Source organism: Vulpes vulpes, chromosome 9 (assembly GCF_048418805.1).
Source record: "Vulpes vulpes isolate BD-2025 chromosome 9, VulVul3, whole genome shotgun sequence".
Classification (NCBI taxonomy): Eukaryota; Metazoa; Chordata; class Mammalia; order Carnivora; family Canidae; genus Vulpes; species Vulpes vulpes.
Genome location: NC_132788.1, coordinates 9,356,734 through 9,408,152, shown reverse-complemented (window position 1 = coordinate 9,408,152; position 51,419 = coordinate 9,356,734). Strand labels below are relative to the sequence as shown.

Here is a 51,419-nt window from a genome sequence, read left to right as displayed (position 1 = left end):
ATAGGATTTGCTCAAGGTCATTTGAAATTATTAGGCCCTGAGCACAAGATAAGAGACCATTCTAATTTAGTTGTCCAGAGAATATTCCAAGTCTTGATGAACTAAATTATTTCTTTTTTCTTTTTTGTTTTTAAAATTTTAATTCCAGTGTCGTTAACATAGTGTTGTATTAGTTTCAGGTGTACAGTATAGTGATTCAACAATTCTATCCATTACTTGGTGCTCATCGTGATCAGTGTCTTCTTAACCCTCTTCACCCATCTCCCACATGCCCCCGCCCACTTCCTCTCTGGTAACCATCTGATTGTTCTCCACAGTTAAGAGTCTCTTTTTTGGTTTGTCTCTCTTTTTGCTCCTTTGTTTGCATCTTTTTTAAGAAAAAATTTAAGAAATTCCACATATGAGTGAAATCATATGATATTTGTCTCTCTCTGATGGCTCATTTTCGCTCAGCATTATACACTCTACCTCCATCCAGGTTGTTGCAAATGGCAAGATTTCATTCTTTCTTACGGCTGAAGAATATTCCACTGCATATACACCACACCTTCTTTATCTGTTCATTTGTTGGTGGACACTTGGACTGCTCCCATAATCTGGCTTTTGTAACTAAAAATCTGGCTCATAGAGTAGTCCTATTTTTAAATTCTTGAGGAACCTCCACAATGTTTTCCACTGTAGCTGCACCAGTTTCATTCCCACCGACAATGCACCGGGGTTCCTCTCTCTCCACATCCTGGCCAACACTTGTTGTTTCTTGTGTTTTTGATTTTAGCCATTCTGACGGATGTCAGGTGATATCTCATTGTGGTTTTGGTTTGCATTTCCCTGGGGATGAGTGATGTTGAGCATCTTTTCATGCGTCTGTTCGCCATCTGGATGTCTTGTTTGGAGAAATGTCTTCTGCTCATTTTCTCATTGGAGTATTTGGTTTTTGGGGGGTGCTGAGTTGTGTAAGTGCTTTATATATTTTGAATACTAACCTTTTATTGGATACATCATTGGCAAATATCTTCTCCCATTCAATAGGTTGTTATTTAGTTTTGATGGTTGTTTCCTTTGCTGGGCAGAAGCTTTTTATTTTAATGTAGTCCCAATAGTTTATTTTTGCTTTTATTTCCCTTGCCTCAGAGGGCATGTCTAGAAAAATGTTGCTACATCTAATGTCTGAGAAATTGCTGCCTGTGCTTTCTTCCAGGATTTTTATGGTTTCAGGTCTCACATTTAGGTCTTTAATCCATTTTGAGTTTATGTTTGTGTGTGGTGTAGGAAAGTGACCCAGGTTCATTCTTTTGCACGTGGCTGTCCAATTTTCCCAACACCTTTTGTTAAGAAAACTAGCTTTTTCCATTACATATTCTTGCCTCTTTTGTCAAAGATTAATTGACCATATAATTGAATTGTGGGTTTATTTCTGGGCTTTTTATTCTGTTCTCTTGATTTGTGTGTCTGTTTTTGTGGCAGTATCATACTGTTTTGATTACTACAGCTTTGTCATATAACTTGAAGTCTGGAATTGTAATACCTCTAGTTTTGTTTTTCTTTTTCAAGATTGCTTTGGCTATTTGGGGATCTTTTGTGGTTCCATACAGATTTTAGGATTATCTGTTCTAGTTCTGTGGAAAAATTGCTGTTGGTATTTTGATAGGGATCGCATTAAATCTGTAGATTGCTTTGTGTAGTATAGACATTTTAACAATACTTGTTCTTCCAATGCATGAACGTGGAATGTCTATTTGTTTGTGTCATCTTCAATTTCTCTCGCCAGCATTTTATAATTTTCAGAGTACAGGTCTTTCACTTCTTTGGTGAGTTTATTCCTAGGTATTTTATTATTTTTGGTGCAATTGCAAACAGGACTATTTCCTTAATTTCTCCTTCTGCTGCTTCATTATTAGTGTATAGAAATGCAATAAATTTCTGTACATTGATTTTGTATCCTGCAACTCTACTGAACTCATTTATTAGGTTTAGTACTTTTTGGTGGAGTTTTAGGGTTTTCCATATACAGTATCATGTCATTTGCAAATAGTGAAAGTTTTACTTCTTCCCTACCAGTTCGGATGCTGTTTATTTCTTTTTGTTGTCTGATTGCTGTGAGAAGGACTTCCAGTACTATGTTGAATACAAGTGTTGAGAGTGAACATCCTTGTCTTGTTCCCAACCTTAGGGGAAAAGCTCTCAATTTCTCCTCATTGAGGATGATGTTGGCTGTGACTTTTTCATACAGGGCCTTTATTTTGTTGAAGTATATTCCCTCTACAACTACTTTGTAGAGGGTTTTTATCGTGAATGGATGTTGTATTTTGTCAAGTGCTTTTTTTTTTTTTTTGCATCTATTGAAATGATGTTTTTTATCCTTTGTCTTGTTGATGTGATGTATCACACTGACTTATTTGTGAATGTTGGACCGTTCTTGCATCCTGAGCATAAATAAATCCCACTTGATCATGGTGAGTGATTTTTTTTAATGTATTGTTGGATTTGGTTCGACAGTATTTTGTTGAGGATTTTTCCATCTGTGTTCTTGATGAACTAAATTATTGCCCATTTTTTCTATCAACAAGTATCTTGAGTTCATTTAAACAAAGGAGTTGATACTTTTTCAAAGCCTTCACACACTCTTCAAGAAAACTAAGTAAGGGATTTTTTTTTTATTATTATATTCAAGGGATATGGCTCACTGGGACATTCAGACTCAGTCCCCTCTCCTTCCTGCCACTTTGCCCACTTGGGGACCAGTCCCTCCTAAAGACTCTTACCTTTTACTATTTCACCTGACAGTGGAAGGGGATCCCCAGTGCCATTTTGAGACCCTCAACCTAACGTTCCCTGCTTGTCATTGTTGGAGGTCCATACAGTTCATCTGTGGCACTTTTAATGCTCTTCTGGTGATCTCTTCCCTCTGCATGACTCGGTTCTCCTTTCCTGGGTGACAAATGCTGCTGCTCCCCAGCCTTCCTAATTCAGCATCAGCATTCTCTCCTCATTTCCCTGTTTGTGGACATTTTGACTTTGGAGACCTCTAGTCCATGTAAGCCACACTGCAACACGGCCAACAAGGTCGGCGATTCTGTAGCCTTCACATCTGGGATTTCTGGGGTGAGGCCAGGCTCCCCTTTGAGGAGCCACTTATTCCAAGCATTTGTGATTCTGCTCTCTGCTCTAACCTGGGCCTGCTCAGACCCATCTCTTCCTCTTCATCCAGTAGCCCTTCACTCTTACAGTGAAGGCTGTATGAGGTCACCTGCCCTCTCTGGACTCTGTGAGCACTGACACCTTCGGTGACACCTGACAGCTCTTCTTCTTTTGCCTTCGGTGTCTGCTGGACTGGCAGACAGCTTCTTCCCTGCTGCAGACTGCAGAGCATTGCCGGAGAACATGCTAGGATGCTCAGCCTTGGTGCACTACAGAATCTGGCCAGGCCCCCTCTGGCTTCCTGCCACTGCTTTAACAGCCCATTTCTCATCTCATCTATTTCTTGGACTCTTCACAGTGGCTCTTCAGACTTTGCCTCCCACTTTGCAGAAGTTATCAGTGTAAACTTTCCAGCGTCTTTTGTCTCCTATTTTTTTAAAAATATTTTATTTATTTGACACACAGAGAGAAAGAGAAAGCACAGGTGGAGGGGAGCAGCAGAGGGAGAGGAAGAAGCAGGCTCCCCACTGAGCAGGGAGCTCGATGTTCAGCTCGATCCCAGGACCCTGGGATCATGACCTGAGCCAAAGGCAGACACTTAATCCACTGAGCCACCCAGGCGCCCTTCTCTCCAGCTTTAAATGTCCCTGTCCTGGCCCTGCCTTCTCTTCTTTCTACCTTCAGAGGCGGATGATACCTTATTTCCAGTGCTCACTCCTTCCCATTGGCAGGGACCATGGTCTGTCCCATCTCCATGTTTTCCTTCACCTTCAGACTCTCCTCACAGAGCCCCATCCCTTTTCTCCCATGTATCCATCTCTCCTTGAAAGAAGCTTCACTTCTACTGTCCTTCTTTGTACCATCCTGTTTCTCTCCTTGGCAGCCACCAAACTTCTTTAACTCTTCATTTACTACCACCCCCAAGTGCTCCCACTCTGTCCTCTGGTCTTCCTGCCTCCCTCGGCAGTCTTCTGAAGAGACTCCTTCAGCTGCTACCCTGTGTTCTCCTGGTTAACACATTTCCAAACTCTGTTTATTTATTGGTTACTCGGCACCAAGCCCTGGACTCAGCACTGGGGATGCTCGAGTAAACACAACACAGCTCTGCCCGGCAGCAAGTTCATACTCCGTAAACATGCTGCTTTCTTCCTCTTTTATTTGAGAGAGCGAGAGAGAGAGAAAGCTCATGAGTGGGGGGGAATGAGCAGAGGGAGACGCACACTCCCTTCTGAGCAGGAAGCTCGACCTGGGGCTCCATCCTAGGACCCTGGGACCATGACCTGAGCTGAAGGCAGACACTTAACCCACTGAGCCACCCAGGCATCCCTGCCCTCGTTCTTTCACAAGTGAAGAGTAGAATGTTTCAGAGGCTATATAACCTGTCATGGTGCTAGTGATCTGATGGCTAGTGGAATGTATGCTTGTCTATTTTTGTGTTTTCTAGAATGTTCTTTGGTAGTAGGCTTGGGTATAAATATGTTTGTTTTTCAGAGACTGCTTCAGTTCATTCTCAGTACTTCTACTGTGCTCTTGCCAGCTATCTTTGTTATACTTGCTGAATGTATGTAATTTCATTATCATGGAATAAATCATTTTGATATCCTGAAGTCTTCCTATGTGGAAACACAGCAATAGTTACTATACCTTTCGGCTTATTTTACATTATAATTTGCCAAATAGTTTATAGAATTTATTTATTTATTTATTTATTTATTTATTAAAGATTTTATTTATTGTTTATTCATGAGAGACACACAGAGAGAGACAGAGACACAGGCAGAGGGAGAAGCAGGCTCCATATAGGGAGCCCGACATGAGACTCGATTCCAGGTCTCCAGGCTGAAGGTGGTGCTAAACCACTGAGCCACCCGGGCTGCCCAATTTATAGGTTTTAAACTTTATATAAAACTCATGATTTTAGAAGTTAATAGCACTTTATTCTAAAATTTAAAAATTTACTTATTTTTTATTATATTCAAGGATGGATCATTTGCTTTAAAAAAAAAAAGAGATTAGGAAGCTTGTTTTCCTAGCCCACAGCTGCACCATCTAAGCCTAAAGATGCTGAAAAAGAGGAAACTGAAATCTACTTAAAAAAAAAGTATAAATATGAAACAAACTATTTCTCAAGATTTATCTTTTCCTTGGCTTTATGATGTTAAAATTCTACCTTTTTGGTGCCTCTTAAAGTTGTGGCACCATTTTGAGAATAATAATGCAGAGTTTCAAGAAAAGGGAAGTGAATATTTTAAATGTAGATGTGATGAGTTCATTAAAAGCCAAAAATTGATCATTACAGCCTTTCAAACAAGAAATGCAAAAGCCATTGAAGTACCACGCAGGGAAGTGACTGCACTGAACTGCCTGGAGACAGGCACAGGCGCCCGTACAGCTGACGCTGCTGAATGCCTGCTGGATGGAGAGTCAGCAAAAGGAATCACAGCAGTGCCACTTTCTAATGATACAGTAGCTTGTCAAATTAAAGATTTAGCTGCAAACATGAAGGCTGAGTTAGTATCTTCTCTGCGGTATTGTACTTTTCGTCATACACATGGACAAATCAATAGAAGTGGCTAGACTCACCAGTTTGCTTGTGTTCATCTGGTATCAGCACCAGCTAATCCGAGATCTTCTTTTTCCTGAAGACTTTATTTATTTATTTGAGGGAGAGAGAGAGGGCATGCACAGCGCGGAATGGGGGCAGAAGCAGAGGCAGAGGGAGAAGCAGATCCCCTGCTGCACAGGGAGCCAAATGTGGGTTCGATCCCAGGACCTTGAGATCATGACCTGAGCCAAAGTTGGATGCTTAACCGACTGAGCCACCCAAGCCATCCCCTCATCTCCCCGATCTTTTTTTATGGGAATGCTTGGAAACAAACTCAAATGGTGCTGAAACATTCACAATATTGAACAATTTTATTCACCCTCATGGCTGATCCCAGAGCAACTGTGTTGATGTTTGCACTGATGGTGCAAAAGCAATGGTGGCTCAAAACTACTGGCGCCTTAGCACAGGCCGAAGAATGTCCTGGAAGTCATTGTATTTTTCCCTGCCGTGCGTTTGCTGCCAAATAATGGCCGGATTCACTTATCTTTGTTGAAACTGTAAAAATTATCATCACCTTACCTTTATTAAGTCTTTCCTCTTGAGTCCACATCTTTTTTTTTAATATTCCGTGTGACAAAATGGGAAGTCGGTACAAAGCACAGCTGCTGTAAATCAAAGTCCAATGGTTGTCTTGGGGAAAAGCACTTCTGTAACTAAGCTGCAAGCTCACTGGTGCCTTTTCCATGAAATGCCGTGTTTATATTTGGCAGACACATTATTGAAAATGAGGCTGTCACTTCAAGGAAAATAACTGCAGTATTTGTTGCCAATGATAATATTTAAGCTTTCAAAAGGAAATTAGAATTTTGGATAATTTATATCAACCTCCATGAGCTTGTCCACTTGCCAATTGAGATAGAATTTACATACCATGAAATTCACCCTTTGAAAGCATATAATTGGGTGGTTTTTATATATTCACAAAATTATGCAACAAGTATCTAGTTCCAGAACATTTTCATCAGCCTGGAGGATACCCTGTTAGCAGTGCCCACTAGCAGTCACTCCCCATTCCCATTTCTCCCCCAGCTTCTGGTGACCACCAATAAGCTTTTCTGTCCTTATGGATTTGTCTAGTCTGGATATTTCATATAAATGGAACCACACAAGATCATGTGATTTTTAAACACACTGTATAAAATATAAAAACATCTGGAAGATCTATAAGACTCAGTGGACCCGTATTTTCCAAATGACTAAAGCTTCATGTTACATAATCATAACTGGGCAAAAGATTCACCAAAGTGCAAGACAGATCAATGGCTTCTAATGTGAAGATTGTACAAAAAGCTCATCGATATTGTGTCAGATTCCACATTGCCACTAACCTGTAAGAAATATAAGTGTGTTGAGTTTTGGCACGGTATCAAAAAAATCCCTACAGGGTAGCTGGGTCGCTTAGTGGTTGAGTGTCTGCCTTTGGCTCAGGTCATGATCCTGGGGTCCTGGGATCAAGTATGGCATCAGGCTCCCTGCAGGGGGCCTGCTTCTCCCTCTGCCTGTGTCTGCTTCTCTCTGTGTATCGCTCATGAATAAATAAATAAAATTCTTAAAAAAACCCTACAATTATCTGAAAAGACTTAAAATAGTCCTCGACCCTAAAATAAAATATTCCTCCCCTTTCCAACTACATATTGATATATACACATTTCTTCATGTATGTCAATCAAAACCACCTATCACAACAGATTGAATACAGAAGCAAAGAAAGATGAGAATCCAGCTGTCTTCTATAAAGCCATATATTAAAGAAATTTACAAAAATGTAAAACAACACCATTATTCTTACTAAAAAAAAAAAAAAACCGGGAAAATTTGGCTACTTTTCATAAAAATGTACGATTTATATTAATAGTAGGCTCCTTATTGTTGTTCTAAAATGAAGTAATGCATGCATATTTTTTTAAATGTCTGAGTTTTGATTTTGAATGTGGTAAAGATCAGTAAGAGGTACAATCTCCCAAAGGACCTTTGTTAAGTGGCCCCAGGAATCCGCATTTAAAATAATTTTGTCTTGATTATTTTTCAGAGTGCCAAGGGGACCTGAGACTGTAAGAGCTTGAGATGTGTAAATCCAGCTCTTGTCGCAGTCTGTATCTTTCACTTGACAAGTAGCCATACCTAGTGATAGTTCTTCAATCTTCTACTAAACCTCTATGCAGGGAGGTAGAAGGGGAGGTGGGCGGGGGGTGGGGGTGACTGGGTGACCACTGAGGTGGGCACTTGACGGGATGAGCACTGGGTGTTATTCTGTATGTTGGCAAATTGAACACCAATAAAAAATAAATTTATTAAAAAAAAACCTCTATGCATCTTATACTATCAGTTAGTTTCATTTAAACAGATGAGTCCAATTTCCCTCAGCTTTGAGATGACACTGGTACGTTCAGTCCGTTGCAATAGCAAAGTACCTCTGCACGCAGGCTACTTGAGGGCAGGTGCTTTACCTCTGCCTGTTTTGTTCTTACAGAAGCTCAGTTTACATTTGTTGATTGGAAAAGGACCATGGAAACAGAAAGCCCTAATAAAATTAAAATATTACACACTATGGGTGCTCCAAAGATAGTAATTGACCAGAATGTTGTATAAAAGGAAATAATCAATGTGAGAGAGTCAGGACAAGTATATGAAATTGATTTGGATTTTTTAAAAAAGATCAGTTATTTATTTGAGAGAGAGAGACCAGTGGGAAGAGGGAAAGACAGATTCCCCGCTGGGCTGGGACTCCTCCAACCCTCCCCAGGTGGGGCTTGATCCCAGGACTCCCAAACCGTGACCTGAGCCAAAGGCAGATACCCAACCCACTGAACCACCCAGGCACCCCTGTTTGGAATGTTTTAATCTTGAATATGTGGAGAGTGGATCTCTAACTTCAGTGTGCATAAGAATCACCTGATCTAGCAGGCAGGTTCATTGGCCTCATCCCACAAGATTCCAATTTATTAGATTTTAAGTGGCCCCAGGAATCCGCATTTAAAATAATTTTGTGGGATCCCTGGGTGGCGCAGTGGTTTAGCGCCTGCCTTTGGCCCAGGGCGCGATCCTGGAGACCCAGGATCGAATCCCACGTCGGGCTCCCGGTGCATGGAGCCTGCTTCTCCCTCTGCCTGTGTCTCTGCCTCTCTCTCCCTGTGTGTGACTATCATAAATAAATAAAAAAAATTAAAAATAATAAATAAAATAATTTTGTATATACATTTTGAATTAAGAAAGCATTATGTGCGGGGATCCCTGGGTGGCTCAGCGGTTTAGCGCCTGCCTTTGGCCCAGGGCGCGATCCTGGAGACCTGGGATCGAGTCCCATGTCGGGCTCCTGGTGCATGGAGCCTGCTTCTCCCTCTGCCTATGTCTCTGCCTCTCTCTCTCTCACTGTGTGCCTATCATAAATAAATTAAAATTAAAAAAAAAAAAAGAAAGCATTATGTGCATGAGGAAAAATAGACCCACCCCAGTTCCCAAACCTCCCTCCTTGGAGCTGACCACTGTTAATGTTTTCTTCTATTTCTTTCTAGAAATGTTCTCTCTACTTACAAGCCATATGAATAACGTTTGTTTGGTGTTAACAAAAACATAATTGGAAGCACATTAAATATATTTTATCTTGCCTTTTTTCTTTTAGCAATATATTTTGGACAAGGTTTCCTAATTTTATATATGTGTCTTTTTAAAGAAATAGTTGCGTAAATACCATACTTTATTTTACAGTTCCCCATTGATGGACATTTAAATTGTTTCCAGTCTTTTATATAACAAACAAATCAAAAAAACCTTTGTTCATTTTTCTTTGTTCATGTGTAGGAAAAAATTTAGAAATGCAATTGCTGGATTTCAAATGTGATAGCTGGACTGAGCACTTCTAACAACTACCGTACATTATTCTCTCCAGGTGGTTCTATGACCACATCTACAGAAAAACTGTTCCAGGGTAAAGAACCAAATAGATAAACATCAGTTTCGGGTTGGACTTCCCCCCTCTCAAGGCCAAGAAAATAGAGATTTTATACAAAGACACGCTGACCATCTTTAAAGAGGACAAAATTTATTTCATCATATGTAAATAAAAATTAGTTGGGTATGTGAGGGGCACACTATAAACACATGGTATAAATATACAATTAACCCTTTATAATATTGTCAAAGAACTGTAAGGAATAACATAGTTTAAACGAGAAGTATTCATTTATTTGCTGTGATTCTTGATAGCATTCTCTTTTATTCTCTTATCAACATGAATATTGCAAGCAGGTTTTATTGTTTTTGTAAAATAGGAACTTCTGATTTGGTAGAAATCACCATTCCATAAATGCAGAGAGTCAGTGAACACCTGTATAAACTGCACATGAGCCGATCTAACTTGGGTATAACGAAAGCCGCGTAACTGGATAAAAAGATCCTGTTCATGATGCACAGCCAGCAGCGCGAGCATCAAAACGCATTGGCTATAGCACCATTCAAAATACTCAATTCGGTGTTGTCTGAAAATGGAAGTAATGGAAGTCATGTAGTCAGTTTTAAAACACATGTGGTTTTTTTTCAGTCTAATTATCTGATTTTACAGTAAATATCTAGAGAGAGAGATAGAGCATTGCCTCAGGATTTAGGAATACCTTGATCAAAATAGACAGCTGGATTCTAAAACAGCAGCCAAAGCTGTAATGATAACAAATAGGTCGTCGTGTTGAACCAAATGGAGGGTGACATGCAATTTATTATCTATAACAATTTACAGGCGATTCTTGAGTCATTAGAGGTAATATTGAGTGCGTATACTAACCATGCTTTTGTTTCTCCTTTCCATTAGCTGCCTTTTATTATTATTGTGATTTTGGTGATCCCTTTGGTTATACAACCCCTCCCACTAGACGTTAAAACAGGAAATAATGGAGATGGAACACGAAGGAAACTTGTTAACTCTGAAGCGCTCGGTGGAGGGAAAGTCTGAAACTGTTGGCGAAAATCAAGCTTGGGGTAACACTCGGTGATGCCAATTGCTGGTACAATTCCTGCCTCTAATAACCAAGGATAATTGAGAATGGTCTGTGCTCACTTTAGATGCGTTTGACCCCAGACACTGGCAATGGCATCAAAGGATCTGTATGTGTGTGAGGAGCAAATTGTGAGTAGAAATTGAAATGGTTCTAAAATATGTGTAATTAAGTAAGGCAGCCCGAGATTTCAGAAATGATTCTGGGGGAGAACACGCTGCAGTCGGAAAATTGGCTTAGAAAAATAGAGATCTCGGATAAAGGAAGAGAGTTACTCGGTGTCATGGATTACAGTTATCTTGCGTATGAAATCAATGAACAGAACAATTTTTAAAAGCGTGTCGAGCTCAGGCAGATGAACTGTCTTTATAACAAGAGGCCCCAGAGAAGGACCAAGGGTCACCGCCACCCCAGCGTCAAGTGCACAGACGTGTAGACTAAGGTCGTTCCGTTTATCACCCTCGCAACTTGAGAGTCGCTCGTTTTGGATTAGTAACACACTTTCCAGATGATTTAACTGCCAACTTTATATATCAGCCAGTAGTTGCTTCTCTGTTTTATTTAGTGGGCGGGAGAAACTCAGAAAAAAAATTCTCATAAACCCCAGATCATGCTTGTAAACGAAGAGGCCAATGATATGAGTAAAAGTGCTCGAACCATAGCCCTTGATTCCATGTTTGCGTGAGGGATACGACTTTTTGCTAAGGAAGTCATTATTATTTATCTAGGTTTTGTCTTGGGATTCAGTTAATCACTAAATAATACTAAATTAGGATGGATGATAGGTGCTTTTCTTAGAGGAAGATTGAAAACCTGTGCTCCCTCGCTGCAAAATTCTTCCATAAAAATATAAACTGTGTTTCTTTAATTGTACTAAATGTATTACCTTTGAAATTAGAGCCTGCCTTTGCTTTTGACTACTAGATCAACAGTGACCTGTAACATGCTCTGAAGCCTCGTCGTATTTTTGTGCTTGAAACCCATTCACCTATAAGCTTTCCAGAAGCACTTCGATAATTTATTTCCACCGTTCAAGTAGTTGAGTTGAAAAGATTTTATTCCTCATCTTTGTTTTTCAAAAGCTGTATCTAAAAGCTTAGGCCCCGTGGGTGATGATGGAATAATTTCTGTAAGGGCATTTCTACCAATTATTTAACAGGCCGTCTTCGAAGGACATTGTCACCTCTAAAAAGCAGGTAAGTCTTACATACCTTGCGCGCATTGCTTCTTCCCAACCCGAGAGGCAGTGAAGCTTTCAGATGAACTCGTGACCATGGCATTTACAAGTGACAGTGCCAGCAACCATACAAAGCACTTCCCCACAACGTCACAGGCTCCTCACAGCAACCATGTGAGGTAGGCATGAGTACCACAAAGAAATCTTCCAGGAAACACAACATGACGCTAAACGTGGGCACCATCCAGGTATTTTTTTCTGGATTGTTCTATCATTTGAATACATGGCTGAATGAGTAAAAAGAGTATTCCTACCATGTAGAGTAAGCCACATATATAAAAGGAAAAATCGTATTTTTCTGTGATGTCATAGATCCAGCCTGCAAAACAAAAAGGAATCTATTCAGCGTAACGTAATTGCTAAAAGTCAAGAACACAATTATCGCTCCTGTAAATATTTCTATAAGAACTTATTTATATGTCATATGGTGCCCCAAACATTTCATTTAGCCATTTTTAAGCCCAGGCTATATAAGCCAGAGTTCTCAGGGCCTGAAAATGGCAGGCATTTAGCTTCCAAGCTGCTAGGATACCTTACAGAGTGCTTAAGGTACGGAAACAGTAGCTGGCCGACCCTTGGGAGAATCTGGCTCCCAGCCCTGGGTCTCTCAGGCTGGCACACTGCCAACCGTGAAAAGTGAACCTAATGATTTTCTTTTTTCACAAATATAACCACAAATCTTTTCTCAAACCTTCGAAACTCTTCTGAAGAAGTTTCTAGGGTATATCAAAAGAGGCTGAGCAGAAGGCATTTGAACTTTCATTCACTGTGGAATATTTGAGAGTCAACATCTGTTCTAGAAGGATGGTCCGTGTCCTATAAAATTCATATTTACAGCTATAAAACTTTAATATTTCTATATACAGAGAACTTTAAATTGTCAAGGATACGAACTTCAACGCTGACTAAATGATCAGTTTTTAATACTATAACCTAAAACTTTCATATAATAATCTTACTAGGCACTCCGCAAAATACTACTATACTTCAAGGATTCTAAGGTATCACAAGTTGCATGATGCATCATTATCTTATGTAGCGATAAGAAAGAAATATCCTTGTCAGTTAAAATACGACTCTGTTTTCCTGGGACTTTGTAAAATGCATTCCAATTTCAGAAGTGTTAAAGTGTGAAAAAAATTATCAGAAATTATGATATATGGGGCAGCCTGGGTGGCTCAGCGGTTAAACATCTGCCTTCAGCCCAGGGTGTGATCCTGGAGACCCAGGATCGAGTCCCACGTCGGGCTCCCTGCGTGGAGCCTGCTTCTCCCTCTGCCTGTGTCTCTGCCTCTTTCTCTCTCTCTCTCTCTCTCTCTCTCTCTATGTGTCTCTCATGAGTAAATAAAAAAAAAATTTTTTAAAGAAACTAATGAAATGTAATTAGACGTCAGTGACTAGATCTAAGAATCAGTCACATGTCGCGGTTCCCCACGTAGCCAAACCATGTGAACTGAGAGGATGAAGCCATCCACAAGAATTTCATTTATGGTAAAAACGTAAATTTTGAACATTCGCTTTTTTTCATATTAACAGGTACATAGTAGCAAAGACATAAAGAAAACAGGAATGACTTAAGGACCAAACGTGGTGTTTCGTGACCACTTGGCAAAAATGTCTTTTTAAGAAATATCTAACTGGCACATGATTGCATAAATGCAACTGAACCTTCTCCCACCAACAAACAGCTACACAAAAGCAACTGCTAAATGTGCCAATTAGTACCTCTGACTTCCTGGCAATGGTCTGTCTCGCTCCTTATTGTATCTCCTGCATAATTAACAGGCCTGGGTGAGTCAAGGTAGTCATAAAGGAAAACAAACACTTGCCTGCATGAAACATTTATATATTTTAACCACTTAAAAGCTGTGGACTCCAGATACACACTTGAAAAGTCAACCAACTTTTTTGGAGTTTTGTTATTTGATCCAAACACACGAAAGAGGAAAACCCCGCACTCTTGAGATGCAGCGTTGGGAAAACGCTCTACTGGCTTTTCTTAATCTCCAGTTTGCAATCAGAGGAACAAGGGAGATTAAATATATAATCCAAAAGCAAAGCTTTGGCCTCACAACCGAATCAGGAAGACACTGGGATATGACATATGAGCAAGAACGCACCCAACTCGGCTCAGTGTCGCCATGTGACACCCTCCAGCCTCTGAATTAGGAAGAAGCGAAGGGTCCCCTCGCAGGGAACAAGGTGTGGTCTGTGTCTCTAAACTGAGTGTGCGTCAGGGCTATCTAGAGGCCACAATTAAAAACAATCAATAAATATAAATGAGGTTCTCATACCCCACTCACACCCTATGAAAGCTGCTCTTGTCACCTCAATAGTTAAATCTGTGCTTTTCATACGGTTGGGTGACAGCGTTGAGATCACGGCTGTGAGTCCCAAACACTGACATCTGAAATGAGCTGAACTATCATTGCGGCTGAACATGGAGCTCGGAGATGGGACAAAGTCTTAACTGACTGGAAAATTAATTTGTATTTAGCTCAGACTATATATTTCCTTTTTTGTTTGAAGTAGTTGAATATGATAAGCTCCGGGGCTCTGTGATGTGGCCCCTACCTCCCTCTTTCCCCTGGAGCCCCAAGCTTAACAGGAGCATGAGCCACCAATTTTTGGAGTTCTAAACACATTTTCTCCTGGTTTCTTGTCTGTCCATATACAGTTCCCCCTCCTGCGGGGACGGTAATAAACACCATCGTCCCTAACACCCTAGCATCCCCTGCTTTCCGCTCGATCCCCGCTCTTGCCCCTGCAGACTACAGAAAATGCTAAGTACATTATACATTGTTACAGTTGTTAACTGAGTCCATCATATTTTAAAATATTTTCTTTCCTCAAAAAGTATAAATGTTTGTAAAAGGGGGTCTATCTTTAAAAGTAACTCGTAAAAAAAATAAAAAATATATAAAAGTGACTCGTGTGTCTGTTCTTTAAAAAGTGCACCCAATTCCTCCAAACAATTTCATAGTAACAAACTGGAGCAGTTGTCCTAAATTTTATGTGAAAATTATCCCCTAGGTTTCTCTGGTGTACCTTTAGGATTTACTTGTATATGACTCTGGATCCTGCCCTTGATCTTTGGCAGAAATGTTGTAACATTTCTGCGGGTTTGAACCGAATCCATTCCTGCATCAGAGGCAAAGCGGGTCAGGAGAGATAAGACTTCACCATGTGCTTTGATCGCCAGCACACAGGGACATAACTCTTCAGAGAAATGATGTTTCTGCCCACCTCATTCATCCTTCACCACCTCTCCCTACGGGTCTGATCTCGGTTCCTTGGTTCGGAGCCTGGCATCCTTGGCAACTCTGATCCAACCATCAATTTGAATCAACAGCTTCCAAGTAAAATCTGGTTCCCTATGAAGTTGCATTCACTTTTCCTTAGAGCTGTCAGATGAGGAATGATGGCTACTTTTCATATTTATTAAGTAGGTATTCCCAGCTTTTGATGAGAAACACTGCAAATTGTTGCTATGCTGTTATATTTTAGGCAAAGAGAGGAGGTATACGCAGATTTAGGCAACTCTGGTGGCCACGTTTTGCTGTATTTTACACTGAAAACGTCTAGAAAAATATGCAGTATGATTACATCTTTACAGAGATGAACTGAATGCCCAACAATATTATAAATGAATTAGATCAAGAAGGTCTTGTTGCTAAATGACACAGCTGAAATGTCTGTTCACTCTCTGATTGTACATTCTTCTAAATGGAACTGAGCGACTGTCTAACACACTAGTGAATGGTGCCAGATTTCTGTATACCAGTAGAAACCACTTTGAAAAATGGAAAACACATTCATTTCTGAACCCATTAAAAAAGAAAAAGGTATCGTGAACAATAATTTTCCCTGTAGCAAACCCCGCAGGTAATAATTCCTGGCCCACCTCGAATTTCTAGCAAGGATTTAATGTGGTAATTTGGTCATTTGTACTGCCAGTCGCTTCTGAGCTTCAAGGCATGAAAGACCAGGCTTACATCTTACTGGATGTTGGCTCTTTGGCCTGGAAAGTCAGTGAATTAAGGGCAATGCCATTAGCCAAAGATGCTGTTCGGCATTTCTTGGTGGATGATTTCAGTGCAAGGAGAAGAAACACATAATAAGAGAGTCCCCTTGGTTGCTGGCCTAGAGACGCACAGCAGAACACTGATTTCAGAGTCCATGGATGACATTCAGCTACCGAGCCTACGTCTAGGACCCTGAAGCAGGCAGAGGTAACGCCTGATGACTGAGGGCTGGAGATAACTCCCTGCTTCCCATTCTAACTCCTTTCTCCTCCCCTCCAAAAAGTGCTCTGGAATGCTATTTGGTGAGAAGGACATGACATGGGAATGAGATAAAGAAATCATGCAGGCTGACGTCGGTGCTCTAATGAAGATTGATCATGAATTGCCTAAGCCCCACCTCACAGCTGTGTTGGGATGCTGCTACTGAAAACTGGTGGATCGGTGTAAAAATAACCCCAGACTGACTATTAGAAGCAGAAAGTATGCCTGGATCATGAGAAGAATCATCGACAGATTCCATTGCCACAGACAATATAACTGGAGAACCTTCCAGCAAGAGAACGGATGAGCCACCGATAATATCCGCATCCCCTTAATGGATATTTCATTTTAACATCTCTGGAAGGTACCATTGGTTGCCTGATCCAACCCCCAATCTCCCTTCTTTTTTCTTTTCCCTCCTCGACTACAGAGGCTAGGAAGCAAAATACAATTCCCCTTGAAGCATGGACTAGCTGTCTGACACAGTTCTGGCCAATCAGATGAAAACGAAAGTCTGCTGAAACGGAGTCTTTCTTCCCATTTTCCTTCTTGTTACAGACGAGGATGTAGGGGCTGGAGCTGCAGTGGCCATTGTGTGGCCATGAGGCAACTGGCATGAGGAAAAGGCCAGGGGAGGTTCAGAGGTATCTCTGAATTATAGATTTTGGATTATGTGACACAATTATGTAATGTAATGTATGTCAGCTATATTCGATGCAAAATAAATTAAATCTCTGTTTAAGCTACCATTGGTTGGGTGTTCTTTTATGGCCAGATGCATCCCTAACTGAGAATTCTACAGATCACTGAGTGAGTTCTGACTTTACAGCTGTCAATACAGTTTGCTGCACTTATATAGTTATTGACCGTCACCTAGAAATGCTGTGCCTGCATCTCTGCATACAGGCAAAGAACAGGAGCAGCTTGACCTAAGAGGGGTCCTCATGGGCTGCTGGGTTTCCTAAAGTGAGTCTTGGTTCTTAAACTGTTATTCAGCCAGCTGCCAGTGTTGTCAGCTGTATGGGAAAAATCCCTGCTTTCTTGAGCTTCAAATTCTGTAGGGGACTTCATTACTTTTATTATTTTTATTTTATTTTATTTTATTTTATTTTATTTATTTTTATTTTTGTAGGGCACTTTATTTTTTTTTAAATTAATTAATTAATTTATTTATGATAGCGAGAGAGAGAGAGGCAGAGACATAGGCAGAGGGAGAAGCAGGCTCCATGCACCGGGAGCCTGACGTGGGATTCGATCCTGGGTCTCCAGGATCATGCCCTGGGCCAAAGGCAGGCGCTAAACCACTGCGCCACCCAGGGATCCCTGTAGGACACTTTAAAGTGAATGTGTTGATATAAGCCAGTGAGGTTTTAGGATAGGAGATGACTGTATGATCCCTAGAGAGACTGGGAAGGAAGGGACAGGGATGGCCATGTCCTGCACCTATTGGGTTCCCTGGAAGAGGGATTCCTGCAGAGGATACAGGAACAAAGGGCCAGGAGGGGCCAGATGAGCAGGGAGTGCGGGCATCTAACAAGTCCGTTTACAGCATTGCACAAAACCTCTAGTGGCTTTGACAAAAGCCACCAGTCCTGGCCTGGCAGCCCTGTACGCCACCTCTGGATAGCACCTTTGTGTTGAGGTCTGGCCCCAGCCCCTGCCTCCAATCTCTGGACAGAGGGTGGACTTTGTCACCTTCGTCCAGTACCTGAGCCTCTTGGGGATTAAGACTACCGGCCAATCCTCATGTGTTTTTCCACAAACAGGTTCAGAGAGGTCCCCGGCTGCCATAGGACTCGTCGGTACCTGTGATTTCTGGTATGCCCATTGCAAGAAGTAAGTTCTCCATTGAACTGAGGTGAACACGTGTGAGAGAGCTTGCCCTGGATGTCGTCAGCTGGTGGCCTCTGGGCCTCCAGTGGGCAAATGCCCCAACTCTCCCCAACTGCTCAAGCCCTAATCCCTGGAACCTACGAATGTCATGTTATGTGGCAAAAAAGACTCTGCAGATGTGACTGGGTTAAGGACCTTGTGATGGGGGTTATCATGGATTGTTCCCCAGACCCAGTTGTAACCCAGATGTCTTTATAAGTGCAAGAAGGAGGCAGGAGAGTCAGAATCAGAAAGAGGTCTAAGACCACTGCTGTGTCACTGGCTTAGAAGGTGCAGGAAGGGCCTAGGAGCCACAGATGCAGGCGGTCTCTAGAAGCTCTAAAAGATTAAAAAAAAAGGGGGGGGGGGATTTTCCTTCAAAGAGCTTCCAGAAAGAATGCAGTTCTGCTGATACTTTGAGCCTGCAGCCTCATGACCTCTAGAACTGAGAGAGAATAAATCTGTATTGTCTTAAGCCACTAAGTTTGTGGCAGTTATTATAGCAGCGACAAGAAACTGTTACCGGGCTAGATCCAGCTCATACATGTGTTGTGTGGGACCTACACACCATGTTTTAAAAATGTGGAAATGTTGTGGTAATGACACCCATCATGGTGAGCATTCCATACTGTACATAATTATCGAGCCCCTATGTCGTACGCCTGAAACTAATGTAATGTATGTCAACTCTGTTCACTTAAAAAGAAATTAAGTTAAAGGAAATTCAATTAAAAAAATCTGGACCTGTCACCTAAGAGCTGAGCCCAGAATCCTCATTTTTCTTGGAGGACAAAAACCCTAACAGTAGAGGATCTGGCAATAATTTTCCACGTTTCTTGGTGACAGAAATCCGTTGGAGGTGGGCAGAGGCTGCCTCCCTCGGATGGACCGGGGTTTCCGCACTATTCCATCGCCCACCTTACTAGCCTGGCCTTCGCAAAGATCAGAGTTCATCTGCGTTCTGTTGGAAAGAATGATTGTTCCCTTGCTACCATTTGCCAGTGACAAGTTGGGGGACCGGAATGGAAAGGGGAAGGAGGGGGAATCCCTGGGTGGCTCAGCGGTTTAGCACCTGCCTTTGGCCCAGGGCCTGATCCTGGAGTCCCGGGATTGAGTCCCACATCGGGCTCCCTGCATGGAGCCTGCTTCTCCCTCTGCCTCTCTCTGTCCTCTGCATCTTTCATGAATAAATAAATAAATATATAGAAAGAAAGAAAGAAAGAAAGAAAGAAAGAAAGAAAGAAAGAGGAAGGAGGGTGAAGGCAAACAGGAGCTTCTTTTTTTTTTTTAATTTTTTTTTATTATTTATTTATGATAGTCACAGAGAGAGAGAGAGAGGCAGAGACATAGGCGGAGGGAGAAGCAGGCTCCATGCACCGGGAGCCCGACGTGGGATTCGATCCTGGGTCTCCAGGATCGTGTCCTGGGCCAAAGGCAGGCGCCAAACCGCTGCACCACCCAGGGATCCCCAAACGGGAGCTTCTTTCTCATTTGCCCTGGGCTTCAAAATACAAAGGCGAAGGGGATCCCTGGGTGGCGCAGCGGTTTAGCGCCTGCCTTTGGCCCAGGGCGCGATCCTGGAGACCCAGGATCGAATCCCACGTCGGGCTCCCAGTGCATGGAGCCTGCCTCTCCCTCTGCCTGTGTTTCTGCCTCCCTCTCTCTCTCTCTGTGACTATCATAAATAAATAAAAATTAATTAAAAAATAAAAAAATAAAAAAAAAAACACAAAGGCGAAGCCAACCAGCTGTCCCCACGCGCGGGAGCGTCTCCAGCCCCGCGGCGCTTACCTGCGAAAGGTGGTCCCAGCAGCGCCGAGATGCCGTTGGCGCAGATGATGATGCCGTAGGCGTTGGCCAGGTGCTCGATCCCCACCAGGTCTTCGGTCACCACGGGCATCAGCGAGAAATAGCCGCTGGAGAAGCCGATCAGGGCGCAGATGACGGCCAGGCCGGCGTAGGTGTGCATCAGGGGCAGGATGAAGATGCTGAGGACCAGGGTGAAGTTGGCCATGAGGAAGACGTTCCACACGCTGACGCAGGGCAGGTCGGCCACGACGCCCAGGATCACTTTGGCGAGGATGTGCACTATGGCTATGACGGAGGTCAGAGGGAACACGTCGTTCTGCTCGGACAAACGGTACAAATGGACTATCTCCGGGAGGTGGATGAAGGGGATGACAAAGCTGCTGTAGGCGAACAAAGCCCAGAGAATGAAGGCGACAAACCTCCGGTTGGTGAAGAGCGAGGCGGTCCCGAAGTAGCCCGAGGCCCAGGCGCGGAAGCCCTCGCGGACCCTCCTGCCCAGCCGGCCCGCCGTCTTGAGGACCCCGAGGGCGCCCCGGGGCTCCCCCGCCTGCTCCTCGGGCCCCGCGGGCCCCGGCCCCGGCCCCCGCGGGCGAGCCGGCGCCGCCCCGCCCGGGCCCTCGGGGTCCCCGCGCGCCGCCAGGGGCCGCAGGAGCGCGCCGCACACGCACAGGTTCAAGGACACGGCGCCCTGGATGAACATCGCGTCGCGCCAGCCGTACTCCGCGCACAGGTGCTTGAGCAGCAGCGTCATGAGGAACGTGCCGAACCCCGTCCCGGTGGTGCTGAGGCCCTGCGCCAGCGCGCGTCTCTTCTGGAAGTACCTGCCCACCATGACCACGGCCGGCAGGTAGGCCATCCCGCTGCCCAGGCCTGCGGGGCGGTGGGGACAGGGGCGCGGCGCGCCGGGTCATCTGCAGCTCGCAGCTGCTTCCCCGGGGCCGCTGACTCATCACACGCGCGCACGCACAGGCAGAGGGAGAGGCAGGCCCCCTGGGGGCCCCGGTGCGGGACGCGGTCCCCGGACCCAGGGTCAGGACCTGAGCCCAAGGCACATGCTCAGCCACTGATGCCCTCCTCATCTGCGCTTCATTAGGTTCATCTTTATGCTATTTTTTTTTTTTTTTGCACAAAGAAGTAACGTTTGTATGAAACGTACCTCCCCCTCCTGCATCCTTTCCTTCTCCTCCCTCACAAGAGAGAAAAGGGGTGCTTCCGGCCCCTCCTGGGGCCCCCACGGTCCAGGGCGAAAGGCCCTGCAGGCCCAGGCGTGCTGTGGTGGGGGGTGGGGGTGGGGGAAGGGTGATCGGCCCACTCGGCCCTTGGCGGAGAGAGGGGATGCCCGCCGTGGACGTGGGGCCTGCCCCTCCCTGCCACCTCATACAGCCTGCACCTCCTTCCTTCCTTCCTTCCTTCCTTCCTTCCTTCCTTCCTTCCTTCCTTTTCCTTCTTCCTTCCTTCTTTCCTTCCTTCCTTTTCCTTCCTTCCTTCCTTTTCCTTCCTTCCTTCCTTTTCCTTCCTTCCTTCCTTCCTTTTCCTTCCTTCTTTCCTTCCTTCCTTCCCTCCCTTCCTTTTCCTTCCTTCCTTCCTTCCTTCCTTTTCCTTCCTTCCTTCTCCTTCCTTCCTTCCTTCCTTTTCCTTCCTTCCTTTTCCTTCCTTCCTTCCCTCCCTTCCTTTTCCTTCCTTCCTTCCTTCCTTCCTTCCTTCCTTCCTTCCTTCCTTTCTTTTCCTTCCTTCCTTCCTTTTCCTTCCTTCCTTCCTTCCTTCCTTCCTTCCTTTTCCTTCCTTCTTTCCTTCCTTCCTTCCTTCCTTCCTTTTCCTTCCTTCCTTCCTTCCTTCCTTCCTTCTCCTTCCTTCCTTCCTTCCTTCCTTCCTTCCTTCCTTCCTTCCTTTTCCTTCCTTCCTTCCTCCCTTTCCTTCCTTCCTTCCTTCCTTCCCTCCCTACTTTGACATGCACCTGCTCCTGACATTTCAGTAAAATCCAGTTTGGGTCTGTGTCTTGAGTGTTTTGTTGTTGTTTTTTCTTTAAAAAAAAAAAAAAAAGATTGGTGGGTAAGCACCATGAGGGTCATCCATGGAATCTTCCAGCCCATCATTTCCCTCCAAAGGGCTCTGCAGCACGGGCTACTCCAATAATAAAATAAGCCAGCATTCTCACATCAGAGTATCAGAATGAATGAATGGGTGAGAAGACGGATGAATGAAAGAATGAACAGATGTTGGGGCCCTGCTGTCACTGCCAACTGCATTAAGCGCTCAGGAAAGTATTTATGTACAAGCGGATGGAGAGCGAGTCCGGGCAATTTGCAGAAGCCTCAGGAATGGGTCCATTTGTGCACAAATTAATAGGAAGAATAAAAGGAAAGTGCCCATAAATATACCCAGCTACTGGATGTCAAAACCACGTAATACTTATTTGTAGCTCTGACTTCCACTTGTGTCTTTCTTAGAAAATTGGATCAGTTGGTGATTTCCACCAACAAAATTAAAATGCTGGTGGGGGAGACCATGTGTGCTCCAGGCAGGGGATATAACAGAACTCTCTGTACTTTTTGCTCAATTTTGCTGTGAACCTAAAACTGCTCTAAAAAATGAAATCTATTTCTTAAAAAAATGAAATGAAATGAAAAAATGAAATGGAATGAAATGAAATGAAATGAAATGAAATACTGGCCAGGAGGTTGTGGGTGCATTATCAACTTCTAGGTATAGACAGAGGGAAACCATAAGAGCTACTTCAATGATCATGGGGCTCCATATGGTTCTAACGCTTGAGACTTCCTGACATTGGGATGGCAGCATGAGAGTACAAAAGAGACTTTGACCAATGTTGTTTCCCAGAGCCAAAGTCTCCTTAGTTCAGCATCATTTAATAGTTCCAGAAATACTGGACTTTGAGAGAAACCAGAGCCATCATACATACAATTATAATACTAATTACCATTAATTAAGTACCAATGATGGATGATGGGCCAGTTGCTTTATAGGCTTTAGGTGACTGGATTTTCACAATAACCCAGAAGTTAGCTGTGGGTGTATCCTTAAAAAAAAAAAAAAAAAAAAAAAGGGCAACCCCGGGTGGCTCAGTGGTTTAGCGCCGCCTGCAGCCCAGGGTGTGATCCTGGAGACCCGGGATCAAGTCCCACGTCGCGTTCTCTGCATGGAACCTGCTTCTCCCTCTGCCTGTATCTCTGCCTCTCTCTCTGTGTCTCATGAATAAATAAATAAAATCTTAAAAAAAAAACAAAAAAACCCCAAAAACCCACACCACCTTTTATTTATTTAAGTGATCTCTACATCCAAGGTGGGGCTCAACTCAAATCCACGACACCAAAATCAAGAGTTGCATGCTCTTCTGACTGGGCCGGCCAGGTATCCCTATGCCCCTTTCTCGAGCCTCATGAAGACTTAAGCTACTTGCCCAAGACGAGCTGCAGGAACCTGGATAATCCAGGGTGAAAGTCAGACCCAACTGCAGAGTCTGGTCCTTTCCCACTGCCTCTCACCCTAAAACGCTCATCCCCCTGGCTGCCTGCAGGTGGGATTTTGATGAAGGATTTTTCTTCAGCCTGAGTTTCTAAAAGAAGCCTCCAGAAGCAACCTGCCTCCTTTATTTACCTAAAAGCAGAGAAATTTACAGCAACTGTCAGAAATCAATGAGCCTCAACCACTCTTCAGGTGGATACCCTTGTTTTAAGAACAATTAAGCAAACTTCTAAGTGATTCCCAGCACAAGTGGGAGCAGGTCCCCCTTGCAAGCTCAGAGAGGACAATGATCATAGTTTGCATTATGTGATAAATTAGCATGAAGAAAATGACTCGCCTTAATTTTGAACTAAACTCTGGATTAATCTGTATGATGTTTAAGTCCATAAAAAACAGAATCTCTAACTTCCTAATATTCAAAGAAGCAGAGAAAAATAGTCCACTAACACACTCCTTCCTCCCTCTAACTGTAAAGCAAATCCCACATATATTATGTCAAGTGCAAATATTTTAGTATAAATCTCTAAGAGAAGAATTCTTTAAACAGCATAATCATCATATCTTAACTGAAAAAAATGAACAATTTACTTGATATCATGAAACATCCAGAAGGTGTTCAAATTTCTAATTGTCTCATAAATGACTATTTTTAAAAATACTTTAAAAAAAAAAAAAACAGGATCCAAGTAAGGTCCACACAGTGCTATTCTTTGATATGATTTTTAAGCCTCTTTTAAATTCCTCTATTTTTTTCTTAAAATTTATCTCTCTTTCTTTTTTCTTGACATTTATTTGTGAGGAAACTGGGTCATTTGTCCTGTCAAATTTGTCATTGTCTAGATTTTGCTGAGAGCACAAAATGAGTTTAATTTTTAGAAAAATTTGATTTGTGACTGACAATAACCAACATCCTAAATTTAGTGTGGTTATGGATTTCTAAACAACAGAATAAAATGATTAATAGGAATAGAACCGAGATACCTAAGAGCAGCACTAATTCTAACTTAGTGTGAATAATAAATGCTCCCATATATGAAGAAATAACAAAATCCATGCCCAACGTCACAAGTATCTATTTTCCCTGTTACACCATCCATGTCCTTACCAGCATCCTCCCCTCCTCACGTGGCTCTGTTGTCTGTAATGAGCACAATTATTCCATGAGCTTATAGGACAGGCCCTGGGGATATGTGGCTCAAGCCCAGTGGTCAGCCAAGGCTCTGCTAATGTCCAGCCCTGGGAAGGGCCCTGGAATAACTATTCACGGGCTCCGAGGATGAGCTTATGGCCCTACCAACCAGGTGGAGAAAAGAGGCCCAGATGGGAAGAAAAAAATCCTGACATTCTGGGTCACTGGGGATGGGGGGAAAGGTGTCTTCAGGAGACAGGCTTAAGAGAATGGAGCTCTGGTGAGGCTGAACAAATCTGTCCAGACTCCCTTGGCTAAGTAAGACATTATTTTTTTTCTGCTTAATAGGAGGATACTCCTACACAGTTTTAATTGCCTAGGTGTTAAAGAAAAAAGAGAGAGAGACAGATACAAACAAATCTGTCTCAAATACTTTTTGGAAGGAAGCAGGATATCAGCAAAGTTTTTTCTCAAACGTAAATTATACAGTGAAATGTGTTTCTCAAGGGCTTTCTTTCCTTCTTTTTAAAAATATTTTATTTATTTACTTGACATAGAGAGAACAGCAGGCAGAAGGAGAGGGAGAAGCAGACTCCCCACTGAGCAGGGAGCCTGACACAGGACTCGATCTCAGGACACTGAGATCATGACCTGAGCCAAGGACAGATGCTTCACAGACTGAGCCACCCAGGTGCCCCTCAAGTGCTTTCTTTTTGCAGATCTTCCCATTTTTTTCTTTTCTGTTAAATAGGGCCTAGATTGCTAATCAGCATCCACATGCCTCTCTAGTGATAGCCCAGAGTTTTGCATATATAAGTTAACTGATTTGGCTGGATTTTCCAGTTTAATATAGTTTGATATATATTTGTGGGGGAGGTGGATACATTTATTTGCAGAGATTTTTTTTTTTTTTGGTTTTTCCTGTATAACAAGTGGGAGTAATAAAGAGTCTCAAGACACACTTCCCTTTCACCAGCCCCCCGATTTTCCTCCTACTTCCTTGGGTCCAGAACTATCTGTTGAATAAATAAGTGAATGACTATGGAAACAATATCAATTGCAGGTCAATCAGCAATTAACTGCAAGAAAAAAAGTTCATTTAAACAAAGAATCGAATCATAGGAATCTCTAAATGAGGGGAATTAATCTCAAGTCTCAGTTTTTAGGACCAAGTCTATATAATCTGGATGTGTGTGACCACCACATCCAGTTCACAGGGGGTGCCACATGTCTGCCCGGGGACCCCAGTGTCACTCCCTAGCTTCGGCAGGAGTGTTTATTTCCTCACCCACAATATAAAAATCCCAGTGCTGGCTCTATTCATTGGAGTGTTTGGGGGGAATTTTCTATAACACTCAGGAAAACATCTTAAGCTGTTCTTTAAGAACTGTTACCAAGTCCTTCAGATCCATGGTTTTTAAACTATGATTCAAAGGACATAGAAGTGCTTTATGTGTAAATGTGGATCAATGTAAATTACAGAGAATCAGCTTGCCAACTTATTTGGAGAGGAGGTCTTCGTGTTCATGTCTCCGGCTATCATAAAGTAGGCACTTAAGCTTATAATAAGAATGTTACATTCCATATAACAATTATATATTAGCTAACACTTACCAAGGATTCTGTTTTGTGATAAGTATTGTGCTGAGTGCTTTACACCGATAATCTCCTAATCATTTCAACCACCCTTTAAACCGAGCACTTAATGATCCCATTTGGCAGATAAGGAAACTGAGGCATAAGTGGGTTAAGTAGTTTGCCTGAAGTCACACAGATAATAAGTGGGGAAAAAAAAAAAAAGCAAGACTTCCGTATTCTGACTTTTAACTCTTATACCAACATTTCTGTCAGTGTGTCATTTATTAGGATTGTAGCTCTGGACTCCAAGTCAGGCTGGATCCGGTTCACTGCAATTCAATTGTACAAGTTAAGATACTTCTTATCTGTGTGAATTCGGCTACCCGTTGATAAAGGAAATAATAGCTGGAAATGTATTTTGCAGAACGGATATGCAAACCACGCTGCCTGGTAGCCAATTTTTACCTGTTCCCTGGGGAGTGACACTCTCTGCTCTAGTATTGCTTCCTAAGGGTCTCTACATATATGTGGATTTTGCTGCTTTGTCATTCATTTGAATAGAGCGAAAGGAGAAAATAATTATTCTATGATTCATGCTCCATTCTGTAGTTATTAAATGACAGAATGTTATTAATTTCCTTAATATTTGGTCTATTCACCCAAGACTGTTATTACCTTCCTTTTTCCTACTCTTCATAAGAGAGAAGACTAGCACTTAGAACCAATCATGGGAAATTTAATTAAATTCTAACAGGAAGGCCAAGTACACTTGTTAGGTTGTTTTTCCACACTTAAGGCATATTTAATATCTTATACTAAAAAGTATTTCCTGGTGGGGTGGGGTGGAGGAAAAGGACAAAATCTGGGATGCCTGGGTGGCTGAGTCAGTTAAGCGTCTGCCTTGGGCTCAGGTCATGATCCCAGGGCTTTTCTGGGATCAAGCCCCACCCACCTCAGGCTCCCTGCTCATCAGGGAGTCTGCTTCCCCTTCTCCCTCTGCCCCTCCCAGCTCCCTCCCTCCCCTGCCCGGTCTCTCTCTTCTGAAATAAATAAATAAATAAATAAATAAATAAATAAATAAATAAATAAATAAAATCTTTAAAAAGAAAAAATAAATAAAATCTTTTTAAAAAGTACAAAATATTTTAATATTTCAATGGTTCTTTTTTTCTCCACAAGTATTCATTGTCAAAATGCCCAAAAATATATTTAAAATTAAGGTTAAAAATAATCAACATGCTTACCAGCTGTCACTCCAAAGGTAATAAAGAGATAGTGCACGTTTGCGGCATAGGCGCTCAGTACCCAGCCCAGTGAGTTCACCAGCCCTCCGATGATGGCAGTCCGGCGACACCCACAGGTGTTGATAAACAAGCCAATGAAAGGTCCTGTCTCGGGACATGGAAAAGGGAATTGACTGATGGTGTTTTATTTTCATGCTTTCTTCGAAAATCCTCAATGAAGACAAAGACTAAAAATTACTAGGGCTGTTAAATAAAACAAACCCAACCCCCCATTGCTTTATATGCAGAAAGCTTTTAGCATGCAAAGATGAGTTTCTTTCACTGGTCATGTCACTGGAGAGCTCAAGGTGCTAGGTTTTCAAGAAAGGCAGACCTGAAATAAATAGACAGATGAGTTAGTTCATTCTCTTGTCTAAAACACAAGTCGATCCTAAACTAGCCATCTACGGACTTATTCAGCCTGCGGATGCATTTTGTTTATCCAGAACACAGTTGACAAGATGTTTAGGGATGCCTGGGTGGCTCAGTAGGTTGGGCATCTGCCCAAGTCATGATCTTAGGGTCCTGGGATCTGCCCCGTGTTGGGCTCCCCACTCAGCAGGGAATCTGCTTCTCTTCCTCCCTATACCCCTTTCCACCACTCATGCTCGCTCGCTCTCTCTGAAATAAATAAATACAATCTTTAAAAGATATTTTGAATCAGTTGCCAGCATTTAAAAATTAAGAGCATTCACAAGAAATCCAATGATTGCACAGAATCCAGCAGCTTCCCACACAGCCAAGATGGGCTGGAGCTGTGCGTGGGCTGGCCTGAGTAGCTGTGTCCCCACTCCTAGTTTGCTAGAGTCACCACCCTTCCCTTTGGTCTTGTACTTGGCCTTCTGCCCTCATTTACATTATTTGTTATTTGACTTCTTGCCTTCAGACCTTAAGGGGAGTACAGAAAGGGATTTTTCAGGCCTCCCATGCTTCCTGTAAAGAACTGATAATTTCTTTTCAAGAGGATACCTGGATGCAAAGTGTGTTGAAAAGAACTTCTCATCGCTTCATATGCACTTCAGCCTCTGGTGACTCTCAGTTGCAGACCGGCCCCACCAGGCTATACATTTTTATGACACCATGTTGAGATCCAGAAATACGATTCGGGGTACAGTGGGTGCTATGCAGGCAGCAATACCGTATCATATGACACATATCCTGACTGCCTATTTTCCTAGGACACTCTGGTTTTTGTCAAACCTCTTTGTTTTCTTCCTGATTTTGTGGTAACTTCTTTTTTTACATGGAGCCCAATGCAGGACTGGAACTCACCACCCTGAGCTCAAGACCTGAGCTGAGCTCAAGAGCTGGACACTTAACCCACTAAGCCACCCAGGTGCCTTGGGTAACTTCTGATGTCACAGAAGCTCAATGCCTGCCTGGTGATCAGTGATTCCCTGTCCAAAAAGCAATCTGTACTTTAGCAATACAGTGTGACCTTTGGTCAATATTCAGTAAGATGGCACATTTTAAACATCATCTTACTTTTGATCATTATTCCTTTTCCTAGTTACAAAGCCCTATATTCTGGTGGGACTATTTCAGGCTAAAATTTTGTTAAACTCTGAGGAGTTTCCCCTTTTAGTTCAAACTGAAACAAAATGTCCCTTTAAAGTCCTATCTACATTCATGTTAGATTTGGATGCACAGTTTGCTAATGGATTTTTTTCTTTGTCTAATGATTCCGAGCAAGCCTAATCCTAAAAATGATGAAGGTGATGATTTATTAATTTAACCTTGGTGTATTACACAAATAACTCACCAGATAAACCTCTTAGAATGGACAACACAGTAAATATATTTTACATAAATATACCGTTATGTACTATAAAGTAAGCACATGGTATAAAAAATATATATAAACTAAATGCACTGATAAAAACTTCTAAGGGAATTATGGGGGCAACTGAAATTCAGAAACCATAAGTTGAAGACGTATCTTTGATTTCTTCATAGATATATTTTTTAAAAGATTTATTTGAGAGAGAGCAAAAATGTGCATGAGTAGGGGGAGGGGTGAATCTCAAGCAGACCTTCTGCTGAGCGTGGAGCCCAAGGTGGGGCTCGATCTCAGGACCCAGAGATCATGACCTGAGCTAACTCAAGAGTCTGATGCTTAACCAACTGAGCCACCCAGGGGGCCCACAAAGAGGAGTAAATAAAAAAGAGAAAAAGTCATGACTCATCGGTCTACGGTTAATCAGCCTTTCAAGCTACGACAAGTCACCAGATTGCAGTTCAGGAGCCGGATCATGTTGTCCACGTAACAGAAGAGGCCAGAAGCAAGCTTTTCTGTGATACTGCCTGCTTCTGAAACACTGCACGAAGAAAACATTTGGGGGAAAAGGAGGGAGGTGGAATTCCCAAGTAAGAGCAGATATTCATGTCTGGAGGAATGTTGTATATCGAAAAGAAAGGATTAATTGCTTTACTGATACGAACTCAAGTTGGTAACTGTCTGACTTTCTGGTTCATCATCTCTCACGTCGTGGAGCTTCAGTCATTTAGGACTTGCAGACGGGCAAAGCCAGCCCTAGAGATGGCATGCCTCCTCCATGGTTACCAAACACAGGAAGGGTCAAAATAAGGAAGTCGGACCCAAGCGTTCTGCTTCTGTTCCATTTTCTCATCATTGCTGATGGTCAACTGGCCTCTCTAAGGTCACGTTAGAGTTTCACCAAAATGAAAAGAATTCCCCACAGTCTAAGGACAAGGGGCAAAGGGGGTAGAGGGGCGGTTGTCTGGTTAGGATTCCCACTTTTATGGAGGAATCCAGAGTTCTGGGACGAGATGTAGACTTTCACCTCTTCAGAAGAAATCTGAATTTGGCCTGTTTTCCACATAATAAAGCTGCAGGCAACACCAGGAGGAAGTCCTAATTTCTTGCCTGCCCCTGCATCTCATAGGTTCAAAAAAGCTCAGGTGAGGAGAGGAATGATCTGAGGTGGCCTTGGCATACAGTCAAGGATGAAAGTAGGTAGTTCATTGAACTCCCGGCCTCCTAGGGTAATCCTTCACTGCAGTAAGGAGTTCAGAGCCTCTAAATCAATGACTGTCTGCCTTGGATGAGCATTGGAGTCACTTAGGAGCTTTAAAAAAAAAAAAATCTTGATGCTTGGGTCCCATCCCAAGACGTTCTGATTTAATGGCCTAGGTGCAGCGTGAACAGCAGGGGTTTTAAAAGCTCCTCGGATGGATCTGATGTGCAGTCAGGATTGGCAATCGCTGGTCTAAAATCTCCTTAGCAAGAAAGTATCCTCCTGCAGCCTGTAGATTCCCCCAACATGGCTTCCACCAAGAATTATTCTGAGGGTATCACCAAGGCTGCTGTAGATACAACTGAGGCGATTACATGTTGTTAAAAATTGGGACCTTTGGCAGGAAAATGGCGAAGTCCATGCTAGCAATGAATGAAACAGGAATCAACTAAATTTCCTACATGCAAGCCACTGCCCAACAGAGAGAGAGTTTTCAACTCTAACATAATTCACAGATTTTTTTTTTTTTTGAACGTAGAAGAGAAAACCCAAGTGTGCTTACAACGATTAGAAAATGAGAACAATCTATATTTATTCACTTCAAATATATTCTCAGTTCTCATCTGTTGTAGGGGCAGGGAGTGTGGTAGAGTAGACACAACTTTGGAGGCCAGTGGGCCAGCTTTGAAGCCTGTCCCATGCTTATTCGCTGTTTATCCTTTCGTAAGGAAGTCTGTGAACATTGCATGTCTCCCTCTGTCAGACAGAGGACAGTGGTCTGGCGCTGGCGTTGCAGTGGGATCAAACGAGAGCCTACGCATAACGTGCACGCAGCACGCACTAAGTGGGAAATAAAGGAGAGCTCTCCTTGCAGGCTTCTGGCTCGGAAAACACCCAGCAGATCTGCAGCCACCCTGTATCAGGCAGTTTAAGATAACGAACAGCAGTTTAGGGTCACGATAAGATAAAAGACCTTTTATTTATATAACTATGAGCCTTGCTGTGTTATGATTTCCAAGACACAAGGTATTTCCCTGGCAGGTACCTTTCCTGGAGAAAGGTTAGTCCACGAGCTGAAATCGCACTGCTCAGGATTTGTGGCCTCGCAAACAGAATTCTGAATATATAGTTACTTACCTCCCAATTAAATTCAAGAAGACAAACACGTTTCACCATCGCTATGAATTAGGTGTTCTTATTTTGGGGCTCATATTCAAAATCATTTCCAGCAATTTCAGGACTGGTTCGCATTGCTTATTCTTGTAGGACTTGTGAAACACAAAATTATATCTAAGACAACCTCACTGGACGATTTGGAAAATAAGGGGACGTTTCCTATCCTGGCCTTTCGCGGAGTCTTCTTTTCTGTGGTAGACACAGACTTCCTAGATTGAATCTCTAAGTATTTTGGTTTGCCCCAAAGTAAGATTTTTTTTTTTAAAGGTTGTATTCTTGGAGCACCTGGGTGGCTCAGTGGTTGAGCATTTTTGCCTTTGGCTCAGGTTGCGATCCTGGTGTCCTGGGATCGAGTTCTGCATCACGCTCCCTAGAGGGAGCCTGCTTCTCCCTCTGCCTCTGTCTCTGCCTCTTTCTCTGTGTCTTTTGTGAAGAAATAAATAAAATCTTTAAAAAATAAACAAAAGATTGTATTTTTTTAAAAAAAGATTGTATTTTTAAGTGATCTCTACAATGTGGGCCTTGAACTCATGACCCCAAGACCAAGAGTCGCATGCTCTATGGACTAAGCCAGGCGGGCTCCCCTTAAACATTTATTTTTAAAAAGGTAAAAAAACTGGATGGTAGGTTTTCTAGAAGTACAGTTTTCCTTCGCTGACTTATTTGAGAAGGCTGAATCACATCCAACATAAAACTAGCATATTGCCTACACTGCATTTTTCATATGACAGTGCTAGTCTTAACAAGGCCAACGCAGGGTTGAAGGAGTCAGTTCCTTAATGTTGCAGGCAAGAATTTACCGGCAATTCCCTGACACACGTAACGGTGCCCTTATGTAATTCTAAAACTAGATTAGTATTAATTCCCTTTGATAAACACGCATACTCCACACACATCTTGAGAAATAACACTTCATCCTTGTTTTTAATCGTTAGCAGTATCACCATTATTAATATTATTTGTATTATCCAAATGATCACTGCCTGCATGCCAGCCAAAATCAACAAATCTCTGAATTGGAGTCAAGGAATTAATTACCAATGTGGAAATCACTGAAAAGGGAGATTCTCATCAAGCACACAGATGCCTGTCATACGCAAACGCTCACAGAACTAGAAGAAGATTTGAGGCCATCTATGTTTCCAGTGTGATTTCATGAATACTTGAGATTAAAAAAAAATTGATGTAGAGGTGCTTGTTTGGCTTAGTCAGTTAAGCCTCAGACTTTTGATTTCGGCTCAGGTCATGATCTCAGGGTCGTGAGCAGGGCTCCGCACTGGGCGTGGAGCTTGCTTAAGATTCTCTCTGCCCCTCCCCCCCTGCTGGCATGAACATTCTAAGAGATAAATAAATAAGAATAAATGTAAAAAAAAATTTCAAAGTAAAAGTATGGCTTTTACGTTCAAGAGATAAAGTAAGGGAAAACACCTGTCATATGATAGATGCTTATTAAAGATTAGTTGACAGTAAAAATTGTCTAGTTCCCAAAAGGAAACACATAGGCCATAATAACATCTTATAGTTATGATAACTTTCTAGCTTGGCATCTCCAACTGCATGAGAATTGCTTTCAGGGACACCTAGGAGGCTCAGCAGTTGAGCGTCTCCCTTTGGCCCAGGGTATGATCCTGGAGTCCCAGGATCAAGTCCCACATCAGGCTCTCTGCATGAAGCCTGCTTTTCCCTCTCCCTGTGTCTCTCATCAATAAACAAATAAAATATAAATAAATAAATAAATAAATAAAGAATTGCTTTCACAGATTGGTGTGTGGTGAGGTTTAACAAAATACAGGGATCCCTGGGTAGCGCAGTGGTTTGGCGCCTGCCTTTGGCCCAGGGCGTGATCCTGGAGATCCAGGATCGAATCCCACATCAGGCTCCCGGTGCATGGAGCCTGCTTCTCCCTCAGCCTGTGTCTCTGCCTCTCTCTCTCTCTCTCTGTGACTATCATAAAAAAACAAAAAAACAAAAAAACAAAAAAAAAAACCCAAAATACATTATTATTCCTTCCTGTTAGCTAGATCTGTAACTTTTCTAAAAGCACTTTAATAGATTTTTCAACAGTGTGTGATCAATATTTCAAATTAAATCACCAGAACTCTGAAATAAGATAGTTACCTGCCTTTTATGGTGTTTTCCCTAAAATTTTTATCTTTTACCAATATTCATAAATGTTAAGTAAACAGACCTGTAGTGATATATAATGAATAGTAGCAGTCAAGAAAACAGAGTTTGGGGCAAAAGTTTTTTAAATCATCAATTTTTAAGACACTCCAGATGTTCATAATATTCAAACAGTAATATCACACAAAAGGACATGTGTTGAGTGATTCCACTTCTATCAGGAACTGTCATAGAGACTAAAGGTGGGGTGGGGGTGGTCGGGCCAAGGGGAGGTGGGAATGGAGACTTGTTTCACGGGTACAGAGTTTCAGTTTGAGACGATGAAAAAGTTCTGGAGGTGGATGGTGGGGATGAATGCACTCAGTGGCAATAAACTGTATACCTAAAAGTGGTTAAAACAGTGAATGGGATATACTTTAGCCTGAAAAATAAAATAGTACCATCATTACATGCAGCATGCAGTGTCTAATATTTTGACAATCTAAAACATTACCTACAGCAGAGAATGGTCAACTTATAATTCAGTTTAACAGGTTGCACGTGAACATACCCACAATCAAAGTGATGCCCATGCTGAGGGAGCTGACCCATGCAGTCAGGCCACGGCTCTGATGGAACTCTTCAAGCCATTCCACGTTGAGGACTCCCAGGGCCATCTGGGAGCCCATAATGAGGATGTGCACAAAGAAGGAGGAAAGAACCACCATCCAAGCCCATCCACTGTCAATGTTTGGATGGGACTTAAGTGTCTTCTTATCTTTGGGGTCATCTTCAAAATCATACCCAATGTCTTCATGACTTGTATACATTTTCCAAGATTTTCTGAAATACACATGACAATTTCCTTGAATGTCAAACCAAAAGTATCTTTATCTTCTTTGGACAGCTCTACCTCCCCATCATAACCAAAGTGGCCTTCAGATTCATCGTGTCTTCATGCAGATTTGGAACACTCCTGACTTTTTTTTTTTTTTTACTGCCAAGTGCTTTTGTGAAACCTGTTTCATCTTTACTGTCATCCTATAGGTAAGCATTACTATCCATATCTTAAAGAAATGGAAATAGACCCAGTGAAGTGAAGTGCCTTTCCCAAGTTCTCATGGCCATAAAGTATGGCTATCCCAGAACCTAAGGAATCGAATACAGCTATTCCTGACTCAAAAGCCCATGCCTTGTGTGTCTGTTATTGAGATGGACACTGATAGGTGACAACAAAGATGTCACAGAAGGAAGACACCTGGCTCTAAACAGCCGTTCAGGATAGCTTTGCCTTGGTAGAGCCCTTGGCACGGCATCTGGTTCTTGTTTTGTAGGTCCAAGTCTTCAGTTTGTTTGGTAGAGTGAGAGAGGATTTGCCTCAGGAGACCAACTCATATGAACCAACTCAGGAAAGAGTAGTAAACTAGAAGGCCAATTAATTAATTTTTTACAATAGGAGCTAGAACTTTCTAATAATGGTGATACTCAAGTCTGATACACAAGACACATATTTTACCCATTCCACCTACCCGCATTCCAGCATTTCCCTGGGAAACTAGAAAGTTGATTTAAAAATAGAAAATCAGGGCAGCCCCAGTGGCTCAGCAGTTTGGCGCCGCCTGTAGCCTGGGGTATGATCCTGGAGACCCGGGATCGAGTCCCACATCGGGCTCCCTGCATGGAGCCTGCTTCTCCCTCTGCCTCTCTCTCTCTCTCTGTGTCTATGAATAAATAAATAAAATCTTAAAAAAAATAGAAAATCAGACTAAAAGCATTTGGATACTACAGTGATGTCTTGGTTACCAGTGAGATTACCAGGGAGCCAGAGGCTAGATCATGCCTGTGTGCCAAGTCAGGAGCTTAGAGTTTCTCTTGCACATAATGAACAGCCAGAGGCTGAGTCCTACAGGAACCAGACATGGTGACCTGTGGTCTACGCAGATCCATCTCCAGATGTTAGGAAAAAAGGCTTGGAGGCTGAATGGAGCTGGAGGGGGGTGGCGATGCCAGGTCAGGCGAAGCCTCTGGCTGCATTTTTATTTTTCAGGATGAAAAAGAAGTATGTGTATAAGAACTGAGGATAAAGAGTAAAAGGAGGAGACAGAGACAGTAATCCTGGAGGAAGTGGGACAGGAGGATTGGTCTTGATCTGCAGGAGCAAAGCAGAAGGTGGATGGAGATGACATGCCAGGTAGTGGGATGAGAAGTTACACCTGACAGTCCGATTCTTGGGTGAAGTAGAAAGTCAGGTCACTGGCTGAGAATGAAGAGGATGGTGGTTATGAAGGGGTCTCAACGTTCAGGAATATGGAACAGACTGTTGCCCACAGCAAGTGGAAGTGATTGTCGGGCAGTTCTGAAGGTGGAGCTGAGCCCTGCAGCTCTGAGGGTGCGCAGCACCAGGTACAGGCCCTGGAGGCCCTCCCCCCAGAAGCTGGCAACGAGAGCATCATCAGAGGAGAACTTTCAAACAACAACAAACGACCGAATTTGGTCTGCCTTTTTATGATCTCGATGTGCCAGCAAATCTAGACAACGTCCCTGATAAAAATACTCTCTGAAAAAAATCTTTTGCTGGTCAAAGTTCCAAGTAATTCTGTTTTAATTTTCTATCTGTAAACTTCAAATCAGGGTGGTGCTATTACTTATCCTTCCGTAAACAGTCTTATCTGCGGGAAGTATTCTAGAGAAATCCTAGTTGTACTGTTGACCCCGACACCCATCTGGCCCCAGCTGCACTGTACATACGCTCTGAGGATAGGTTCCCAGGAGATCAGAATTGCTGGAGCATCTCTGTGGCACAGCCTGGGTCTGCAGCAGGACCTGCGAGATGCACTAACGTGTAGTTACTGTAGGGATGAAGCTCCAGAAGTTGAGTTCTTCATGCCTACTTGGAGATTTTATTTTGTTTAAAATGTAACATAGCGAAACAAGTGCAAGACTGCAAGGCGAAAACGAAAACCTTTCGCGTAGAGAGTAAAATTTGTAGTCAATACATGAAATGTTTTCCTCAATCTGCACGATGTCTTTAAAATAGAAATCTCTTCTTTTTTCAATTATTTTACAACAGAAGACAAAGGGCACCTGGGTGGCTCAGTGGCTGAGCGTCTGCCTTCGGCTCAGGTTGTGACCCCTGGGTCATGGGACCGAGTCCCACATAAGGTTTTCCTTCAGGGAGCCTGCTTCTCTGTCTGCCTATGTCTCTGCCTCTTTCTCTGTGTCTCTCATGAATAAATAAATACAATCTTTTAAAAAAACAGTAGACAAAAAATAAGAAAACGATGATTTTTATGAACCACTACATGGTTACTACTGAAAATCCTTTGGTTGCAATGGAGGAAGGAGATATAATAAAAAAAAATAATCCCAAATACATGAGAAACCCCTCCAAACAAAGGTAATTGTCTTTACCTCTTTTTAAAAAAATATTTTATTTACTTATTTGAGAGAGAGGGTGAGTGAGAGAGCAAGCAGGGCAGAGGGAGAAGCAGGCTCCCCACGGAGCAGGGAGTCCGATATGAGGCTCCATCCCAGGACCCTGGGGTCATGACCTGAGTCGAAGGCAGACACTTAACTGACTGAGCCACCCAGGCGCCCTGTTTTTTATTTTTATTTTATTAAAAATTTTTTTTGTTTGTTTTTACCTTTTTTTTAAAGGCTATGTGGTCCATGAAATTTAAAATACTTACTCTCTGACCCTTTATAGGAAAAGCCAGTGGATCCCTGGACTGTGGCTTTGGTTATGGCTAAAGTTTGTTGGGAAGATATGGGTGCTGGGAAACCAAGGATGCCAGTTTCAAGGATCTGTCCTGAGGCTCATCTCGATTTTCCCTTTCCCTCATGCCTTGTCCTCATTATTATTTTTATCTTTTAAATGACTCTATGTCCTAAACACCCATCCAATCCTCAACCCCTACACTTCCTGCCCACGTTGCTCCTGTCTGCCTGGGTCCTTTCCACTTCCCCGTTCTGCAGACGGCTGGGAGGGATAAGATAAAGTGCTATCATGCCATGTGATTTCTCCATGCTGTCAAGATAGCTTTAGGATCAAGGCCAAACCCCCTTTGCCTCTGCCAGGCTCCCCACAGATTCTCCTGCTCTCATTTCCCTGCCTTTGACCTTTGTGCTCCAGCCCTGCTGAGGCACCTGCAGCTCCTTCACCTTGGCACAGGGTCTTAAGCCTTGGGGCACGGCCTTCTCTTTCTCTTTTGGGAACGCACTTCTCTCCTTCTAACATCCTGCTCCCCTTCTCCTCCTCCCTCAAGATTCAGCTAAATACAATAGTGAAACCTTGACACGGTGAGAACCCCCTCAACCCCTGCAATCTAATCTCTAACATTAGAGTATGTGTTAGATCAACCAATTGTTGTACAAGGCTGTTTGAAAACATGGAAAGAAGAGCACTCTAAGGTGCGAATTATACACAGGAGGCTACAACTTGGGATATGTGCAAGAATCCCTTTGTTTTTGTTAAAAATAGGCATCCATAGGAGAGAAGACTGGCGTGAAAAGAATAATGTTGAGGGAGATTATTCTTTGGATGATGGTCTTAACGGACTCTTCCTCCTTTTAATCTGTCTTGTTGGTAAAGAAAAAAAAAGAAATCGCAATAAATATGTATTAATTTTATAGTAACAAAATAAAAGTCCCTATCCCTATCTTTTAAACATCATCTGGATCGGCTTTTTGCCTCCTGTAGATTAGTGGCTGAATTGTGAAAAAGAAAGAGGATGATTCAAGAGTCACTTCCCTTAAGAAGTCTACTTTGCCACTACCCTGCTCTTGAGACCCTGGGGAGAGGACAGCCTGCCTGGGGACAGTCAGCAATGGGACAGCCCTAGTTTTTCAGAGCTCGCAGCCCAGACAAGGGCTGCCCTGGCAGGAGGCCCAGAGAATAAGCCTACAAATGGATCAGACGGGGTGGGTGTTCAGTGGTTGTCTTCCCTCTGTCTCTGCTACTTACATGCAGCATTCTGAGAAGCCAGAAAGCAAAGAATCAGGGGAATGACTGGCCTACATGAGTAATAATAATATTTTATTTTTTATTTAAAAATTTTTCCTAAAAATGTTTTATTAGTTTCAGAGGTAGAATTTAGTGATGCATCAGTTGCATATAGCACCCAGTACAACTGGGTGATGGGCATTAAGGAGGGCACTTGATGTAATAACATCATTTTAAATCTGTGGGATAATGCTCAGCTCTGTTTAGTGAGACAAAACAACACAGCCTGGCATTTTCATAAAGGCCATTTACATCTATTTTTTTAAAATAATAAGCCGTTTACATCTATGGAAAAGTTTGAAATAATAATATCACGAAAGTTATCATTTTCAACCGCTGAGTTGAAATAGTAAACATTTTCCTAAGCAATGTTAAGAAATTGATATGTTCACTGAATTATTTATTTTATGGGTTAAGAGATGGAGATGCCATTGAACTGCTCTCAACATTTCCGTTGCATTTGTTCATAAATAAATGACATCGGATAGCATCTAATTGCCACGTTTTATCCAAGGGACGCAAGGGTGCATGTAGCGTACAGTAGCCAATGCAGAGCACTGGTGGAGGGTGGGGGTGGCTAAAACGAAGTGGCTGTCCCGTCTTCAGGAGGTCCCTAAAGATACACCTGGCAATAGAACCATCTGCATTTCATAGCTCACTCTCTCTACAAGTAATTTCTGTTTTGACTAACCGCAGTTAACTTATTGCCCAACCAGGTTAACGAAAGCAAAGGACAATAGAAAAATACATTTCTATCCCCTTCACCCCACGTTTGCTTTTAGCATTTGCATAATTATAAGATATAAAAGAACCATTTGAGTATTATAATCTTAGTCTACACCCCGTGAGAAAGAGAGAGAGAGAGAGAGAGAGAGAGAGAACACAAGTGAACTAGGGATGGTTCTGGGCCGCCCTGTCCCCAGGCTCCACATCTTTCTCCACCACATGGCCTTCAAGCTCTCCCACCTTCTCCACATCCTGACACACGTGTAGAACAACACACACGTGGTACACTGGGGTAAATGGAGGCACCGAGTGTGGAGCTTCCTCTAGGATCAATATGTTAAGAGGGAGCCCAATCCAGGCGGCCTGCTGAAGGCTCAGCCTGTAACATTAAGCCTTTGCACGGAAGACCGTGAAGGAAGGCAATGGGGAGGCCAATAGCCAACCTTCCCCTTGCCCCATGTGGGAGTTCACAGATGGTGGCAAAGTCATCCTAAACGCAGGGAAATGAAGTAACCCCTGAAAGCCAGGAGATGGAGGCCGGCTACGTATTTATGTGCTACCACGTCGAGGCGAAAAGAATTTAGAGCCAGCTGTATCTGAGATGAAAATTAAATTCAGGTTCCGCAGCTCCCATACAGGAGCAAATCTGATAAGCAAACCCTTCACTCTTTTAACTTGGCTGCTGGGGCTCCGTGAGCATGCGGCGGGGGCTTTGCCAATGACAGGAAAGGGGAAAGCGCCCAGAGAAAACTAGAATTACAACCTCCCGGAAAGGTGGGCAGAGGGGGGTGGAAACTGGTTCTTCCTTAGATGCGGGGGAGGGGTGCGTCCACCTCCACCTGGGCTGTGGGATCTTTTGCCCGGAGGACCTGGGGGCACGGGAAATCGTGGGCCTTAGGGGGCGCCCTTGAGCCCTGCAGGCTGAGGAGGTTAGAGCCCCGCTGGCTGGGGAGCTGCAGGGCGGGGAGGCCCGCTTGGGGGAAACGGGCACTTGCCCTGGGTTCACGGTGGCCTGGGGACACCTGCACATATAAAGGCCTTCTGGGGGGCCAGGGGCTGTGCCGAGTGGCTTCTCCACCCCGATCTTGTCCGGTTGGCATTAAGGCCCCATTGCACAGACCAGGAAACTGAGGCTATTTGTCGAATGAGGGCAGTGAAGTTTAGAGGTCAAACTAGCAGGTGGTGCGGCCGGGCTTGCGGGATTCCAGAGCTGCTTATCCACCCCCATCTCTCCCTTACACACACACACACACACACACGCACACACACACACACGCCAGACAAGGCGACAAGCAGCCTCCTGATCCTCAATAATAATCCTCACTCATCCCCGTTAATTGGTCTGAATCAACTTTTCCGCGCAAGGAAACCGGCTTAATTAATTGGAAAGCGGAATCCGGTTCCTTGGCCTTGGCGCCGTGTGCCCGGGAATGGCCGCCCCGGGTCACCCCCCCCCCGCGCCCCCCGTGCCCCTCTCCTGCCCGCGGTGGGGGGGGCAGCCCTGCGCGCCCCGCTCCCGGGCTCCGCGGTCTCCCCCCTCCCCCGCGCCCCGAGCGCCGCACCCCGCGCACCCGCGTCCCCCGCGGGCTCGGAGCCCTCCGCACCCCCGCTCGCCCGCGGTCCGCCCCGCTCCCCGCCGGGTTCGAGGCCCCAGCTGCGCCCGGGCAGGCGGGAGCGGGGCCCGGGGAGGGGGAGCCCGGGGAGGGGTCCGGGGAGCGGGGCCCGGGGAGGGGGGCCCCGGGGAGGGGGGGGTCCGGGGAGGGGTCCGGGGAGCGGGGCCCGGGGAGGGGGGCCCCGGGGAGGGGGGGGGCCCGGGGAAGGGTCCGGGGAGCGAGGCCCGGGGAGGGGGGCCCGGGGAGCGGGGCCCAGGGAGGGGGGCCCGGGTACGGGGGCCCGGGGAGGGGTCCGGGGGTCCGTGCGCCCCGGCGGCCGCGGGAGCGGAGCGCGCGTCCCCGCCCGCAGCTCGCGCCCCCCGCGCCCGCGCAGCCCTGCCCGCCGCCGCCCGGCAGCCCTCCCGGGCCCGCCCCGGGCCTGCGCCGCGCGCCCCCCGAGCCCCCCGCGGGCCAGGGCGGCCCGGGTGCAGCGCGGCCTCGGGGTACTCACCGCCCGCGCGGCGCGGGGCTGCGGCCTCACCGGGCTGCCGGCCCCGATGCCCGCACCCGCCGGTGTCCTCGGCGCCCCCCGAGGCCCAGCATCCCGGCCCCCGCGCCGCCCGCTGCCAGGCCGGGGAGCGCCCGCCGAGCTGGTGCGTCCCGAGGCGCGCGAGCCTAACCCGGGCTTCCTTCCAATCCGTGCAATTTCAAATCTCCACGCTCGTTCATTGCTATACCGGCTAATTCTGGTTTGGCAGGAAAAAATTGCAGTCATCTCACGTGCACACTCTTGTGGCCGGTTGAAGTTTAGGGCTTTGGCTCAGGCGGAGGCTCTGCACGTTTCTAGACCCGAGGGGAGGCTCCGAAACCTCACCCCACGCGCGAGGGGGGGGGGGGCAGCGTCTACCCTTTGACCGAGAGCAGCGGGGGACTGAGGAGCAACCCCTCACCCGGGGCTGGACCGGGAAATACGGCCCTTTGCATAAGGACCAGCCCCCCCACTGCCCCCCCCCCCCCCCAGGTCTCCTTGGCCGGAGAGGCCTGAAGATCCCCAATTCCCGGCCCCACTGCAGGGCCCACCCCTCATCGCTGTTTTTCCGGGGTCAGCCCCTTGCGTCTTACAATCCCAGGGCACCAGGCACACACGTGTGTCATGCATATGTACCCTGTTCCCAATGAAATTCTTTGCCCACGGGAAGTTTTCAATGTTTGTTAAGTGAACAGGAATAAGGGGCGCCCGGGGGGGCTCAGGGCTTGAACACCTGCCCTGGGCTCAGGTCGTGATCCCGGGGTCCTGGGATAGAGGCCTGCCTGGGGCTCCCCGCAGGGAGCCTGCTTCTCCCTCTGCCTATCTCATATATAAATAAATAAAATCTTTAAAAAATAAAAAAGAGTGAACGGGACCAAATGAAACCAGTGCTCTTTGACCTCAGCCGAAGGATTTTTATAGTAGTTTTCTACTGCTGTTGTAATAAATTACCACATTTAGTGACCGGAGAAACAAATTTAGTAGCTTCCAGTTCTGGAGGTCAGAAATCTGAAAGGGGTCTTACTGGGCGGAAACCAAGGTGTTGGCTGGGTTGTGTGCCTTCTCCCGGTTCTAGGGAAGACCCACCAGGTTGAGAGGGTGCCTACATGCCTTGGCTTGGGGTCACTGTTCCTGTCTTCAAAGCCAGGGGCACTGCATCATTCCGGGCCTTTCTCTTTGGGTCACATCACCCTCTGTCTCAGGGCACCCTCTGTCTCCCTCCTCCACTTCTAAGGGCTCTTGGGATTCCATTGGTTTACCCAGTGATGATTGGATTATTGGATAATCCAAATAATCTCCCTGTTTTAAAGTCAGCTGATTAATAATCTTAATGCCATTTGCAACCTGAATTCCTCTTTCACCATGTGAGGTACTATATTTACGGGTTCCTGGGCTTGGGATGTGGACATCTCTGGGCCACCATTATTCTGCCTATCACAAATTTCTGTCTTCTTTTCTTCCTTCTTTGCATGTCTCGTTTTCTTTTCTTTCTTTCTTTCTTTCTTTCTTTCTTTCTTTCTTTCTTTCTTTCTTTCTTTCCTTTCTTTCTTTCTTTTTTTTTTGCAGGAAAGAATATTTACGTGTATCTCACATTGCCATTGATTATATCAAACCTTGATTAAAAACATAATTGAGAATATTGTGAGAAATTATGGCTAACTGAGGACATTTGGATGAAGCACGAGGCTTATGTGTTCCAAATGTTTTAATTTGCTGATGGGAACACGAGCAAATGGATGGGTAGTAGTCCTGTCTTCAGATATCACTCACTTCAAGCAGGCTTTTGACAGCAAGTCAAGATTGGGGAAGTGCCTCAAGTGTAGATTGGCCCATCTTGTTCCAAAAGAGGTTTGTGAGATTTTTACATCTGTCTTTTTCCCCCCTAACAAACTTTGTGCACTTATTGAGCTGTATAAGTGATGTAGTATCAACTGTACATATTTAAATGTATATGTTCAAATTTGATGAGTTTTACCATAAGTCTGGGAAACTATCACCTCAATCAAATAGCTCCAGAATTTTCCTGGTGCCATTTGTAATCCACGCCTCACCGGGTCCCCAAATCCCCAGGCAACCTCTCATCTGCTTTCTGAGAAGCTTCTGCTCTGGACCATGTGTAATGCACATCTGGAGGGCCCAAAGAAGATTTTCTTTTCTTTTTTTTTTTTTTTCAGCTTTACTGAGGTATAATTGACAAGTAAAACTGCATCTATTTAAAGCGCACACTGCCATGACTCGATGCACAAGTACATCGTGAAGTGATTGCCGCAATCAAGTTAATTCATACATCCATCGCTTCATATAGTTACCTTTTCCTCTGTGGTGAGACAGCTTAAGATCTACTCTCTTAGCAAATTTTACATATACAATCCAGGGTTGTTAACTATAATCACTAGGCTGTACATTACAGCCTCGGAACATAATCATCTTCTAATTCAAAGTTTGTACCCCTTGACCGACAGGTCCTCACTTCTGCTGTCTCCCGACCCCTGGCAACCAGAGAAGCATTCTACCCTGTGTTTCTCAATATTCAACTTTAAAAAAATAAAGTCTACATATAAGTGGGATCATATAATATTTGTCTTTCTCTGTCTGGCTTATTTCATTTAACATGATGTCCCTCAGGTCCATCCATGTTGTCACAAATGGTGGGATGTCTTTTTCAGTTATAGCTGAATAGTATTTCATCTTCTTTAAAAGGCTTTTTAAAAGATTTCATTTCTTTATTCATGAGAGACACAAAAAGAGAGAAGCAGAGGCAGAGGGAGAAGCAGGCTCCTTGGTGGGGAGCCCGATGTGGGGCTCGATCCCAGGACCCTGGGATCACACCTTGAGCTGAAGACGCTCAATCACCGAGCCACCCAGGTGTTCCTATTTCATCTTCTTTATCCATTCATCCCTCAACTTACACTTAGGTGGTTTCCATAGCTTGACTACGTGAATAATGCCACAGTGAACATGGACATGGAGACACACTTCTTCAATATACTGATTTCATTTCCTGTAGAAGGCTTTCTGGTAAATTATACTCCTTCACAGTGTCACCGCTCTTACCTGCCTAGAGGTCCCTCACTGACACAGGTAGCTTGAGAGCAGGCCCAGAGCAAAGGGCCTAACTGCGATCCCACGTACCAGTTGGTACATCAGAGTGATGAATGGTGATGACTCATGAGCCCTGGAAGGACATTTGGGTGCATTTATAAGAGCCCAAGGCAGCCCTCGCTGGTTTTTGTGTCCTAGTTCTTGAAGCACTGACACTCCTGGCGGTTAGGAAGCTGATGCCTTGGGTATGAGCCCCAGCAGATGTACAGCAGTCTGGGTGCAGAGAAAGGTATGGCCACCACAATGTCCACATAAAATGGCATTTTATCAAGGATGCTGGATCAGTCTTAAAGTACAGTGACTTGGTTAATGCCATAACAGCCTGTCCTGTGTATTCTAAACCACGTCCATGGCAAATGCCAAAAGAATCTGGGGCCATTCCCTGGAGTTCCCTGCCAGCAAAGGACTGGCAAACTGATTATGGCGGTCCCTTCCCTCTGAATGAGGGTTCTAAATGTGCCTTGGTTTGCAAGGACACTACCTCTGGCCTAAGTCAAACTTTCCCTGTTGCCATGCAAACCATGCTGCCCCTGTCAGGGGATCAGAGAAACTGAGTACCATGTATGGATACCCTCAGTGAAGAGATAGCAATCAGGGGGCACTTGTCAAAGGTCATGGTGTGCAGAGTGGGTGGTAAAGCATGACATTGAGTGGAGGTTCCATCTCCCCTCCAACCCACAAACAGCACAGCTGGTAGAAAGAAAGAAAAAAATGGACTATTAAAGCAGCAGACGAAATTGTTAAGGGCTAAAACCACCTTGGCTGAGTGGACTAAAGCATTGTCCTAGGCCTAAATACATTTATTTATTTATTTAAAGATTTTATTTGCTTATTTATTCTAGAAAGAGGGCCCGTATGAGCTGGGGGAGGGGCAGAGGGAGAGGGAGAGAATCTCAAGCAGACTCTATGCTGATCCTGTTGTGGGTCTGGTTCCCACGACCCTGAGACCATGACCTGAGCTGAAATCAAGTGATGGAGGCTTAACTGACTGAGCTGCACAGGGCACCTGTTTATTTTTAAGATTATATTTCTTTATTTGAGAGAGAGAAAGAGAGAGAGAGAGCATGAGTAGGGGGAGCAGCAGAGGGAAAGGGGGAAGCAAATGCCCCACTGAGCATGGAGCCCCATGTGGGACTCAAGTTAGGACCCCAGGATCACGACCTGAACCAAAGGTAGAGGCTTAACCAACTGAACCCCAGCGGCCCTACGCTTAAATGGGCCTAATGCCTATTGTCCCATATACCAGCCTGGGGACCTCTGTTGAGGAATCCAGTGCCCTGAAGGTATGGAAGTCAGCCAGTCATTGCCCCAACTCTCACCATGATTGCCTGCTCTGCTGCTGAGAACACCAAGCCCAGCCACATGGAATGGAATTATCTACTGAAATGTGCAATGGGATGTCCTATTGGGGGGGAGTGAGTTACTTTGCACCCCTGAATGAGGGGGAATCCCACAGGGATCCCACTGTCCTGAAGCAAGCTAGACCCGTTAAAATGCACTGCGCCTGGGGTGCCTGGGTGTTGTGTGTTCATATCTGATGAGTCTGATACTACATCATCTTTATTAAATCACATGGGGACACAAGTGAACGCCTTGAGACATCCGACCCCCAGCTTAGGGGACTTGATATCATGGGGCAATGATCATGGGGCTCATATCATGGTTTGGATCATGAGGCTCTTAGTTGAAAAAGTTGTCTCCAATTTGGGGGACCATAGTTTTACTGTGTGTTTTCTCTTAGTTTTACTCTCTGTTTACTCTCTAGATGACAAAGGAGCCATCTCCAGGCTACTGAAATCACTCTTGAACACTGAAGGCCATTGCAGAAGAAGGGGGCATATGGATAATAAAAGCTGGTCACAAGGTGTAGAGTGTTGGGGAGGTCATTGAGAAGACGAGAGCACCTGTGAGATGAGATCCATGAGCTGGACCTGGGTACTTGGAGACCTCTCATCCATCCCCTGTCCTTGAAATGTGGGTTCTGCTTGCTTTTCCCATTCCCCAAGGCTGTTCTGAGGACATAGTCTCAAGAGTATGTAGCGTTGAGAACACCTGCACAGTATATGTGACAGAACCCAGCTAAGGCCTCTATATAGACTTTTACGATTTGGCAGGCAGGTGTGAGGAGCCACTCGTCTTGCTGCCGCCCAAGACAAGCCTCATACATAAGTTCTCTTTGCTTCTTAAAGCTGCCACCTCCCAACATGGGGTGGCTTGCCTCCTTGTCGGTGTCTCTCTCTGGCCTCCATGCTTACGGGGGCTGGTTTCAGATTACAGAAAAGCTCCCAGGAGGTTTGCTGACCAATAAGCTGTACTGAGAATGGGTTCTGATCTCAGCATGATGGTAAATCCATTTCTATGTACTTGAAGCCCCAGATACAATTAATTACATAATTCTGTTCTTTAAGTGCCTTCCTTAGCCTCATCTGAAGCAATAATATCCATGAAATCATGATTGCGATGTGCTACTTGTATACTCGTCTAATGCATATCAATAGAAAAGCCTAATTATTTTAAAATTCATCAGCCTGTGTCTTTTTTTTTTTTAAGATTTTATTTATTTATTCATGAGAGACACAGAGGCAGACACATAGGCAGAGAGAGAAGCAGGCTCCCTCCGGGGACCCTGATGCAGGGACTTGATTCCAGGACCCCGGGATCAGGACCTGAGCCAAAGGCAGACGCTCAACCACTGAGCCACCCAGGCATCTTGATCAGCCTGTGTCTCGCTTTGTGGTTTGGGCAACACCCCTCCCCCTTTCTCTCACTACCCACACATACCTGTCTAGTATTCCTGCTGAATCATTCCCAGTGATTGCCTGCAGGTCTGGTTCTTGCGTGAGAAGGCTGTTTGTTTGACCTAAGGGGTGTTAGAAGCAAGGACAGGAAGAGAAATCCTGAGCACTCAGGTCAGAATTTTCCTCCTGGTATAGGATCTTTCCAGACTTAATCCCAAAGCACCAACAAAATTTCTCCTGCCCCATAAGGTTTCAAGCTCATTTTTACCATGGATTCAAATTCAAGAACAGATCAGGGGTGAAATATAGCAAAATTGACAACACGTTTTTGCCTTTACCTTAGTTTTCCAAGTGTCTTGCATTTTCCTTGCTGATAGAAATAATCAGTATCCTCATGGAGTAGCATGTGACTTCACAAGAGTAGAAGTTCTAAAAATGCCAGGACACTGTCACTAACTTGGAAAGTAAACACTTTCCTCAGTTCATGGGCCTTGTATGATAATTTTGTTGGTTAATATTATACATGATTCTTAAAGAGTTTCAGGAAATCAGTGATGTTAGTAAGCAAATCACTAAACATTTTTTTTCTTGCAGCCACGGTGTTTCTTCTCTTATTCAATATCCATTTTCCTGAAAAGTTGCTTGTAGATCAAACCTTATTTTAAATGCTCTCAGGGAGTTCACTAATAGACATGCCTAATGAATCCTTCTGAGGCTAGATGAATACCCACATGCTGATATATTTATTGTTCATTGTTTCATAGGTTTAGATTTCATTGTTCTAAACTTCATTGTTTCATAGGTTTAGATTTAAATTTTATTACTTCCCTTAAAGCACAGTGCACTTGTAATTTATGCTATTTTAAAAATATTTTGTGTGTCCAGAGATGGATCATTGACATTAAACATTCATGCTCTATGTTCAAAAGTCAACTCCACATCATATTCTTTGAGAAGGTCACTAATGAATAGGATTAAGTCTGGGTCTCCGTGAACCGAGAAGAGAAAGATCTAGCATTTTGTCTTGTCACTTTTGACTTCGGTCTTTATTTGCAGGGGCAAATGTTTCTGATAAAACCAGTGGAAAAGAGGAGATGTGGATGCTGTGAAAGCAAACCTAGGAAACCGATTAGCGAGGGGTCATAATGGGCTGCAGCTCTTCAGCCCTTGGTGGCAGTGTTCTTGGACCTCTTTGTTCTCTCCTGCCCTCGAGCCTTCCTCCAATCTGGTTTCTGCTTGATTCTGGCTCATGTTGACTTGGCTTTGTGTCTGAGGTTTCCAGTTTTCCTGTTCACCTTGATGGCAAGCTGGACTTTCAGTGCTGTCTCTGGGACACCAGTGGATCTTCCAATCCCAGATGGTTTCTGTAACCTTGCTGGCCAGACAGGTTCTTCAGCTGGGCCGACATAGTTTCCTCTGCAAGAGAAGATCAGTTGATTTCAATATATTTTGAAGGCCAAAGGCCAGCGTTAGGAAACTCCTAGGACTGTAAACACCAGTGATTATGAAAACCAAAGAGCCTTCCTCTTCCTGGATGCAAAGCAGCAGAGCATGTGTGGCAGATGCCAAGAGCACACAGTGCATAGGTATTTAGGTTGTGAGGTGGGTCAGACCTGAGCTGGACCCTACTCATCCCCTCTGTTTTTATGTGGTCTGAGCATTAGCTTGACAGTAGATGTGATGATGGGACCAGCTCAAAGGGTTGTTGTGAGGATGAAGCAGGATAATGCACACAAAGCATGTGCTGGGCATGGAAGTAGGGCACTTCTTTCTCACGTAGTGACAATGGTGTCATCCCAACCCATTCTATTACAGAGGCAAGATAACCTGAGAGCAGCCCTTCTGAGAGGCAGCATAAATGAGTGGTTAAGAGCATAAATCCTGGAGCCTCATCACCTGGATTCAAATCCTAATATTCACTACCTTTTTCATCTCTTAATGAGGTTACTTAGCTTCTTTATATCTCAATGTCATCTTCTGTAAAATTGGAAGAGAGAAGGAGGAGGAAGAGGAGAAGAAGGGAAGGAGGAGAAGAAGAATATCTAGTTCTTGGGTTGTTGTGAGGTATAAATGATTTGGAGCATATAAAATCAAGTGACATATGCCTCCCAGTGGGATGCATTGAGAAAGGTAGCATGACTTCCGTGAGACTCTCCACGAAATACATACGAACTAAATCTCATTGTGAAGAAATAGCAGACAAACCTACATTAAGGGATATTCCAAAAAATAACTTCCTTGTACTCTTTAAGAAGGTGAGTGTCAGGGTACCTGGGTGGCTCAGTTGGCTAAGTGTCTGCCTTTGGCACAGGTCATGATCCCAGGGTCCTGGGATCAAGTCCTGCGTTGTGCTCCCCGCTCAGTGGGGAGCCTGCTTCTCCCTCTGCCTTTGCCCCTCCCCCTGCTCATGTGCTCTCTCTTTTCACTCACTCTCCCTCAAATAAATATATAAAATCTCAAAAAAAAAAAAAAAAAAAGGTGAGCGCCATGAAAGACAAAGACTTAGGAACAAGGAGCAGTCCAGATTAAAGTTGCTGAGACAGACATAATGACTCATGGTGATGTGAGATCCCGGATTGCTTTTACCAATCCTAGTGCTAAATAGGATTCAGGTCTGAATATTAGGTAACAGTGTTACAACTTTGTTAAATTTTTGATTTTGGCAATTGTACTTGGGTCACGTGAGAGAATGTCCTTGTTTTTAGGAAGTGCTCACTGAAGTATTTAGGAGTAAAGAAGAATTTTTTAAGTGTGAAAAGTCCTTAGAACAATGCCTGGCACTTAGGACAGGAGTGTTCCCTGTTATTTGCTAACTGAATTTCTTCCGGCTGAATTCCTTTTAGTATCAAGCAGTGCTATTGTGGCCTTCATTAACTATGTTGCAGGAAAACGGCCTAATCTCACTGCTTTTTCTCTTCCTGTTTCTCAGCCTTTGGTTTTGGATCTTATGCAGGCCCAGAAAACGTAGAAAAGCTACAAAGCATTTCCTTTGCAGACTGACCATCTCTGCATTCTTGTTGACCTCTGTGTGCAAATTGGCTTAGGAACAGACCCATGAGGGTATTATGCTGAGTGAAATAAGTCAATCGGAGAAGGACAAACATTATATGGACTCATTCATTTGGGGAATATAAAAAATAGTGAAAGGGAATAAAGGGGAAAGGAGAGAAAATGAGTGGGAAATATCAGAGAGGGAGACAGAACAGGAGAGACTCCTAACTCTGGGAAACGAACTAGGGGTGGTGGAAGGGGAGGTGGGTGGGGGGTGGGGGTGACTGGGTGACGGGCACTAGGGGGGGCACTTGATGGGATGAGCACTGGCTGTTATTCTATATGTTGGCAAACTGAACACCAATAAAAAATAAATTTATAAAAAAAAAAAAAAAAAAGGAATGGACCCATGACCCAAACCAAAGTAACCACCCCCATCCCAGCACTTTGGCTTCACTACTGGAAAAGAGGCATTCTCTCCTGGCCTCACTAAGCTTGTGGGACCCACATTTCAAATCGCTGGGGGGAGCTTTTGCTACTACATGGGACGTGGGGGTGGTGCACAATCTAAGGCTGGAGAGAACAGAAGCATGAGTTGGAAACACAAAGAAATGATGCCTTCCTTGAGCATCTGGGCCTAGCGGAGCTTTCCAGAATCTGTGCTTTTCGTTACGTGAACCAACTCGTGCTCCTGAGTCAGTTTGGGTTAAGATCCATCCCTTACAAGGACAAGGAAACTGAATGACATGGGGTCTGTGTGCCTTGTATTACTATCGATTCCATGGCTCCCATGGGCGTGACTCTGGGTAGCCCCGGTGCCTTGGGAATGAGCACTTGGAATGCTTGCCATGGGTGGGTTGGAGGTCCTGCTCTGTTCCTACGGACACTGGGGAGCATCCTTTGGTTCACTACTCTTGTTCTACTTCTTTCTCTAGATGTCAACTTTCTCTAATTGCCGACAGCAAAATAGTCGCTGTCGGTAAACATCTTTTCATTGGTTTAGCCCAGAACCATGGCTCATCTGCTCCCTTTTCCTTACAAAAACTTCACTTTGCGGATTCGAAGGGTGTACTC

The 51,419-nt window shown here is 44.2% G+C and overlaps 1 protein-coding gene across 3 annotated transcripts; it reads right to left on the bottom strand.

The window, feature by feature from the left end:
• Positions 1-9,764: 9,764 nt before the first annotated feature.
• SLC16A14 (solute carrier family 16 member 14) lies at positions 9,765-47,809 on the bottom strand. Of its 3 annotated transcripts, none has more exons than XM_072719315.1 (6): positions 47,693-47,809; positions 47,398-47,476; positions 34,237-34,508; positions 27,370-27,513; positions 19,918-20,805; positions 9,765-12,287 (listed from the first exon to the last, which is right to left on the bottom strand). In XM_072719315.1, exons 3-6 carry the CDS (start codon positions 34,493-34,495, stop codon positions 12,136-12,138), a joined length of 1,443 nt encoding a protein of 480 aa, XP_072575416.1. In that variant the 5' UTR covers positions 34,496-34,508; positions 47,398-47,476; positions 47,693-47,809; the 3' UTR covers positions 9,765-12,135. The 3 variants fall into 3 exon arrangements, with proteins under 3 accessions (XP_072575416.1, XP_072575417.1, XP_072575414.1); XM_072719316.1 differs by lacking the exons at positions 47,398-47,476; positions 47,693-47,809 and adding an exon at positions 41,497-41,669 and having other exon boundaries at positions 19,918-20,315; positions 20,604-20,805; XM_072719313.1 differs by lacking the exons at positions 47,398-47,476; positions 47,693-47,809 and adding an exon at positions 41,497-41,669.
• Positions 47,810-51,419: the final 3,610 nt, after the last annotated feature.

Bases quoted from the DNA above. Each gene is read 5' to 3' on its own strand.
- SLC16A14 (XM_072719315.1), bottom strand. From the start codon at position 34,495: ATGTATACAAGTCATGAAGACATTGGGTATGATTTTGAAGATGACCCC. The intron at 20,806-27,369 runs GTAAGCATGTTG...ACCGCCCCGCAG, and splicing joins TACCTTTGGAGTGACAGCTG to GCCTGGGCAGCGGGATGGCC. The intron at 12,288-19,917 runs GTAAGCGCCGCG...TTTGTTTTGCAG, and splicing joins GCTGGGACCACCTTTCGCAG to GCTGGATCTATGACATCACA.